Raw genomic sequence first — 72089 nt, forward strand, 5'->3', positions numbered from 1 at the left:
TCCATATGCCTCCCACCTACTGACGGGATGGAGGAAAACACTGTCTGCGCTCCTGATCCTTCAAGCAATCGCCCCAGTTCTCTAAAGTCCCTTTTGATTGTCTTTGTACTTCTCTCAGCTACCTCATCACTGCCGACCTGAACAACCAATAGCAGATAATAATCAGATGCTTTTACCAGCCTATGGAGCTTCCTGGTAATGTCTCTTATCCTTGCCCCAGGGAGGCAGCAGACCCCTATGGGATGGGTCCGGTTGGCATATCGGGCCCTCTGTTCCACTCAGAAGGGAGTCGCCTATGACAATTACCCTTCTTTTTTTCTTACCAGTGGCCGTTGTAATGCGTGAGGCTGACTGGCTCCCCCTAGTCAACCCCTTGGATGGATCACTGTCCGTATCTTCATCCTCCTGGCCCTCGAGTTCCAGAGCCTCATACCTATCGTGTAAGGGCACCTGGGGGGGGGTGAGGTCGGCCAGGAAAGGGTTCGCCTGCTGCGCCAAGCAGGGATCTGCATCCATCCTCCTCCATCTCTTGGGTCCCCTCCCTCCGCCTGGTGGCAAGCGGGTAGGGGAGCCTCTCCTTCTCTTGATGCTTCCATCTGGCATGGTCGTCTCAGGGATGGTAGGGAGTGGCTCCACCAGTCTATCTCCCTCTCGCACTCCCTGATACTCCTCAGTCTTGCTGCTACTTCTTTCAGCTCTGCCACCATGCTGAGCAGATCCTCCACCTGCTCGCACCTCACGCAGGTGTTGTCTCGGCAGCCCTCCATCACCAGAGCAAGGCTCTGGCACTCCCTGCAGCCAGAGACCTGGGTGGCTGCATGTTTGAGTGGGAGCTCCGTCTGCGTCGCCACATCCCTTCTGGCGATGGCTCTTGCCTGAGTGGAGACCATGGTTAAATCTCTTCCAGGAGAGCGTAGACCACAAGGAGAGCTCGCCAGCTGCCTGCTCGCTCTGCCTGTGTGAACTGCCGCGCAAACTGCCACGCCACGCCCTTTCTGACGTGCCACGCCCTGTTTGCCCATCCTGTTCGCCGCGCTCCTGGTCGCCCGCGCTCCCTAGGGGCCCTATTATATCCTATAATGCTCGAGCACTACTATGAATGTGTGTGATTTTCCATATTAATGAAATGAAAGGTCTGTGCATGAAACCAAAGAATACTTCTGTGCTTAATACTTAACATTTGGATAAGTCCCTGGAATCAAGTTAGGATGAACATGGGGGGAACAAACTGAATCTGAAGTGAAACAAAGTGTTAAGAAGACTCAGTTCTAAAATGAAAGATAAATTCACTTGCCACATTGCTAATGAAACATAAATTTTAGTGAACATAGTTGACATTGATGATATATTGTTCAAAACTAAGTAAAAACTTTCTGTAAAAAGCTTTTAATTTCATAAACCTTTCTATGTTTGAACAACAGGCAGGTATTGTTGCCTAAACTAACAGAGAGTTTTTCACTGACAGTTTTCTTTACAAGTTCATGAAGGACACAGTACTTTCAATTTCAGATTGGCCCTAATGCAGTGATATATTCTACAATTTTTTACCTTTACAATTCTTCTTCCATATGAGCAAGTGATTTCCCCTTATCCTCTCAAATGACCTTGGGATGTTCTAACAAACTCCAAGTAGGTCTTTCCCTGATTCTGCAATTTTCTACACCATTCAGCCATTCTCACTGTTGCTGCAGTGGAGAGGTAGTGTGTTCTCTGTCCCCTGACCAGGAAACAAACCATGAAGATTGCACACACTGGAGACTGGGGATTGGCATCCTGGTCTTAAAAACCCCCTATGATTCCTTCTTGATTGATGCTCTAACCTCAAGCAGGGTGAACAGAACAACCATGGCCTCCTTTTACATCTGAGTATGGAAATAAAACAACTATTTCTGCTATAATCTTCAGATTAAGGGAAGCCTTAAAAGACCATGGCTATATCACCATATGTCTAAGTGTCAGGTTTAGCCCTTTCTTTGGTACCAGACAGACCTAGATCCAAGTCTTGGGCCATGCTGCAGTCAAAGCTGGGGAGTTATATTTACCATCTAAGGACAAAACATATAAATGTCCCTGTATCTCTGCAGAGGAAGTCTCCTAAACTTCTTTCTCACTTTCTGGTCAATTCATAACCTTTGGCATTTCTCCATGTAATCCCAGTCTCTTCTTGGAAGAGATTGGAGTCTTCTGTTGGGAAGCCCACATGTATCAAGAAGAGACAAGCTGGTCATGCCAGGTGAAAGAGGAATGCTGGTATCTCACCAAGAGGACTTCACATAGCAATATGTGGTAAACAAATTGGAATGATCAAAAACCATGTCACAAGCTGGAGTCTATTCCCACATCATTCATGCACTGTGTCACAGAAACATGCAAAGATGGTCTGTCATGTAAGTAATTTGTTTTCCTGAGAAAACTCCAAGATCTGTATCCAGATGTAGGGGTTATTGCATTGGCTATTAGAGTTTGAATACACATGTAGACAAGTAAAAATGGTTATTTATTAATAGCTGTGGGCCTTTGATGTATGTCTTCTATATGTAGGTGAACTCATCATTCATAGTCATTCCCATTTCTTCTCAAAGTAATTTTTCAGGTATTTTCCTTGAGAGGAACTAAATGCCATTCAGTGTCCTTTTCCCTATGACCACATGAAAGAAAGTAGGGAATGAGTGTACGCCATGGGTCTCCAGAATAAGAACTAGTCATAAAAACCTTCACAATAGGACTGTGCTGTAGATGACAATTCTCAAAGAATTATGCTCATTGATAAGTAATTTTATTTATTAACAATCCCATTGCGCACACAGTCTATCTCATCACAAAGGGCTGGAAAAAAGACTTTTAAAGTAGATACACTGCTTACAGGTTTGATCCTCAGATGAGTGGACACACTTGATTCAGCAGTGAGCCTAAGTGCATGCTCAACTCGAAGACTGAAATTTTAACTCAACTTGTTTTGTGTGTTATCCCAATAAGTAATACTAGGACCAATCATAACTGGTTTAAAGCTATTTATGTGTGTAACTGCTTTGCTGGATTTGAGTGCTTTAGACTTTCAGGAATTAAACATCAAAATGCTTAAATGGTGATACTGAAAACTGAAGTCTAGGTTGCAAGTACAGAAGGATCAAGTCAATATATCTCAATAAGCAGGGAGAAAGAGAGGAATTCTTTATAAGGGATTACTGGGAAGTTTATGTATAGCATTTGTTCCTTGTTTGGTTACCAGTTAGTTTTCATAGTTAGCAAGTTATTGCTAGCTTTATCAACAGTGGGTTTTGTGCTATGAACATCTGTCTTCAGGAATTAGACAAAGTATATATTAGAGGTTACTGATGTAACGCCAAGTGAAATAAACATTTTCCCCTTTAAAATATATGTATTATTCTGTATACAATTAAAGTGCTTAAAGCTAAACACAGCTCATCTCATGTTTGTTCAGTATGTGATAAGAAAATGTTCTGTTTTATTGAACTCTTAGTAAACTAATTTAGTTAAATCAATAATTAACATGCTATACAAAGAAATAGGATCAATAATATTTTCATCATTTTAACTGTAATTAACTTTTTATGTCAATGTGTTTACTCTGACACATTTAATCTTGGTAAAGATACAAGAAGCCCATTTTTGAACCATTAATTTGCATTTTTCTCAGCTGAAATGAATGGAAAAGCAAATATTTGGCAGAATCAATATCAGGTAGAATTATGGGAAGTTTAAAACACTTGACATTGTATCTTTTTATCATTCTGTACCTTGGCAGCCAAAGACTTTTTAATTATGAGAAACTCAAAAAGGAGAAGATATGTGCTAGAATAGAATCTTAACTGAGATTCATTCCCATTATAGCAGAGGGCACAGAGAGTGAGAAAAAAGTAACTAGCAGTTAATTTAAAAACCTAACAAACAGACCAAATAGGCCTACACAGTAAATATGAGGAGTAGCTATTAAAACTGTTCTTGGAGGAGTATAGGAAGGAAATCCTTTCATGCTTAGTGCACAAGGAATCCAAATTCTTTGGGGTTTACAAAGGAGGGCAACCAAAGAGTTTCTGTGGAAAGCATGCAAGGCCCATATTAAATAAGTGAGAATGAAATTTGTAGAATGCATAGAAACAACAATGTATAGTTTTCATCTACATAAAGATGCTGCATAAATAGAAAAGCACTTAAGAGCATTTTAATTGAATTCAACAGAAAGACTCCTGCTGACCTCTGTATGCTTTGGATTAAATATAACACTCCTGGAGAAACATTTCCATTAGAGGGTGTTCACTTGCTTTTTCATAGCTTTAGATAGTGTGACTCACTATTGGCATAATATAAATAATAATTGGGGAGCAGGGGTTTCTATCTTGTTTAACCATAAAATTAGTTTAATAAATATTATAGTTAACCAACAAAGTTTCATTTTAATAGTTAAGAACCTAAAAAGTATTTAATTATAAATAGTCATTTGCAATTGTGTTAAATGTTTCAATGACATGTAAAACAGCACGTGTTAAATAGCGGGCAGTTTATTTTAAATCCTCTTGCCTCATGGCTTTCAGGATGAAGTCACATATACAGATATTGTTATATTGTAGAGAATGGTCTATGTCTTTTGATTTCCAGTATTTTCAGTTCTAAAGGTCTCTTGCAACAACTGCTATAAGAAACTTCACACACACTTCTATTGTATACAACAGCCTGTTGGTATTAAGCAAACATATTCCTTTATGTTATAAAGTGCAGGGGCAATATGAGGATAGGAGGCTCTTATACAAGATAGAATTCAACAAGGTAGAGTAAATCCTGGTGAGGTGAATTGACTGAAAATAGTTCTCTGGTTACATAGTACACTTATTGCAATAAGTACACTTATTGCTTGACTCCTAGTCCTATGGATGTTACTTATACTCACATAAAATTCCAGACAGAAAGGTACAATTTTCTCTCCATCCATCCAACTATGTACATGCATAGCTGTTAATGTAAATAGTTTTGAAAAATTTCAAAACCATAAAAGTGAAATATTACCAGAGAGGCTAATAATGATAATAATTTAAATTCTTCACTCAGTTCTTGAAGTAGTTGAAAAGAATATCTGGAGTTTAGGAATTAGAGGCCTACCAATTGACTACTATAATTAATTAGATCATCCAATTCTATACGGCTGTTCAATCTTGCACAACTCAGGCAAGCTTCAGTGTCAAATACTTGGCAACGTACATGATTTTTATGGCAGTCTTTATTTTGTTAGTAAATGAACTTATTACACAAGGTAAGAGAAACTTTAATGAGAAAAGCAAACTCTTGCTTCCAGAACTCTATGCTTATCATGCACTCTTTCATTCTTCCTCTTTCACTGCACCCAGAGAAAAATGACCATGATCTTGAACTTTTCTTTCCAGCAGTGAAATCTTCTCAGAAATGAATCTTGCTACTGTGTTATTTAGCCTTGAATTTTATTTTGCATCATCTCAGTTTTTTTTACTTTATTGTTGTAAAAAATAAATCAAATGTAAAGTTCCTTGGCTGACATTTAATTCCATATGTTCCTTATTGTAGTCTTCTAGGTTCTTGGTATCAGTTCACAAGAATTATTCCTCAAGAATTATTAAGTAATTCCTTCATGAGTCTGGTTTCTAGTAGTTCAGTTAATGTTTTAAATCATATTATAACCACAATCACATAAAATAGCTTTAAATAGCCATTCTTAAATTGATGCATGTTTCCCAGGCCTGTGAGATTAAATGTTATGCTTTGCGCATGCATATTTCTCAGATCCCTATAGTAATTCAAAAGAAAAAAACCCACATTTTTCCTTTCAATATTTTAATACTCTACTGTCAGGAACCAGTTTTGAAAGTCAAATGCTCTCATTTCTATATCCTAGGTCCTTGGCATTGTCTTTATTTCAGCATGGTAGTCTTGCTCTGTTACAGCCTCACTTATGATGTTTCATTGGCTGAGAATGTAGAACATGTAGTTTTGGCTGGACTCATTCCTGAACTAACTGAGACACTGTTGCATAAAGCGCCAGGGGTATTATTCTGCTGTATCATCCACTGACCTCAGAGACAGGAGTACTGAACCAGTTCTCCTGTTCAAATGGTAATGCATGTGTTATGGTTTTGCTTGGCTGGAAAACTCTTTGGGCACATCATGATCTTGTCCTGGCAGAACAAAGCATGAAACATAACAGGAGACTTGGATAACTTCTAGTCTCTGTGTGCGTGTGTGTGCATGCACTCTTTTTTCCCCTAAAGAAACAAATGGAAGACAAGAAGATGCTTTACACATCATTGCAACCGTTCCTTAACTGGAGCTGATTAAAAATCCACTGAAATCAGTTTTAGGACTCTGCTTTACTTACGGGTCAAGCATTAGAACATCCTCAGTGTGAATTGGTATAGCTAATTGTGCTCTAGTTCCTGAGCTTCAGTAGGTACAAGAAAGGGCAAAAAAACCCAAACCCTTTTCTGATTGATTGTGGCTAAGAAATGTGCATTATTTCAATATAAAATCTGTGTCTTCCTAGAGTAATCACCCACATATATGCTCTTATACATATATAACATATGTGGAAGATATATAACATACATACATCAAGAGTATATGTGCATGTTGCATTTTTTTTTCTGATAATAAAACATAAAGCCCTTATATTTTCAAGCCATGTTAAACAAGAATTTCTCTGTCATGCCAGCTATGTTCTCCATAAAGCTAGGAGGTTTGAGATTTAGAAGGGAAGCACTACTAAAAAGCAGTTGCTGATCTGGAACCAAGTGGCTTCAAACATGTGTCTCCCACAGTGCATCCAGCACAATGTGTGATAAATTTATGTGGGCTTTTGGCTAGTCTCTTTAATCACAGCTGGGGTTTACTTCAGAGCAGGAAGGGCATAAAGTCTGGCATAAGCGAAGTGCTGCTCTGTGCCTCAGACTTCTCTGTGGACTCCCATAACCTGCATAGATGTGACTCGGGTCTAGTTCAGAAGCCGTAACTTCTTTGTCACTCTAGCAAATCAACCATAAGGAAGACTGACCTTGTGAAACCCATTTCTAACTAGAGCCATACTACTAGTATGGAGCAGTAGCTCTCAGAATCTATTTGGATTTTTTTTATTTTTGTTATTGATTCTGTTGAAGCTATTTTATCAGACCGGGATCTTCTGCTTTATGTAGCAGGTACTCCTGCTGAGTGCTGTGTTCGAGTCATTGCTTCTTTGCTTGTCTCAGCTGGAAGATGTTCTTTGTGTATCTCCTAATGACCTGCCCTGCTGACTCATTTGATTCAGTCTTTTGAAAAGGACAGTGTTGCTCTCTCCAGTTAGTAAATCAGACCATGCTGGGCTGAGGGATATACACACTAGCTTTGTAAACAAATGCTGCTGGGCTTAGATTTTTATCTGCTTTTAAAACCAGTTCTGTATCTTTAAATATGGGATGCACTGATTTATGTCCAATTATTGCCTGTTAGGTGTTGTGTGCAAATAACCTTGTGTGGCTGTGTCTAAAGCTGATCTTTCTGGTCATTGCTGGAGCAATGCCCAAGAAGCAAAACAGAGGAAAAGTAAAATGGGTTTGCTCCCAGGAAAACTCTGTGAAACACAGCAAGATGCAGGAAGGGAATTCTCAGCTGCAGCAAGTGCCTCAAAACTCATGGATAGTCACCATTGGAGATCCAAATCCTGCTGGGAGTGTACAACTGAGTGAATTCTCTCAGAGAGAGCCCAATAGCTATGTTTCCTATGGCACAGGCAATTCCCAGTACTATATAGCAATGTAGCTGTACGCAGTAGTACAGAAAGGTCATTTGGATGGGCTTGTGATGGAGTGCCGTCTAAGCAGCAGCAAAGTTCTCTGCAGACGAGTTCTTTTTATGTAATTGATCCATGTATCTCCAGTTTTGAAGGTAATACCTTCCTATGGAAGCTATTAAAATAAACTAAAACTCAAGGGGACTCCAGCTTCCTTTATTATCTCTGAAATTGTCACTGATTCAAAGAAAAACCCAAAGAATTCTGGAATTTTTTTTCCCCATGCTTTAGGCATTGTAACACTGTTGCTGAAGCTCTCAGTCTGTTAAATTTCTGGAAGACCATGTAGATATTACATATAATTAAGGCAGCCACTTCACTTTGTGTCTGATCCAACAACCCAGTATGATTTGTGCAATCTAGTATGGCAAGAATTAACATGACACATCTGAGGAAACATGAGACCAACCTCACAGGTAATAAAACAGAAGATTGTTGATCAAATAAAAACATCTGCAAATGTTATTTTTCTTGTCTTTGATTAAGTATGACACAGATTAAGGCTGAGACAGTCTAGACAGTGCCAGCTCTTAAAAAGATGTACAGTGTGGGTAGGAGGACATAATTAGCTCCTTTCACCTGCTCATTTTTGCCTGTGGAAGGACCAGGCCAACTGCAGTGCGTGCTGCCTCCTTCCTTTCAGCCCACAGTTCTTCAAAGCAGAAGTGGAAAGGAGAGATGAAGGCTCTGCGGGTGAAGGACATGCACCAGAGCACCAAAGCTGCACCTTTTCCATCTAAAGAAACATTAATGGTACCCCTTTACCTAGCTGAAAACTCAAGGAGACACTTTGCAGAATGCTTCCTGCCCCACTCTTAGTCCTGGGGACCTTCTAACTCCAGGTTTTAACTATTAAGACTCAAACTTTGGCACATGTAAGGCAACAGAAAATGAGACTCTCAGATATTGGAATAAAAGGGATGTCTTTTTCACTAAGTATCATCATTTTTTTTCCTTTATAGGTAGAGGAAGTAACTGATTTCTGCTCTGTGCATGACAGAGATGATCTCTGCTGCACACCTGCTATTAAGTGGCTATTGGAGGAAAGAGGTAGAAGGCAGCATGCTGGGCTTTAAGGAAATGTAGCTATAGTCTGGCTTCACACTGGTGCTTTAGGATAATGACATTTTTTAAAAACTGTTAAAGCTGTTTGCAACAGGCTAGAAGTCATGCTTCTACAGAGTGTGGGAGATGCTATAACTTCTGCTGGGAAAAACTTAAAACCACAGTTCTTACCCCTCAGCAGGTTGCAATAACCTTCCAGCTCACCTGGAGCTGCTTTACAGTCCTTCAAAAAAATCAAGATTCAGTGACCAAAAGGGTTTCTGGTTTTGTAGCCCAGTGAGTAGGACATCTAGTCACTTGGCTACAAAGGAAGAGAAATAACTTGGATTTTGAGCTCTTTCCCCAGGAAGTCTTATGTATTTTGCATAGAGTTATGCAACTCGTCTTCCTGACAGAAATGTGTATACTCTATTTTTAAAAGCTGCCAGCAGCAAAAACTCCAATATCTCCTTCTGCAATTTATTCCAATACTGCATTGTCCCCAGTGTTAGAAAGACTTTCCCAGTATTTAACCTGAATCTTTCTTCCAACAAATTATTTCTTGTTTTATCTATTGTGATCATGGAAACATACTATGCCCTTTCTTTTTGCAGCAACTTGGTATGTATTTAAAGATTGTTCTCACCTGCAGTGTGATATGTTACAGGTTAAACAATCCTAATTCTGTCCTTTCTCATAATTATTGTTTCTATAGCTCTGATAATATTAATTCCTTTCTTGTGGGTCCTGTGCAGTTAGTCCACAGTTTTTGAAGGGCTGTTCTCAGGACTGAATGCACTATTCCATCAAAGGCCTGACTAGTGATTAGTAAAGCAGAAGGCAATACTCATGGGTAAACATCTGAGTATGGGTTTGTCTGGTTTTTTGCAAGAGCATTACTTTGTTGACTTGTATTCAGCTTGTGATTCACTATAATCTGTTCTTGGACAAAGCACATAAACAAGGTTTTTCCCTAAGGATAATCTTATATGAGACAGTCCTATATATCGAGTCTTTCACTTCAAGGCTTAGAAAGCTTCTGATTCATAGGAAATCTTGATGGTATTTAGTTTTGGACTGAATGAAAAAAAATGTTCTCTCAGTTCAGGTACAGGAGTCAAATGCCTGTAGCATTACTTAGTCCTTGTATGCTACATCACCACAAGCATTATTTTTTTATTATGTGAAAGTGAAGATTTATCAAACTGGATGCCATTCTGCCTGCTGAAAGCACTGTGCTAGTAAGGGGGCAGAGTTCAGAAGCTGATCAGCTTTTTTCAGCCTTTCCTTTTCCTGAAAGCCTGGGAATGCAATGGGCTATGGAAAAAATGCACGTTTTTAGTCTAAACTTTACACGTAGAGTTTCTGCAGAGCTCACTCTTTCCTTATATTAAGCAAGAAAAATGCAGGCCTAGCACTTCTGCTTGCCACAATGGCACACACTGAGGTTCCTAGCAATACAGGCTCAAGATTTGACAACAGCAAGCTGTATTGTGGCAAGGTTGAGCTTGGAGCACCCAGATGGCAGTGGAGTGATGGGAGGCTGCATACGGCTATCATTCCCCTCGATAAGGCTGCTGGTGGTGCTCAGAGCTAGCAGACTTACATGTTGCAATGCTGGATGTTGCAGCACCTTGCTCTCTAGGGAATCCACAGCTGTAGTTACAGTGCACAATAGGATTTTAATGACTAATGAAAGAGGGAAAATAAGAGATCCTGTAAATCCTAGTGGCTCAGTTGCCTGCTTCAGTAAAGGCTTATTAAATACTCATTGCAACAGGGAGTAGAATTAAATCTTACTGGATGTATTAATATTTAATTCAATCTTAGAAGGTAGGAAAAATTCAAATGGAATTAAGTGAGCTACACATGAGAACACCTTTACATCATCATGCTTAGAGCATTTATCTTGGCAGGGAAAATTGGTTCCCCTTAGGCACAGAAGGAAATTAAACCTGGTTTGACTTGTGCACAAAGATGAGTGCTTTAGTCCATGATAAAGGAGGAAATGCTGTCTTTTCTTCCAGCTGCACTTACTAAGTGTGTGGATCCCCCAAAAATGTTTATTAAATGTTTCTCAGAAGCAAGACAGACAAGTTTCAGGTGTGAAGGAGGTACCTATTCATTTAGTGTATGCTGTGTCCCAGTAGTGCCCACAAGTTGAGTATAGGACAGAAAAGTATAAGAACAAGGTGGGAAGATTTGATACTATTTCTTACCGTTCTGTCATCCACCAAACATTGGTCATCCACCAAACATTTTCAGCTCGGGGACTTCATGAGCTACTGTGGCAATTAAACACGGACTCCACATATGAGTTCAAGCGAAGACACCTTATTTTTACAATCTATCCCTTTTATAATATGATCTAGTGTTCATGAGCAAGCAAAACTTATTTCATTGGTTACTGTCTTGCGTCCACGCGTCTCTTCAGCATTACTTATTGGTTCTTCAAGTTGGTGCACGCGAATTGCTCTTTCAGGGATGTATCCAATCTCATCCTTATTTTTCTGCCTCTAAGTTTCACAAACTTGTTTGTAACAAGCCTCAAGGCCACAGCTGCATTCCTGCGAACCTGTTTGTAACAAGCCTCAAGGGCACAGCTGCATCTCATCAAAGTAAAACACTATCTCATTTATTCCCACAACTCCCCCTCTTTGTTTTTCTACCACAAAAGCTTGTTTAATCATATTCTGTAGCATTTTCTGTACCCAAGACACTAGACAAGAAACTATCATTATTATAGCGCAAAATATTAGTAACAAGAAAAGACCCATTTTGATTAGAGACATTATCCACCCGCCAATTCCCCAACTTGTTAGTAAGTGATTCAGCCAATCAAATCCATCACTAACTTGTAATTTGCTAACCCCCTCCTTCAAATCTTTGATTGCTTTATGGATTAATTCGGAGTTATCTGATAAGTCATTCCCCATCAGCCTTCTCGGAGTTCAGTGTCTTCTGCTGCTCGTTCTTGTTATCCGATGCAAGAGCCGGTCTTACGCACCTTGCAGGTACCCACTTAGGTCCTACATCTGTTGAGACACAAGCATACCCTCTGCCCCAGGTTAGTAGATCAAAAGGACCTTCCCAATTACCTGTTTGTAGCGATTTTGTAAAAACTCGGGCCTTCTGTGGTGTGGCTGTTAAATCTTTTGATTGAAGAGACAGAAAATGAGAGATAATAACAGGAATATTATTTTCAGACATATTCAGGTAGTTTAACACATACACGGCTTTACTTAGTCTGTCTGCTGGAGTGGCTCCTGGCAGTCCCCCTTTTTGTTTTTGCAGGTTCAATTGTTTGTTGCAAGATTTTCCAGCCCAGATATTTCCAAGGCTCAGTTTTTTACACCTTTTCAGGGGCTATTTCAAGTCCATATCTGTTTAGAGCTCGTCGTATCTCTTTTTCTTAGTTGTGGGCAATCTCTTTTAAAATGTCCAGTTTTTCCACAGAAGAAACGTGATTTCTGCACTTTCATTGCAGTGGCAAAAGCTGTAGCTAATGTTTCCATATTATGGGACATTGACCCCACCTTTTGGGTAGCTTCTATCATGTCCATTAAGGAGGGATTTTTTAGAGGCAAAAGCACTTTTTTACAGTCTGTATTCGCATTTTCAAAGGCTAATTTTAGGAGTAGGACCTCTCTTGCTTCTGCATTTTCGACTTGTTTTTCCAAAGCCTCTTTAAGACGATCTAAGAATGAGATATATGCCTCTCCTGTCCCTTGCTTTATTAATGTAAATGATTTTGTCGCTCTTCCGGCATCCGGCACTCTTAGTAATGCCTGTAAAGCAAGGTCTCTGCCTTGTGCTAATATCTCTGGTTGTAACCGTGCCTGTAACGTTGGGTGATTTAGCGGCGTATCCCCCATAAGTTGTGGGAGTCCTGCCCTTTGTAAAGGGTCGCCTTGTTGTCGCTGCATATTGATAATTGTGGCGTTTTGGCAGGCGGTACGCCAGGTGCTTTCAAAGATCACCTTTTGCTTTGGGGTCAATATAAGATTAGTAAGCGTGCATATATCAAATGATACTATTTCATTTGTAAATATTCCCCGTAGCAGGGATTGTGTAAAAGGAGAACCCAGTCCATGCGCGGCAACTGTTTGTCGTAGATCTTTTAAAACATTATAGCCAAAAGGTTCACGCTCATCGGGGACATTTCCATTGCTGCGTATGACGGGACACGCTATCGCTGAACAAAAAGCTGTATCCCCCACTTGCAATGCTTGGTGTCTAATCTTTTGCCATCTCGCAGCAGCGGCTGACGTCCCCCATTCCTCGGGCGGCAATTGATTATGGGTTTGTGGAGTATCGGCATTAGAAGCAGCAGAGAAAGGCGGTAAGAGTGCTGACGCAGCAGGGGCCAGGGGCGGGCGGGGAAGTGGAGGGGTACTGGTTGCAGGGATCGGAAGGTCTAGCAGAGGTGTTGAAGCCATAGGAGCAGGTGAAGGAGAAAGCGGCGCAGAGGGCAGCGGCGGCGCGGGGGGGGTGTGGAGGGTTGTGCAGCCTGAGCACCCGCGAGCAAGGGCGTGTCGGAGGACGAACCCGATGTCGGTGTTTCTGGCGTGCCCTGCGGGGTTAGCTCCGGAGCAGTAGCAGAGGCTGCAGCCACCATAGCCTTTCGGTCTGACTCTAATTGTTCTAAAGAGTCTTTCAGTAAACGCCATGTCGTCAAAACACTTGTGGCATTACTGTCCCCCCTGGTGGCCGCTTCCCATAACACTTTTCCTGCCCCCTCCCAAGTCTCCACCTGGAACGCGGTCGCTGCGTTCGCTTGTTGCCCGTTTGTTCGCAACCAAGTTAACAACAACCGAACCTTTCCTTCATCGTAATTTATGCCCCTTTTTGCAAGGATTCGCAAAAATATACACAAAATAGATTTTTCTTCCGAGGACATTTGCGCCCCCATTTTCCCATCCCCAGCTGCTCACCTCTTTTTCCCAAGGCGATTAATTGTCCGGACAAGCAGCTCTCTGGTCCGCTGCAATAAAGTTCAGCTCTATGGTCCGCTGCAATAAAGTTCAGCTGGGCTTGCCACCATCCGCTCTCTCGTCCGCGGTTCTTGGGACCGAATCACGTCGGAGTCACCATTTGTGGCAATTAAACACGGACTCCGCATATGAGTTTAGGCGAAGACAAGCGAAGACAAGTGAAGACACTTTATTTTTACAATCTATCCCTTTTATAATATGATCTAGTGTTCACGAGCAAGCAAAACTTATTTCATTGGTTACTGTCTTGCGTCCACGCGTCTCTTCAGCATTACTTATTGGTTCTTCAAGTTGGTGCACGCGAATTGCTCTTTCAGGGATGTATCCAATCTCATCCTTATTTTTCTGCCTCTAAGTTTCACAAACTTGTTTGTAACAAGCCTCAAGGCCACAGCTGCATTCCTGCGAACCTGTTTGTAACAAGCCTCAAGGGCACAGCTGCATCTCGTCAAAGTAAAACACAATCTCATTTATTCCCACAATTCTCCTTAGCTCTCCTTTTGTTGCTGATATATTTGTAGAGACATATTTTGTTGTCTTTTATGGCAATAGCCAGTTTAAGTTCCATCTGGGCTTTTGTCTTTCTAATCCTCTCCCTGCATAACCTCAGGACATCCTTGTAGTCCTCCTGAGTTGCCTGCCCCTTCTTCCAAAGGTCATAAACTCTCCTTTTTTTCCTGAGTTCCAGCCAAAGCTCTCTGTTCAGCCAGGCCAGTCTTCTCCCCCTCCTGCTCGACTTACAGCACATGGGGACGGCCTGCTCCTGCGCCTTTAAGATTTCCTTCTTGAAGAATGTCCAGCCTTCCTGGACTCCTTTGCCCCAAGGGACTCTGTCAACCAGGCTCCTGAACAGGTCCAAGTCTGCCCTCTGAAAGTCCAAGGTAGCAGTTCTGCTGACCCCCCTCCTTACTTCTCCAAGAATCGAAAACTGTCATTTCATGATCGCTATGCCCAAGACAGCCTCCAACCATCACATCACCCACCAGGCCTTCTCTGTTTGCAAACAACAGGTCCAGCGGGGTGCCTTCCCTAGCTGGCTCCCTCACCAGCTGTGTCACAAAGTTATCTCCCACACACTCCAGGAACCTCCTAGACTGTTTCCTCTCTGCTGTATTGTATTTCCAGCAGCCATCTGGTAAGTTGAAGTCCCCCTTGAGAAGAAGGGCTAGAAATCATGAGATTTCTCCTGGCTGTTTATAGAATGTTTCATCCACCTCTTCATCCTGGTTGGGTGGTCTGTAACAGACTCCCACCATGATATCTGCCTTGTTGGCCTTCCTCCTCATTCTTATCCATAAACACTCAACCCTCTTCTTCCTTATTGGATCCTTTCTCTGTCTCCTGGCAGGACGTTCCTTTTCTTATCTTAATAGTTGCAGCTTCTGCTGATGGTTGTGGCTACCTTATCTTTCTGGTTTGCACCAGTTTCAGGGCCTTCCTTCATGTAGCGAAGTAAGAATTCAGCATACGGTCAGCATATCTAGGTGAAAGTTCACAGCTTGCAGTCTAAGGCTTCAACAGGCCTTGCTCCTAATGCTATGTATTGGATTCTATTTGAGGTAGAAACTGACTTCTACAACAGTCCTCCCTTTGTTTTTTTATTAAGCATTCCTGCTTAATATGTCAGACAAAGGTCATTGATTAGTCCCTAATGCTAATAGAGAGGATCCTAAGGGGTGTCCAACTTGCTAGATGTTGCACTGAGATTGTTTGCAAGTACTTCAGCATCTATACCATTAAGTACCCCAAGTCCTGCTCCTAATCCTGACAGGGTGCTCGTCATACTTCTTTTCGTTCATTTGGCAGGGGACGGAGTTTGTCCATGCAGCCAAGCTAGTCACCCCGCAGAGGACGTATTTAGGAATGGTGCACAGGTCGGTTTAATGGAGGAAACATTTACCTGAATTGACAACTCTACTTGTTTTAATGACCATGAGGGATTAAAAACAATACTTGTTGCTGACCCACATTTTTGATAGCATATGGTCCAATTCCAGATATTTGTGGGGTCAGCTTCTTCCTTTTTATGGGAACTGAAGTTGGTAATGTAGTGTTTGGAGAGACAGTTGTCAATATTGGCATAGTAGTTTCACAAGTTACATTGACAAATACCATATTAACATTTAATCTAGGATTTTCCCGCACACAGCACTTGGAGTCCAGCATTAAACAGCAGCTGGTTTTATCAAAGCACTGTGATTTTTCCCTACTAGTCAGTTCTACTAGAATTAAATCCTGAGCTGTAGCTGTTTCACAGCAGAAAATGAGAGTCTCTCTTTCTGGTCCCCAAGGGACTGGAACAGCTACTCCCTGATCTTCAGAAATCAGTTATTTGTCAGCTGGTTGGCTATCCCTCACTTGTTTGGCATGAGTGGTGTATCCGATTTTTTTTCCTGAAACTTTAACAGCAAATTAAGAGCATAGTAAAACAGTATATGTCCCTTCCCATTTCAGTTCTAGCTTAGACTTTCAAGAAAATATCTTTACTAGAACTTTATCCCCAGGCTGTATATCATGTATCTGGTGCCATTTGAGCATATTTTTTTATGGTCTGCAAACTGTTTCTGCATACTTATAACATACTGGGTCAATTGTTCATCTCCATCCAACAGGCTGGTCTTAGCTGGGATATAAGTCCCTGGTATGGCCAAATGTCTCCCAAAGAGAATTTCCGCTGGTGTTAGTCCTATGGGTTGTCGCGGAGCTTTTCGCACATCCCATAGGGCTAAGTGCAATGCGTCTAGCCATTTCAAAACAGTGTTTGTGGATGCTTTTCTTTTCAAGTTCTGTTCATTCTTTCTACCTGTCCCCCTGTCTGTTTCAATTGATTCGGGAATTCCATACCTGGGTATAATTTCCTTTAATAATGCTTTTACTCCTCCTCCTGTGTCCACTTTTCTTGTGGATAAGGCTTCTACCCCACCCTGACAATTGGTCTACTATAACTACTAAATGTTTGTATCCACTGGTGGATGGCATATCTGCATAATCTATTTGTAACCGCTGAAAAGGGAAGTAGGCCCATGGTCATCCCCCTAACTCTGAGCTTGGCTTGATACTCAGAAACTTTTGGCAGGTCGGGCAGCTACTGGTGATTCTTTTTGTGGCAGCATAAATTCCTGGTGCTGTCCATATTTTTTGCACCTGGTTAGCCACTGCCTCTGCTCCTCCATGAGCTTTGTCATGTAACCACCTGGCCACGGTAATTAAATATTTCTTTGGCAAAACTGGTTTTCCTCCAATCATCCATATTCCGCTCTCATCTTGTTTTGCTTCCCACTTCTCCCATTGTTTCTTTTCCTCTGCTGAAGAGTCCTTTTCATACATAGTTTTGGAGTCTCTTAAATTTGTCCATTCGTTCTGATTTTCCATTGAGATTGCAACCATACACTCTCTCAGAGGTTGCTGGGCTGCAGCCCTCACAGCTGCATCTGCTAAGGCGTTTCCTTTACTAATTTCTTTAGTGTCCTCGGTATGGGCTGGGCAATTTATCACAGCAATCTCTTTGGGTAGTTGGACCAATTCCAGAAAATTGTGTATTTCCTCTCTGTTGGATACCCTTTTCCCTGATGATGTGAGATATCCTCGTTCTTTCCATAGCATTTCTATTGCATGGCACACCCTGAAGGCATACCAAGAGTCCGTGTAGATATTGACTTGTTTTCTCTTTCCTAGATGAGCTGTGCACATCAAAGCTATCAGTTCTGCTCCTTGTGTGCTCAGCCTTGTTGGGAGTGGTTCAGCTTCTGTCACTTGTCCTTGGCTGACCACAGCGTACCCAGTCCATCATTGTCCATGCAAATAGTAGGATGAGCCATCTACAGACAAAGCCAAATCTTGATTCTGCAAAGGAACATCAGTTAAATCTGTTCGTGGTTTGCTAGAAGTAAGCATTACCCGTTCACACTGATGATGTTCTTCCCCTTCATCAGGCAATGGTAACAATGTTGCAGGATTCAGGCTATTGCATCTCCTCAGAATAACATTATCTGCCACTAGGAGAATTAGTTCACACCTATGTGCCCATTGCAGTGACAATGCTTGGGTCGCATATTGCTTCAGTAGTATTTCTGCTTTGTGTGGGACATACATAAACTGTCACTGGATGTCCTAAGATAAGTGGGTGAATTTTCTCCAATATAGCCACTGCTGCCGCTGCTGATTTAATACAAGCTGGTGCTCCTGCTGCCACTGGATCAAGCTGACTTGAATAATAGGTGATTGGCCTGTGATGCAGACCCAATTTCTGCATTATTACTCCATTGGCTATCCCTTTTCACTCATGTACATACAAATTAAAGGGTTTTGTATAGTCTGGCAGTCCAAGAGCAGGAGCTGATGCCAGAGCTCCTTTTATCATTTTAAAAGCTTGATCCCTTTCTGGACCCCATGCAATAGGTTCTACCTCCTCATTACTTGTTGCTTTTGTCAGTGATCTTGTTAATTCTCCCAACCCAGGAATCCATGGTCGACAAAATCCCACAGCTCCGAGGAACCCTCACAACTGTTTCTTTGTGACTGGACACAGAAGCTTTATTACAGCTTCTATTCTTTCTGGGTCTATTACTCACTGCCCTTCCCTTAGGATAAACCCTAAATATTGAACTTCCTTCTGAAACAGCTCAAGTATGGACGGAGATGTGCGATGACCTTTCCCTGCTAAGGCAGTACATAGATGTATAGCGTCTTTTATACAGGTGTCCTCATCTTTACTCACTATTAGCAAATCATCTACATATTGTACAAGAGCCAATTCGCCCAGTAATTTTCTCTCTCTCAAATCATTTCTCAGTATTCATGAAAAAATTGTAGGAGACCCTGCAAACCCTTGTGGTAGAGGCATCCAGGTTAATTCATAGAATCATAGAATCATTAAGGTTGGAAAAGACCCTTAAGATCATCGAGTCCAACCGTTAACCTAGCACTGCCGAGTCCACAACTAAACCATGTCCTCAAGCACCACGTCTACCCATCTTTTAAATACCTCCAGGGATGAAGACTCAACCACTTCCCTGGGCAGCCTGTTCCAGTGCCTGACTACCCTTTCGGTGAAGAAGATTTTCCTAATATCCAACCTAAACTTCCCCTGGCGCAGCTTGAGGCCGTTTCCTCTCTTCCTATCACTTGTTACTTGGGAGAAGAGACCGACCCCCACCTCGCTACAACCTCCTTTCAGGTAGTTGTAGAGAGCAACAGGGTCTCCCCTCAGCCTCCTCCAAACTAAACAACCCCAGCTCCCTCAGCCACTCCTCATAAGACCTGTTCTCTAGACCCTTCACCAACTTTGTTGCCCTTCTTTGGACACGCTCCAGCACCTCGATGTCCTTCTTGTAGTGAGGGGCCCAAAAGTGAACACAGTATTCGAGGTGCAGCCTCACCAGTGCCGAGTACAGGGGCACTATCACCTCCCTGGTCCTGCTGGCCACACTATTCCTGATACAAGCCAGGATGCCATTGGCCGCCTTGGCCACCTGAGCACACTGCTGGCTCATGTTCAGGCGGCTGTCGACCAACACCCCCAGGTCCTTTTCTGCCAGGCAGCTCTCCAGCCACTCCTCCCCCAGCCTGTAGCGTTGCATGGGGTTGTTGTGACCCAAGTGCAGGACCCAGCACTTAACTTTGTTGAACCTCATACAGTTGGCCTTGGCCCAATGATCCAGCCTGTCCAGATCCCTCTGTAGGGCCTTCCTACCTTCAGGCAGATCAACACTTCCACGCAGCTTGGTTTCATCTGCAAACTTACTGAGGGTGCACTCAATCCCCTCCTCTAGATCATCAATGAAGATGTTGAACAGGACCGGCCCCAACACTGAGCCCTGGGGAACACCACTTGTGACCGGCCACCAACTGGATTTGACTACATTCACCACCACTCTCTGGGCTCGGCCGTCCAGCCAGTTTTTAACCCAGCGTAGAGTGCACCCATCCAAGCCGTGAGCAGCCAGCTTCTCCAGGAGAATGCTGTGGGAGACAGTGTCAAAGGCCTTACTAAAGTCCAAGCAGACAACATCCACAGCCTTCCCCTCATCCACTAAGCGGGTCACCTTGTCATAGAAGGAGACCAGGTTAGTGAAGCAGGACCTGCCTTTCATAAACCCATGCTGGCTGGGCCTGTAGTTCCTGTAGTGGTGACCGAGGTCAGGCTGACAGGCCTGTAGTTCCCGTATCCTCCTTCCGACCCTTCTTGTGGATGGGTGTCACGTTTGCTAGCTTCCAGTCATCTGGGACCTCCCCAGTTGACCAGGACTGCTGATAAATACTGGAGAGTGGCTTGGCCAGCTCCTCTGCCAGCTCCCCTGCCAGCTCCCTCAGTATCCTCGGGTGGATCCCATCTGGCCCCATGGACTTGTGCGCATCCAGGTGGAGGAGCAGGTAGGTGACTGCCACCTCTTCAACAACTGGGACTTCATTCTGCATCCTGTCTCCATCTCCCAGCTCAGGGGCCTGAAAACCCCAAGGATGACTAGCTTGACTATTAAAGACTGAGGCAAAGAAAGCATTAAGTACCTCAGCCTTCTCCTCATCCTTCGTGGCAAGGTTACCTTCCGCATCCAACAAAGGAGGGAGGTTCTTCCTGGCCCTCCTTTTGTCACTGACGTATTTATAAAAACTTTTTTTGTTGTCTTTAATGGCGGTGGCCAGTTTAAGTTCCAGCTGGGCCTTCGCCTTTCTGATCTTCTCCCTGCATATCCTCACAACATCCTTGTAGTCCCCCTGAGTCGCCTGCCCCTTCTTCCAACGGCGGTAGGCTCTCCTTTTTTTCCTGAGTTCCAGCCAAAGCTCCCTGTTCAGCCAGGCCAGTCTTCTCCCCCACCTGCTCGACTTGCGCCACATGGGGATGGCCTGCTCCTGCGCCTTTGAGATTTCCTCCTTGAATAACGTCCAGCCTTCCTGGACTCCTTTGCCCTTCAGGACTGCTTCCCAAGGGACTCTGTTAACCAGACTCCTGAACAGCCCAAAGTCTGCCCTTCTAAAGTTCAGGGTAGCTGTCTTGCTGACCCCCTTCCTTACCTCTCCTAGAATTGAAAACTCTATCATTTCATGGTCGCTGAGCCCAAGACAGCCTCCGACCACCACATCACCCACCAGGCCTTCTCTGTTCACAAACAACAGGTCCAGCGGGGCGCCTTCCCTGGTTGGCTCGCTTACCAGCTGCATCAGGAAGTTATCTCCCACACACTCCAGGAACCTCCGAGACTGCTTCCTCTCTGCTGTGTTGTATTTCCAGCAGATATCTGGTAAGTTGAAGTCTCCCACGAGAACAAGGGCTAGGGATTGTGAGACTTCAGCCAACCGCTTGTGGAATACTTCGTCTGTTTCCTCGTCCTGGTTGGGTGATCTGTTACAGACTCCCACCAGGATATCTGCTTTGTTAGCCTTCGCTCTGATCTTTACCCATAAGCACTCAACCTTATCATTACTGTCGTTGAGCTCTAGACAGTCATAACACTCCCTAACATACAGGTCTACCCCTCCACCTCTCCTTCCTTGCCCATCTCTTCTGAAGAGCTTGTAGCCATCCATTGCAGCACTCCAGTTATGTGAGTCAGCCCACCACGTTTCCGTGATGGCGACCACATCATAGTTTTCCTGCTGCACAGTGGCTTCCAGCTCCTCCTGTTTATTGCCCATGCTGCGTGCATTGGTGTAAATGCACTTCAGTTGGGCTATAGATCTCTTCTCCAACACAGGCATGCTACCCCTAGGCTCATCCCAAGCAAGCCTGGTTTTATCCCCTTTCCCCTTCGCATCTAGTTTAAAGCCATGAACACGTTCATATTCGGCATGGCGGGCAACCTCATAGCTATTGTGGTGCTCTGCAAGTCGAGGAAGGAGCAGAAGGGGACCACTTTCTACATGCTGGTCTGTGGGCTGGTTGTCACCGATCTCTTGGGGACCTGCCTGGTGAGTCTGGTCACTATTGCCACTTACCTACAGAATTGCTGGCCGGGAGGACCGGCACTGTGTGAGTACAGCTCCTTCATCCTCCTCCTCCTCTTTGGAGACTCTGGCCTCAGCATTATCTGTGCCATGTCTATAGAAAGGTATCTGGCCATCAACTATGCCTATTTCTACAACCATTACGTAGACAAGAAGCTGGCAGGGCTCACGCTTTTTGCCATCTGTGCTTCCAATGTGTTGTTCTGTGCTCTCCCCAGCATGGGGCTCAGCAAATCTACCTTGCGGTACCCTTACACTTGGTGTTTCATAGACTGGCGAGCAAAGGAGGCCACCCATGCAGCATATTCCTACATGTACGCCGGCTTCAGCTCCTTCTTTATCACGGTCATTGTGATCTGCAACATCCTGGTATGTATGGCCTTAATTTGCATGCACCGCCAGTTCATGCGACGCACATCCTTGGGGACAGACACCACCTCCAGCCGTTTATCTGACTTTCGCAGACACTGGAGCTTCCGTCGGATGGCTGGAGCAGAGATCCAGATGGTTATTCTGCTCGTTGCCACTTCCCTGGTGGTGGTGATCTGCTCCATTCCTCTGGTGGTGAGTAACATTGTGCAACCCTTCTTTTCCATCATCCGCATTGCTAAGTCTTTTCTACTCCTAGTCTGTGCCTGGAGGACAGAATCCTATTTAGCTGGTGCTGCAAACTATTATAATAATTTAAATGCAGTTAGCATACATACATGGTGAGAGAAAGTTGTATTGATTTATATTTACAAGAAAAGAAACACGCTTATCCCAAGTCCTGGGCTCCTTTGGTTAAAATACAGCGCCAAAAATTCTTGATAATTTTTCCACAGTTTAACTGGAATCCACACAGCAAAAAATCTTACTGAGAGCTAAAGGCACTTTAAAGTTCACTTCCAAAATGAATTTGTGATAAGTGAGGTTTGGGTTTGGCCTGCACTTCTGGATGTTTATTGTGTTTTTAAAATGTGCATGCTGTTGCTGAAGGGTACAGCAGTCCTTGATACGCGGGAGGAGAGAGTTCTGTTCACGTGGTACCAGCAACGCGCAGAATGCTTCACACCCAAAACCTGAGCCAAGCTTCCCCTCCTGAAGGATTCACTGTCTTTGGGGTAGATCCTACACTCTTAACATTCCTCAAGCAGCTCCCCGGTGTGGGAGGAGTAAACTCAGTGGAACCACTCATCGGTATAATTTTCAGTTAAATGAGAGTTGGAGGAATCTGGCCCACATAAACCTAGAGATCATACCAAAATGTCAGACAAAATTACCACTAACCATTTGCTAATTTTCTGAAATGGCTGATACAATTATTGTCATTGAATTGAATGTGCAGGATCCACTTATTTCTATTCTTCCACTTTATCTCCAAGGAAGACAAAACAATCCCCACCAGCTCAAGGCTCAGTTCTTGCTTGCTGCCCACCATAATAAAACTTGGCAAACTTCTCTTCTGGCTCAGAGACATTAAAAAAACAGTTGGCTTGCCTTATTTGCCACCTTCCAAAACACAGTGTAGGGAGCCAAGCAGTAGTTGTTAGACAAAAAGTGGGTTTAGAAAGATTGTTTTAAGGGGGTTTATTGTAGTTAGGGTGATCCTTCCGTTGTAGAGGGGTTACAATGTGTGTGAAATATGGCTGGCCAGCTGGGGACACAAAACAAATAGCATATACTGCAGTAAGGAAGTTTAGAGAAATACATATGAACAGGACTCAGAGAGGTCAGCGAGTCCATTCCCCTGCTTCAGTGTTGTTACTTCACATTGTGCCGTGGCATAACTGAGCACAGTGCCATGTGTTTGCTTGTCATCTAAAGGAAGTCAAAACGTGCTGTTTGAGTTGCACACAGGGTGTCTTTGAGAGGTGCACATGCGTTAGACCTAGGAACCGCACACAACCTGCCCTGCGGTCCAGCACCAGAAACTTCATGGTTAAGCAGACTCGCCACACCAAGAGGCATCAGGTCATAGAGTGGCCAAAACTCCAACAGTATCTGTGAATTGACAGTACTTAATTTGATTAATCTAATATTATAACAGCTACTTCACAGAAGAACAATATTGCGTTTTCAAAAGAGATGCTGGTAAATGCAGAGAACAGGTTCTGGGAATTAAATACAATGGCATAACACGATACAGGGTATCAACTGATTGACTTCAGCAGTTTCAGAAAAAAGCCAAAACCTTATCCTGTGGAGGAGCAGCTAGAGTAAGGCTGAGAAGTCTGAATGTAAAATGCAAAATTAAATTGCTCATATCCATTTGGAGCTATGGAGTCTTTTACAGAATATTAAAAAACAAAAAAAGGGAAAAACCAAGAGGGAGGGGTTACCAGAAAGGGAACTAGATTCTTGACAGTTAAAATTAATGAACCTGGGTGTTGCAAAAGGTTTATTTTTTAAACAGTAGCTAGTGAAAAACTTGTATGTAGCAGAAGGTATGTGAAGGTGCAGGTGAAGTTGTGAGGCACTCTCTGACCTTGATTTCACTACTTACAAAGGCACAGTGTTACCTTGGGAGTGTTCACATAAGTTAGCTTTTCCCAGCTAAAGCAGCACATCTCTTCTATATGTAAAATGAGGTAAAAGACCATCATTTCATTATTTCCGTATTTCACTTAGATGCATGACTAAGAAAAAAAGGAAGCTTTTTTAAAATTAAAAAATATTTATTAAAAATTATTTTTTAAATTTTATTAATATTTATTTAAATTTTATTAAATTTTAAAAATATTTATTAAAAAACCCAAAACACACACATACACATCATTAAAGTGTCCACTATGGTTAAATTGCTTCATTATAAAAGTAGCTTTTATAAGTCATTTGCATCCCCCTGCGGGAATAAGCTATAGCCATATATGCTTCTTTATACCATGATGTACTGCTGTGTATGCCGCTGTATTAAGCCCTCTGGTTGCATATAGACTGAGGTTAACAATTCAGATATAAACTCAGAGAAGTGACACCTTTATGCTGTAGATCCCTAGAAAGAGCCACTAGCAGAGATAGGTAAATCACTAATATACACGTACATTTTATGACTCAGAGGAGTTCCTCAGAATTAATCTAGGGAGCCCTCACTGAGCAAGAGGCTCGTTTATAACAGGATAGTCTGGCAGACATCAAGAACATGCAAGTGGTAAGGTGGTGGTGGTGGTGGCATGATTCAGTTACACAAAGCAGGCTCAGAGGGTGCTTTGTGACTGAAATTTTCTGATGACCTGACTTCCTACTGATGATTTCAGCTGAATAAACCATCACTTAAGTCAAAGCAAAGCAACTTCTGAGAGAGAGACATAAACCTCTAACTTTTTCAAATGAACGCTTTCACAGGATAATAAAATAGCAGACAGAGGCAATCCAGCAGGCTATACTTATTAGGGTTTAACAAAAATTTTCAAGTCTCAAAATATTAAATAGCCTTGAAATAATAAGCAAAGGCTTGTCTTGATTTAAAAAGCGGTTAAAGAACAGCAAGCTGAGTCACAGAGAACAGCAGTTTTTAATAATGAGATACTCCAGCACTCGGTTTACAAGCAGGGTTGTTTAGTGTTTTAATGATTTATTTATAAAATCGGCAAAATTTTACAATGACAACAAGTGCTATAATAAAATTATGGAGGATTGTGCAAAATGCTGAATGAACTTGACAACTGAAGGCTAATCAAATTTATCAAGGAAAGAAAAGTTGAATGAAAAACATTACTGAAAGTAAACTTTTGATATAACCTGATGTGTTCTCAGTGTGCAGAAAGTGATGTGAAAGGCATGAAGAAAAATCTGACAATAATTTGAAAATGAAATAAGGAGAAAAAAAAACCCCATAAATTGTGTGCTGTTATCTGCACTCCACACTGGTTATCTCATCTTTTAAAAAATTGTGAGTTTTTAGAAAGTAGAATTGGATAGAGTTAAAAATAGGGAATAAGTTATATTAGGAGGGATTTTGTCAAGAATATAGTAGAAATTATTATCCAGGCTTTAAAAAAACCCAAACTCTCTCAAGAGTAAATAGGCACGCATTACTTAAACTCTGTAATTCACTCCAGCAGTCTGTCAGATACTCTTAGATTTTTAAATGCATGATTTTTTTTCTGATCCTGACCACTGAACATTGTTATTAAATTATGGTGAAATGGAAAATAAAATATCATGTTTCAGGGTGTACATCTGGTTGATCGCATGAAATAATCAGGAGTTTCTAACTTAATGTTTAATTGATCTACAAGTTTGGATTTTGTTTTGGCTTGGTTGGTTTTGACTTTTCTCTTAAGTATCAGGGACTGCCCACAGCAAACAGCAAGGTGGCAGACATGATTTTTGAGCAATGGAGCAGACACCAAGCCCTTGAAGGGCAAAGGTTATTGGCTTGTAGAGCTGAAAAACTTGTTCCTGCTTACTACTGTTGGTTTTTAAATTTATCCTATCAGTATGTGGGGACATTCTGAGGACAGGTAGAAGCTATGAAGACAATTAGCAGTGTGACAGTAACTATACAAGTCACTTTATAGTACTTCATAGGAACAGAAACCATGATTTGCATTTGTATTTAGTAAAAAGGAAAAGCACCAAACAGCACACATGATTCTGATCCTACAAGTACCTCTCACTTGAGCATAAACTCAACATACCTTGGAGCTATGTGCTGCTTAACACAATTGCAAAAACAAACTGCTAATACTTTTAAGATATGTTGCCTGAATTCTACAGCTACAAAGGTAACAAATTCATTATTTTGAGATTCGAATTGTTCTAGTTTGCTTCTTTTTTTAATTAGGATTTCAAATTGCACAAATTCAAGCATCAGATTAGCTAACTTAGTAATGGATACCACTTACTTGGCACTTACTTAGAAGATCATAGAATCGTTTAGGTTGGAAAAGACCTTTAAGATCATCAAGTCCAACCGTTAACCTAGCACTGCCAAGTCCACCACTAAACCATGTCCCTAAGCATCACCTCTACATGTCTTTGAAATACCTTGTCCTGGTTTCAGCTGGGATAGAGTTAATTTTCTTCTTGGTAGCCAGTATGGGGCTGTGTTTTGGGTTTAGGATGAGAACAATGTCGATGATACACTGATGTTTTGGTTCTTGCTAAGTAGTGCTAAGCTGTTGCTAAGTGGCGCTCACACTGGTCAAGGACTTTTCAGCTTCCCATGCTCTGCCAGGTGCACAAGAAGCTGGGAGGGGGCACAGCCAGGACAGCTGACCCAGACTGGCCAAGGGGCTATTCCATACCACATGACGTCATGCTCAGGATATGAGTGGGGGGAGTTGGCCGGGGGAGGGGCAACGATCGCTGCTTGGGGGACGGGCTGGGCATCGGTCGGCAGGTGGTGAGCAATTGTAGAGAGTATCGCTTGCTTTGTATTACTATTGTACTATTATTACTTGTTTTTATTATTATTTTTATTATTACTATTACTACTGTTCTATTTTTATTTTACTTTAGTTATTAAACTGTTCTTATCTCAACCCACGAGTTTTCTCACTTTTGCCCTTCCGATTCTCTCCCCCATACCACTGGTGGGGGAGTGAGCGAGCAGCTGCGTGGTGCTTAGTTGCTTGCTAGCTGGGGTTAAACCACAACATACCTCCAGGGATGGAGACTCAACCATTTCCCTGGGCAGCCTGTTCTAATGCTTGACAACCCTTTCGGTGAAGAAATTTTTCCTAATATCCAATCTAAACCTCCCCTGGTGCAACTTGAGGACATTTCCTCTAGTCCTATCACTTATACTTGGGAGAAGAGATCGACCCCCAGCTCACTAAAACCTCCTTTCAGGTAGTTGTAGAGAGCGATAAGGTCTGCCCTCAGCCTAATCTTCACACTAAACAACCCCAGCTCCCTCAGCCGCTTCTCATAAGACTTGTTCTCTAGACCCTTCACCAGCTTTGTTGCCCTTCTTTGGATGTGCTCCAGCATCTCAATGTCTTTCTTGAAGTGAGGGACCCAAAAGTAAACACAGTATTCGAGGTGCAGTTTCACCAGTGCCGAGTACAGAGCGACAATCACTTCCCTAGTCCTGCTGGCCACACTATTTCTGATACAAGCCAGGATGCTATTGGCCGCCTTGGCCACCTGGGCACACTGCTGGCTCATATTTAGCCAGCTGTCGACCAACACCCCCAGGTCCTTTTCCATTGGACAGCTCTCCAGCCACTCTTCCCCAAGACTGCAGCGTTGTTAAACCTCACTTAGCCTTGTTTAATCTCATACAACTGGCCGTGGCCCAGCCTGTCCAGATCCCTCTGTAGAGCCTTCCTTCCCTCAAACAAATCAACACTTCCACCCATCTTGGTGTCATCTGCAAACTTCCTGAGGGTGCACTCAATCCCCTCATCCAGATCGTTGATAAAGGTATTAAACAAAACTGGTCCCAATACTGAACCCTGGGGAACACCGCTTGTGACTGGCTGCCAACTGGATTTAACTCCATTCACCACAACTCTTTGAGCTCGGCCATCCAGCCGTTTTTTTACCCAGTAAAGAGTACGCCCGTCCAAGCCGTGAGCAGCCAGCTTCTCCAGGAGAATGCTGTGGGAGACAGTGTCAAAGGCCTTACTAAAGTCCAAGCAGACAACATCCACAGCCTTCCCCTCATCCACTAAGCGGGTCACCTTGTCATAGAAGAAGACCAGGTTAGTGAAGCAGGATCTGCCTTTCATAAACCCATGCTGACTGGGCTTGATCCCCTGGTTGTCCCGTACGTGCCATGTGATGGCACTCAGGATGATCTGCTCCATAACCTTCCCTGGCACCGAGGTCAGGCTGACAGGCCTGTAGTTCCCCGGATCCTCCTTCTGGCCCTTCTTGTAGATGGGTGTCACATTTGCTAACTTCCAGTCATCTGGGATCTCCCCGGTGGACCAAGACTGCTGATAGATGATGGAAAGTGGCTTGGTGAGCACTTCCACCAGCTCCCTCACTACCCTTGGGTGGATCCCATCCAGCCCCATAGACTTGTGTGTATGTCTAAGTGGTTGTCGTGGTTTAACCCCAGCCAGCAACTAAGCACCACACAGCCGCTCGCTCACTCCCCCGCAGTGGGATGGGGGAGAGAATCGGAAGAGTAAAAGTGAGTAAACTCATGGGTTGAGATAAAGACAGTTTAATGGGTAAAGCAAAAGCCGCGCGCGCAAGCAAAGCAAAGCAAGGAATTCATTCACTACTTCCCATCGGCAGGCAGGTGTTCAGCCATCCTCAGGAAAGCAGGGCTCCATCACGCGTAACGGTTACTTGGGAAGACAAACGCCATCACGTCGAACGTCCCCCCCTTCCTTCTTCTTCCCCCAGCTTATATACTGAGCATGACGTCATATGGTATGGAATAGCCCTTTGGCCGGTCTGGGTCAGCTGTCCTAGCTATGCTCCCTCCCAGCTTCTTGTGCACCTGGCAGAGCACAAGAAGCTGAAAAGTCCTTGACTAGTGTAAACTCTGCTCAGCAAGAACCAAAACATCAGTGCGTTATCAACATTATTCTCATCCTAAATCCAAAACACAGCGCTCTACCAGCTACTAAGAAGAAAACTAACTCTATCCCAGCTGAAACCAGGACAGTATCCACCCCTTATTCCATACCATTTACATCATGCTCAGGTCCCACATTATCCAATACATCCTCATTAACCACCACCCCACTTATTTTATGGACCACCCCTGTAAAATGTCTGTAAAATGTCCATAAATATCCACAAATGTCCACATAATGTCCATTGAGTTCATTTAGTCCGTGACTTTGGGCTCCATCTGTGATGGTGGTCACTCAGGACAGGAGAGGTGGTGTGTTGCGTGGAGTTATCGGGCACCAAAACCAGCTCAGGTTGGGTCACTGCTGCACTTGCACTGCTTCTTGTAAGGCTTCTTCTCCATTGGTTCAGGTGGTTCCTGGTATGGTAATTCCTATAACATGCAACTCAGATCATGGGTTACAACAATTTAAAGGTATTTCCATTACAATCTCCACCCCTGGCCCCTTTGGGCCAGGTTATAGGTTTTAACATTGCAAGGAACTCCTCCCCTTGCTCCTAGCCTGGCTAGCAATAAGGGGTTCTTGCTATAGTAATTCCCATAACATGCAACTCAAATCCCAGGTTACAACAATTTAAAGGTATTTCCATTACAATCTCCACCCCTGGCCCCTTTGGACCAGACCATTGGGCTTAACACTGCAATGGACTCCTCCCCTTGCCCCTGCTCCGGCTTGGACTTATCCACAGACTGCAGTCCCTTAGGGGTTTACTTGCTCCAAGTGGAGCCTTGTCTATGAGCCACAGTCTCTCCAGGGGTATACCTGCTGCGGCATGGATTTATCCACAGCCACAGTCACTTAGAGGTGCACCTGTTCCCACATGGCCTTTTCCATGGGCCACAATGCTTTCACAGATATACCTGCTCCAGCGTGGCCTTGCCTGCAGCCACAGTCTCTTCAGAAGTAAACTTGCTCCACCATGGCCTTACCCGCAGCCACAGTCTCTTCAGAAGTAAGCTTGCTCCACCATGGCCTTACCCATGGCCACACGCTTTGAGGTGCTCCAGCATGACCTCATGCACAGCCACTGATGCCTCAAGGTGTACCTGCTGCAGCATGGACTTATCCACAGCCAGAGATGCTTCGAGGTGTACCTTCTCCAGCGTGGACTTATCCTTGGGCCACAATCCCTTCAAGAGGTATATCTGCTGCGGCACAGACATAACCATGGCCACAGATGCTTCGAGACATACCTGCTCAGGCATGGGCTTATCCACATCCACAGACGCTTCGAGGTGTCCTGCTCCCGCATGGACTCATCCACAGGTCACAGTCCCTTCGACTTGAGTTCACACTGGAGTTCCAGCCTGTCCAGTACAGCAGCACAGAAACAGCAGCGATGCCCTGGCCATCTGCCAGCCCAGGCGCATGGCTGTTGTTGTTATCAAAATGTTCCCAGGCACAGCAGAGTAAGATGATAAGGAGTACAACAAGCAGCAAAAGCAAAAAGCAGCCACTAACGAGCACTAGACTCTAATATACAGTAAGGCAAGCAAGCCCCATGGCAAGTACAGAAGCCTGCCGATTAATACCTAAACAGCAATACCTGCTATAACTTCGATCTAGCACATTCCAATTAAATCTGTCATTATCTCGAACCCTTCGAGCCCCACGTTGGGCGCCAAAAAGGACTGTCGTGGTTTAACCCCAGCCAGCAACTAAGCACCACACAGCCGCTCGCTCACTCCCCCGCAGTGGGATGGGGGAGAGAATCGGAAGAGTAAAAGTGAGTAAACTCATGGGTTGAGATAAAGACAGTTTAATGGGTAAAGCAAAAGCCGCGCGCGCAAGCAAAGCAAAGCAAGGAATTCATTCACTACTTCCCATCGGCAGGCAGGTGTTCAGCCATCCTCAGGAAAGCAGGGCTCCATCACGCGTAACGGTTACTTGGGAAGACAAACGCCATCACGTCGAACGTCCCCCCCTTCCTTCTTCTTCCCCCAGCTTATATACTGAGCATGACGTCATATGGTATGGAATAGCCCTTTGGCCGGTCTGGGTCAGCTGTCCTAGCTATGCTCCCTCCCAGCTTCTTGTGCACCTGGCAGAGCACAAGAAGCTGAAAAGTCCTTGACTAGTGTAAACTCTGCTCAGCAAGAACCAAAACATCAGTGCGTTATCAACATTATTCTCATCCTAAATCCAAAACACAGCGCTCTACCAGCTACTAAGAAGAAAACTAACTCTATCCCAGCTGAAACCAGGACAGTGGTGTAGCAGGCTACTAACCATTTCCCCTTGGATTATGGGGGCTTCATTCTGCTCCCCATCCCTGTCTTCCAGCTCAGGGGGCTAGGTACCCTGAGAACAACTGGTCTGACTATTAAAGACTGAGGCAAAGAAGGCATTAAGTACCTCAGCCTTCTCCTTGTCCTCTGTCACTATGTTTCCCCCTGCATCCAATAAAGGATGGAGATTCTCCTTAGCCCTCCTTTTATTGCTTATGTATTTATAGATACATTTTTTATTGTCTTTTATGGCAGTAGCCAGTTTAAGTTCCATCTGGGCTTTGGCCCTTCTAATTTGCTCCCTGCATAACCTCAGGACATCCTTGTAGTCCTCTTGAGTTGCCTCCCCTTTCTTCTAAAAGTCATAAACTCTTTTTTTTTTTTTCCCCTGAGTTCCAGCCAAAGCTGTCTGTTCAGCCAGGCCAGTCTTCTCCCCCACCAGCTCGTGTTTCAGCACATGGGGATGGCCTGCTCCTGTGCCTTTAAGATTTCCTTCTTGAAGAATGTCCAGCCTTCCTGGACTCCTTTGCCCTTCAGGACTGCCTCCCAAGGGGAGATGCAAGGCAATATCCTTTATTATGCTACATCCTGCAGCAGAAGACTTGTAGCCAAAACAGGATACATCTCTTGCTGTTCTTGTAGACGATATATTAGTAAATGCTGTTTCACCAGCATGTAAAGAAATGATAAAACTGACATTCTGACACAGATTATTTTTTACCATATTGCGATTAAGATGTAATCCAAGCAATAGGTTTGAATTGATAAATGCATTTGTCATTTTTGGGGGCTTCTAATAAAAATATGGGACCTTTCTGGGAAGTAGATACAGTTTTGTACAGTCCAAAGTTTTCACTAAATAGGTCCATTTTAGGAATCTTTTACCTGTGTGTTCCTTATCTGTTAAAAAGAAATAAAACATATAGAGATAACATAAAGCAAGCTGCACCGTGCAATTAGAATCATAGAATGCTTTGGGATGGAAGGGACCTTTAAAGGTCATCTGGTCCATCCCCCCTGCAATTGGCAGGGACATCTACAACTAGATCAGGTTGCTCAGAGCCCCATCCGGCCTGGCCTTGAATGTTTCCAAGGATGGGGCATCTACCACCTCTCTGGGCAACCTGTTCCAGTGTTTCACTGCCCTCATCATAAAAAATTTCTTCCTTATATCTAGTCTGAATCTACCCTCTCTTAGTTTAAAACCATTACCCCTTGTCCTATCGCTACTGGCCCTGTTAAAAAGTCTATCCCCATCTTTCTTTTAGGCCCCCTTTAAGTACTGAAAGGCTGCAATAAGGTCTCCCTGCAGCCTTCTCTTCTCCAGGCTGAACAACCCCAGCTCTTTCAGCCTTTCCTCATAGGGGAGGTGTTCCAGCCCTCTGATAATTTTTGTGGCCCTCCTCTGGACCCTCTCCAACAGGTCCATGTCCTTCCTGTGCTGAGGACCCCAGAGCTGGATGCAGTACTCCAGGTGGGGTCTCACCAGGGCAGAGTAGAGGGGCAGAATCACCTCCCTTGACCTGCTGGCCACGCTTCTTTTGATGCAGGCCAGGATATGGCTGGCTTTCTGGGCTGCAAGAGCACATTGCTGGCTCATGTCCAGCTTTTCCTCCACCAGTACCCGCAAGTCCTTCTCGGCAGGTCTGCTCTCAGTCCCTTCATCCACCAGCTTGTACTGATATCGGGGATTGCCCCAATCCAGATGCAGGACCCTGCACTTGGCCTTGTTGCACCTCATGAGGTTCACACAGGCCCATTTCTCCAGCCTGTCCAGGTCCCTCTGGATGGCATCCCATCCCTCAGGCATGTCGACTGCACCACTTAGCTTGGTGTCATCTGCAAACTTGCTGAGGGTGCACTCAATCCCGCTCTCTATGTTATTGATGAAGACATTGAACAGCACTGGCCCCAGAACAGATCCCTGAGGGGCACCACTCATCACTGATCTCCATCTGGGCATCGAGCCGTTGACCACTACTCTCTGGATGCGACCATCCAGCCAATTCCCTATCCACTGAACAGTCTGCCCATCAAATCCATATCCTTCCAATTTAGAGAGAAGGATATTGTGGGGGACCATGTCAAAGGCCTTACAGAAGTCCAGATAGATGACATCTGTAGCTCTTCCCTTGTCCACTAGTGCAGTTACTCCATCATAGAAGGCCACTAGGTTGGTCAGGCAGGACTTGCCCTTGGTGAAGCCGTGCTGGCTGTCTTGAATCACCTCCCTGTCCTCTATGTGCCTTAGCATAGCTTCTAGGAGGATCTGTTCCATGATCTTCCCAGGCACAGAGGTGAGGCTGACAGGTTGGTAGTTCCCAGGGTACTCCTTTCTACCCTTTTTAAAAATGGCTGCAATGTTTCCCTTTTTCCAGTCCCCAGGGACTTCACCTGACTGCCATGACTTTTCAAATATCATGGAGAGTGGCTTGGCAACTACATCAGCCAATTCCCTCAGGACTCTGGGATGCATCTCATTGGGACCCATAGACTTATGTACGTTCAGGTTCCTCAGGTGGTCGTGAACCTGATCTCCTCTTACAGTGGGAGGACCTCTGCCCCCCAATCCCCATCAAATGGCCCATTGACTCGGGAGGTGTGAGGAGAGAGGTTGCCAGTGAAGACTGAGGCAAAGAAGTTGTTGAGTACCTCAGCCTTCTCCTCGTCTTTTGTTACCAGCTCACCACTTCTGCTCATCAGAGGGGGTAGGCTTTCTTTAACCTTCCTTTTCTGGTTGACGTACCTGTAGAAGCCCTTCTTATTATTCTTTGCATCCCTTGCCAGGTTCAGCTCCAGCCGAGCCTTGGCCTTCCTGATCCCATCCTTGCACAACCAGGCAGTGTCCCCGTACTGTTCCCAAGATACCAGTCCCTTCTTCCACTGCCTGTGCAATCTCTTCTTGCCCTTTAGTTTGACCCACAGGTCATGGCTCAGCCATGCTGGCCTCTTCCCTTCCTTGCCTGATTTCCTGCACCTGGGGATCGAGAGCTCTTGTGCCCTATGGAAAGCATCCTCGAAGACCTGCCAGGTCTGTTCTGCTCCCTTGTCCCTGAGGGCCATTTCCCGGGGGTCCTGTTGATTAACTCCCTAAAGAGCTGGAAGTTTGCTTTCCTAAAATTCAGGGTCCTGACTATACTCTTCACCTGACCCTTACCTCTCCGGACTGTGAACTCTACCAGTGTGTGATCACTGCAGCCGAGGCTGCCTCCAATCCTGACAGCACCAATGAGCTCACTTTGGTGATCACCAGGTCCAGTACTGTGTCCCCTCTGGTAGGGCTATCTATTACCTGGCTTAGGAAATTGTCCTCCATGCATTTCAGGAGTCTCCTAGATTGCCTATCGCCTGCCGTGTTACTTTCCCAGCAGATGTCAGGGTGGTTGAAATCCCCCATCAGGACAAGAGCCTGTGAGTGCGAAGCTTCCTGTAGTTGGAGAGAAAAAAGGCTTCGTCAATAGGCTCCCCTTCATCAGGCGGCCTGTAGTAGACCCCAGCCACGAGGTTCCCTTTGTTGCCTTGGTCTCTAATTCTTACCCATAAACTTTCAACCTGCTCATGGCTATTCTTCAGGGACACTTCTTCACACTCTATCCATTTCTTGATGTAGAGGGCAATGCCTCCGCCCCTCCTACCTCGCCTGTCCCTTCTGAACAGCCTGTAGCCTTCGATAGCCGCACTCCAGTCATGGGATGCGTCCCACCAAGTTTCAGTAATGGCAACTAGGTCGTAACTTTCCAGCAGCATGGTAGCTTCCAGAGAGAAGCTACATAGAGATTGTCCTTTTCAGCCACAGTCAGCGCTTAAAGACATTTTTGTCTTTCCGTGAAGTCTGCGAGGTAGACAGAGAATGGTGAATTAGGTACCTCCATTTCAGATGCTGCTTATCAGAAGAACAAAGCCACTATTAAATCACTGATGTGTAACTATAGCTCCAAGTTTTTTAAAACAAAAAAAATCCAACAGGTCTCCAAAGTTGGACTGTGTACTTCAGCTATCTTCAAAGTGTGCCTTCTGGTTCTGTGATTTGGATGAATTTGTCAGCAAATACCCCTCCCTGTCACACCTCTAATCTTCCTGGTAATGACTACATTTTGTAGTATGAGCTGCTAGAAGGCCTCCACTCCCACAACACTGTCCTTTGGACTCCTGGTTCTTGGAGGGGGTACCTGTCCAATGATCAGCTGGTCAAATACATAGACCAGCATTTACATACTTTCAGGGTGTATGCCCCTGCATAAGGAAATCTCAGTACAGAAGAAAAAAAAAAAAGGAGCATTTGGAAAAAAATGTTGTTATGGCACGGGTTAAATCCCCTGGGGAAATTTGACCTTTGTATATTTATGACCTTTTATCAGTTTTGGAGGGGAAAAAAAAATCTCACACAAATGGCCAAGTAGATATTTCAAGAACAGAGTTTAGCCAATGCCAAAGTTACATCAACTTATTTTTCAGCCTTCCAGGTTCAGGAACCCAGACTGCTGCATTTCATGTTCAGCACCTGTGTCACTAAGAGCAGCTTTACTTGCACAAGCTTATAAATTGAGTCACAAAACTTCTCCCCACCTGCAAAGTTAATCACTGGTTGCCCATTTCCATTTGCTAGCCTCCTCTGAGATGCAGCGGTTGCCCGTCACTGCAGGGTAGGTGGCAGAACTGCTGGCACTGTGGCTTTGAGGTGGGATGCTGTGACCGTGGGACATCCGTGCCACCTGGCGGTGCGCTCAGGAAAGATGTAGTCAAGTCAGATGAGAGACTGGCTTTCCTGCACCCTGCCACCAGCAGACGGCAAGAGATTTTAATTAAGTGCATTTTTAAAGAATCAATGAATTCCAGCAAAACTGTATATTGTCGTGGTTTAACCCCAGCCGGCAACTAAGCACCACACAGCCGTTCACTCACTCCCCCCACCCCAGTGGGATGGGGGAGAGAATTGGAAGGGTAAAAGGGAGAAAACTCATGGGTTGAGATAAGAACAGTTTAATAACCGAAGTAAAATAAAATGAAATAGTAGTAGTAGTAGTAGTAGTAGTAGTAGTAGTAGTAATAATACAATAATAATATACAAAGCAAGTGATGCACGATACAATTGCTCACCACCTGCCGACCGATGCCCAGCACATCCCCAAGCAGCGATCGCTGCCCCCTGGCCAACTCCCCTCAGTTTATATACTGAGTATGACATCACATGGTATGGAATAGCCCTTTGGCCAGTCTGGATCAGCTGTCCTGGCTGTGCCCCCTCCCAGCTTCTTGTGCACCTGGCAGAGCATGGGAAGCTGAAAAGTCCTTGACTAGTGTAAGCACTACTTAGCAACAACTAAAACATCAGTGTGTTATCAACATTATTCTCATCCTAAAGCCAAACCACAGCACTACACCAGCTACTAGGAAGAAAAAATCAACTCTATCCCAGCTGAAACCAGGACAATATATTTAAAAATTTTGGCCTCTGGAGGGACTGGTCTTCTCTCAGCCAGTGATACGTGGAATCATGTAGTGATGGACATTGGATAGGAGGCTAATATAAAATAAATAATGAAAAAATTCAAAGCAAGTAAAGCTTAATAAAAGAAAAAAACATAAAAATAAGTTCAATATGTATAGGAATACTCTTTGAAGTACTTCAGTTGCATGTTTGGTTTAACAGAAAAATAAGCTTAATAAATTAGTTGTCAAAAAGACATTTGCAGTGTTAGAAATCATTAGGAAAGTAACTGAGAATAAAACTCTGATCATTATATTGCTGTATAAATTCAAGATTTTCCCATATTTCCCAGTTTTTGTTACCCATAAACCTAGAGAAAAGTACTGAGAAAGAAAATATAGACAATCATCGATTTGATAGTCAGTGGTTTGAGAGAGACTGTATGCATAGGACTTCTGAAGAGGGACTCTACATTATTTTACTTCATACCTCATTGATAGCTTTGGACCACATTCAAGCTCTGAATTCTGACAAGCAGAATGTCACCACATTGCCCTGCTGCAGGAAAATTTCTCCAAACAGCATTGTGAAATTTTTCAGCAGACTTGGATGGCTTCACATGCAAAACTTCTAATAAAAATGACTTAAGAGGGTTGTTCTCGTTTGGCTCCAATTTATTTAAATGCTTGTCTGCCTCCTTGTCTGTAACCTTCTCCTAGCTAGGCAAGACTTGATTCATTTCAGGAGTCAAGGCCAAGACTTTAAAAACCTCATAATTTTGCTACTAGATTTTTACTGTATCAGATAAGATAATTAAGGGATTTCTTTTGAGTGACGTACCTTAAGGAATCTGAAGAAAATAGCATCTTCCATTATCAGTTCTTTTCAGTGGCTTTCCTAGGCCTTCCTATAATTGGACACTGCGTAGGTCTTGCTAAAATGGAGAGCAGCTATTTGAGACTGATCAACATAAACTCATATGATATCAGCCTCAGCAACACTGGAAAGATAAAAATTTATATCAAAGAATTGGACTGTGCCTTACTCACAGTAGCATTTATAAAAGTGGCCCCTAAACCAGGATAGGGACTAGGTTACTGTTTTTTTCTCTTGGATTCAAAGGAAGAACCCAAAGGAGACATTTTTGTGTAGAAGACAGGATCCTAATTAGTCTTAAATTTCATGCATGATAAACTAAAAGTGCTAATTAAATAGTCACTTCATGCAGCAGCTTCAACATCTTCAATTCTTGATCACTTTATCAGTATTTTTATGCTTTTCTAAGTAGAACCAAAATGCTGGCTCATGTAAGAGAAAGCAAAGCACTCCAGTCCAGTGCTGGAATCATCTAATCATTTTGACCTATTAAAAATCTCCTAGCTGGGGGACTTTTCCTTTTCTTTTTTTTTAATTTCTTTTTTCCAAACCATGCTGCAACAAGCAAACAGTTGAGGGTATACAAACAATTCCGGTAAGGACAGGTGTCAGCAAAATGCATTTCTAAACTTTGGAATCAACAGCTCTGGACTTGTTTCTAGTATACTAGAATACTTGTTTCTAGTATACTTGGATTATAATCTGGATTTCAATTTGTTTCTAAGCAAACAATTATTAGACCTTTGCTAGAGGAACTGATTGTCCAGGTCTCCTCAGTCAAATATCTCTTTGCAGGTAGCATAAGACTTGAGGTATACCAAGAAAGCAGGATACAGGTCTACATCTTTGCTCCTGGGTTCTATCAATTAATAAGGAAGTTTTTAAAACAACAGCCAAAAGTTGAAGGTTCAAGGATTAATTATGAGGGGAAGGAGAGAGAAAGAGCCATTCCTTTCCTACCTGTAACAAAAGTCAATTTACAGCAGATTCATCTCTCTGATTTTTTTTTGGCTATTTCCAAAAATAAACTCATGGCTGCCAATCCGAGATGCCTGGCCTTGCCAGCCTCTTCTCTTGTTGTAGCTTGCAGTTGCAAATCTAGATCTCTGCTTTGAAATATAAACTTTGATTTCCTGATGTAATTGTATATTTGTGTCTTTCTCCTCCCTCATCTCCTTGGGTAGGTCTGTGTCTTTGTGAACCAGCTGTACCATCCAGAATCAGTGAGGGATGTGAGGCAAAACCCTGACCTGCAAGCCATCCACATTGCCTCAGTGAACCCCATTTTGGACCCATGGGTCTACATCCTCCTCCGCAAGACTGTGTTCAGCAAAGCCATTGAGAAGATCAAATGCCTCTTCTGCCAAATTGGAGGGGCTTGGAGGCAGCACTCAGGGGACAATTTCAACTGCATCAATGGCCACAGGACCTCCTCTGCCATATCAAGTCAGTCACCCTCCTTCATCTCTCATGAGCTGAGGGAGATCAGCAGCACCTCACAAACACTGCTTTATCCTCCAGAGTTAAGTGAAAGCAGCATTGGGGGTCGCATGCTGCTTCCAGGCCCCAGCGCAAGTTTGTCTCAGTCTGACATATCAGTAAGGACACTGCATAGCTCAGAGACCTCAGACTCTTCACAGGGGCAGGACTCTGAGAGCATCTTCCTAGTGAATGAAATCAGGTCTGGTAGTGGGGCCAGCTCTACATCCAAGGGCAGCCATCTCCAGGTCACCTTCCCCACAGAGACATTGAATTTATCAGAAAAGTGTATATAACAGTGAAAGGCATCAACCCTGGTGATCCTTCCCAGTATGTTGGAAAAACTGGTGCAATAGATAGATGTTCTACCTATTCAAGGGGAGAGGGGTTCAGCTGTGCTCCAAAGGGCTATTTTTCTCTTGCCGTGTGATGGGTACATTTCTTTTAGACTACTGAGGACTGTGTGGAACAGACACTGCACTTGGGCCCTGCCATCAGGAATTGTACAAGACAGGTCTAATGGGACTGGAAACATGAACTGCCTTGTCTTGTTCTGGGACACAGGTGAGCTACTGGGCCTCTGGAAACAGAAAGATCCATTCCTTACTCTTTCTCTTTCCAAATCTGGTAGAACTGTGTTTTCTCTCCTGTGACTGCTCAGCTATCAAGAGTTTAAACTTCTGGTACTAGAGCTGAATGTGAGGCAGCTACTAGGACCTGGACGGAGCTACTCTGACAGCTGCCTGGGGTAGGATTTTAAAGTGTCTCACTAAAGCATGAAAATGTGAGTTTTTACCATTGTATATATATCAGGATTGAAAATATTTAAAAGTCTATTCTTCTCTATGAGAAGGTTTCTTATTAATACAAGATATATAGAAATGATTGCCAGCCTTCTCTTCCCTCAATATTGCCTGCTGATAAGACATTCTTGGTTTAGATTTGTTGTCCATGCTAGATTCACAGCTGATGAGGTAATTCTCTAGCTGAGAATACATAAGCACTTTCTGAGCAAAATGGGAACACATGTGCTATTGAGAGAAAAAGAAAACACATCCTTTCAGTTAAGAATACTCCTTTTCAGTATATGTACATACTTAAAAGACAGATTTTATTTATGTGCTGAGAATGTTTCTCTGTGTAACACGTCTGCACCTCTCCGAGTACTTTGGCCCACATTCTGCACCCACTTAACATTGCTCATCAGAATAGTCCCTCTGCTGCCAGGGAGACTCCTTACGTGTAAAGTTAAGGATGTATAGAAGTGCTTTCAATATCAGGGACTAAAACTTTCAACTCCTGGTTAATAGTCTTAATATTCACTTTAGTTAAAGCATCACTGATGTAGTAAAGGTATTTTTTCATAACATCTATAATTTTACTTTAAATAGTAAATAGAATTTTATGACTGTGTAATCTGATATTCCATCAAATAAATGTACAAAACCATGGAAGCAGAATCTTCATTTAAAAGTATAGGTTATATAGAACCATATCCAGGTCTTGCACCCCTTGAAAATTATTTGTTCCTAGAGTTTTAATGGCAAACACATCACCAAAACCAGCTGTTAACCACTGATAAAAAGGAGTTTTGTGCTTTATTTTGTAAAGGTTAGATCTTGTTCCAGAAACATTGTTTATCAAAATAATTCTGTACAGATATTTGGAGGATGTTTTGTCAAATACTAAGCATGTTATGCTGCTTAAAATGTTTTCATGTGAAATGCTTTATTGTAATGAAAATCTTGAGCCTTATGTTGATATGTTTAAGCAGTTGTACTGATGTCATTTTGGAGATCACAATTAAATGGAAATGTTCTGCTTGATCTCAGAAGTTTATACGAGTCTTCCATTCAGTGCCAACTCCTCATCTTAATAAACCACCCACCTTGGAATGCTTTGCACTCAGCTACTGTCAAAACATATACTTTGTTCTTTAAGTTTCCAAAACACCACAGAACGATCACCATCAGCAAGAGGCAGCCATCTTCAAAAATATCCCTGAGAGCACCGACACAGAGCCATGAAAATTCTTCATGCAAGCAAACAACAACAAAGTCAAAAAACACACTCAGTTAAACCTCAGGCCTGCTTCATTATTTTCCTTTAACAGGGGAGCAGTTGAGCTTATTCGCCTTGATACATGTAGAAAGTGAAGTTAAATCTCTACACAAGTATTTGCAGCAGAATCTACTTTTCCACTGGTTAAGCTGGAGAACAGTATCACTCAAGTTCCTACTGAAGCTACAGATAGAGATCTGCCTGAATTCTTTGCAATTAAACCACTTAACTATGGTCTGTTGCTTACTAGTGACCAACAAATAGAATGCACTCATCATACTTCCTAAGACAGGAGATATAGTACCTGGCAGAGCGGGAAGGTGGGACTGCCACTTGCAGCAACACCACCTATACAAATATTGGATCATACCTTTGCAGCTGGCCCAAAGCAGCACACCAATGTTATTGGTATTGAATGCAATAACAGAATTAAATATCAACAGCCTATAATAAAATAGTCCAGTATTTAAATAAGCAAGGGCTATGCATTACTGATGAAAACTACATATGGTCTGGAAGATCATTAAGCAAGAATAGACCATCTTAAGTAGCTGACCTTCTAGCTTTCCCTTAGCAAACACGTACGATAAGCCTGAGGTGTTCCTCCTGCCCACAGCATTGCTGGTGTGTCAGTAGCGGACTGGACTCATAGCACACATCATCAGCACTAACTCCCTCAGTAATGAACTCAAGGATTCCCAATCAACCCACAGATTACAAAATCTCCTGAGCAATACTGGAATTGTCTGTGACAACTCAATGGCAGTGCACAAAGATAAAATGGGAGCATCTCTACTGCTTAGCTGGAAACACAGATGGACGTTCAGAAGTAGCCTGGTTAAAAGGACAGAGCAACCATGCCTTTGTTTAGGGTGACAGACTATTGTGTCTCTCTCACCTGCCTGCCAGTCCCACTCAGCTTTGGCACACTCCTCCATTCTGACCACGAACACATTACTGAATTCTCTTCCTCAGTTTCCCTTAGCATAACATGTCTCCTAAAATAAAGCTACAAGTTTGTAGAGATTAATTTGCAACATGGAAGTTAAAAGAAAAGGTTATTTTCCTGCTAGGTATTATGAGTAGTTTCCATACATTCGAAAGTGCTTCCCTTCTCACACATAACAGCTTCCACTCCCCACCTCTCAGAGATCCATATACCCCTGAAATGGCCTGTCTTCCACATCTGCATCCACTTTCCTCAGTCCTCTGTTCACAGAAAATGCATTAATACACCATTCAAAAATTTCTCATACTAAAATTATCTCTCTCTGACTCCATCCTGCTAGTCCTGTGCCCTCACTTCCAGCAGTCTGCCCTGCCCATATGTCCCAGATCACTGCTTCACAGAACCCTTTCCATCCAGAGGTACCACTAGACCTCTCACCCGCGTACCATGCCCCAAACCCCAGTCCTAATTCAATTTAAGCCTCTGTCCTGTGGCATGGCTTGGAGAATCTACCCACCACAGAAAGGATAAGAGCCAGTATCTGTAGGAGACAGAGGTTTCTATGAAAATTTGTAGATAAATTTGAATCTCCGGTCAATAATATAAGTTAGCATTATGATTGGGCCCTGGTTTAGGGTGTATCCCCCCGCATCCAAAAAAAGATGGAGATTCTCCTTAGCTCTCCTTTTGTTGCTAATGTATCCTGGCTTGTATTAGGAATAGTGTGGCCAGCAGGACCAGGGAGGTGATAGTGCCCCTGTACTCAGCACTGGTGAGGACGCACCTTGAGTACTGTGTTCAGTTTTGGGCTCCTCACTACAAGAAGGACAACGAGGTGCTGGAGTGTGTCCAAAGAAGGGCAACGAAGTTGGTGAAGGGTCTAGAGCACAATTCCTATGAGGAGTGGCTGAGGGAACTGGGGTTCTTTAGTTTGGAGAAGAGGAGGTTGAGGGGAGACCTTATTGCTCTCTACAACTACCTGAAAGGAGGTTGTAGCGAGGTGGGGGTCGGTCTCTTCTCCCAAATAACAAGTGATAGGACAAGAGGAAATGGGCTCAAGTTGTGCCAGGGGAGATTTAGATTAGATATTAGGAAAAATTTCTTCATGGAGAGCGTGGTTAGGCATTAGAACAGACTGCCCAGGGAAGTGGTACAATCACAGTCTCTGGAAATATTCAAAAAACGTGTGGATGTAGTGCTTGAGGACATGGTTTAGAGGTGGACCAGGCAGTTAGGTTAACAGGTTGGACTTGATGGTCTCAGAGGTCCTTTCCAACCTTAAAGATTCTATGATTCTATGATTTGTAGAAACATTTTTTGTTGTCTTTTACAGCAGTAGCCAGTTTAAGTTCCATCTGGGCTCTGGCCCTTCCAATTTTCTCTCTGCATAACCTCATGACATCCTTGTAGCCCTCCTGAGTTGCCTGCCCCTTCTTCCAAAGGTCGTAAACTGTCCTTTTATTCCCGAGTTCTAGCCAAAGCTCTCTGTTCAGCCAGGCCGGTCTTCTCCCCCGCCTGCTCGACTTACGGCACATGGGGACGGCCTGCTCCTGTGCCTTTGAGATTTCCTTCTTGAATAACATCCAGCCTTCCTGGACTCCTTTGCCCTTCAGGACTGCCTCCCAAGGGACTCTGTCAACCAGGCTCCTGAACAGGTCCAAGTCTGCCCTCTGAAAGTCCAAGGCAGCAGTTCTGCTGACCCCCCTCCTTACTTCTCCAAGAATCAAAAACTCTATCATTTCATGATCACTATGCCCACGACAGCCTCCAACCATCACATCACCCACCTGGCCTTCTCTATTCACAAACAAGAGGCCCAGCGGGGTACCTTCCCTAGCTGGCTCCCTCACCAGCTGTGTCACAAAGTTATCTCCCACACACTCCAGGAACCTCCTAGACTGTTTCCTCTCTGCTGTATTGTATTTCCAGCAGCCATCTGGTAAGTTGAAGTCCCCCTTGAGAAGAAGAGCTAGCGCTCGTGAGACTTCTCCCAGCTGCTTATAGAATACTTTGTCTGCCTCTTCATCCTGGTTGGGTGGTCAGACTCCCACCATGATATCTGCCTTGTTGGCCTTCCCCCTCATTCTTACCCATAAACACTTGACTCTATCATCACCATCATTAAGTTCTAGACAATCAAAACAGTCCCTAACGTACAAGGCTACCCCACCGCCTCTCCTTCCTTGCCTATCCCTTCTGAAGAGTTTATAGCCATCCATTGCAGCACTCCAGTTGTGCGAGTCATCCCACCATGTTTCCGTGATGGCAACTGTGTCATAGTTTTCCTGCTGCACAATGGCTTCCAGCTCCTCCTGTTTGTTGCCCCTGCTGCATGCATTGGTGTAGATGCACTTCAGTTGGGCTATTGATATTCTTATATATGGCCAGGTAAATTTTCAACGCTACCTCTCTCATCTTGATCCCAAACACCAACAGTTACTCAAAGACAACTTTCAGGAACTAGAAGACTAGAGGAAACTTCTTTGTTTTTTTCCCTCCTCCATAACTACTTTTAAAATCCAGTCTCTTATCATATTACCAAATTAGAGTCACTGTTGTGTTATTTGATCCATACTTTCTTTACCCTCTAGTATTGTCAGAAAGGATTTGTTCTCTCTCAGTATAATCTATGTTTAGTTATTTAAAGATATTTATCTCCATCTATAAGGGTGGAATTCATCTTCCCTGTTTCAGCATTTGAAGTTATCTGCCAGTCAGTCACCTTCAGCTTCCTTTGTAGTCAATGGAATTAATTAGGCACCTTAGGAGGCTGATTCAATTCATTCTAAGATACTTATCTAACACAAGGTATATGAATGGCCCTCTGTGGCTGTGTATTTCTTTCCATTAGATATATAGAGATTCAAAGGGAAAAATTTAGATTTAAATGTTTAATTGTAGATGTTAAATTAAGCAAAATTAATCCACCTAAACTACTGTTGCCCTTGAGATTTCCTCTTTAACTATGTTGCAACACTTCAGCATTTTAAATATATGATTCATATGGAAGGCAAACACATGGAAGCTACTGCAGCCATTGCCACTAGTGATGAAGAACAATAAAAAAAAATTCCTGCTAGCAAAGTGGGAGAGTACTTCACACATATCCTATTTTTTTATAACAAAAGCTTTCTCATTTAAAAGCACAGAGTACTACCTTTTATTAAACATTTTTCTTGAGATGTCTGGGGGTTCTTTGTTGGATTTTTGATTTGGGTTTTTGTTTTTTTTTTTTACTATAACACATTAACATGTTCAGCAGACACAGAAGCCAACTGATTGAGTAACATTCTAAAATGGTCAATGGTAACCCTTATTCTTGTTATAACCAAAAGAATAAACAGGCATCACTAAGCAGAAGAGAAGTCAATATTTTATTCAAACATCCAAAAAATCCCATACATGCAAAACATGGCATGCTGTACAAAAAAACCCAGATGTTGAAATCATCAACTGTTGGAATTTCTTCCCAGTTTGAGAACAACACTGTCACAAGAACTTATCTGCTCCCCGTTACAAGACACTACAGTCATGACAATACCTAGAATTCATAACCTAATCTAAACAGAAGGAAAAACAGATTTAGTACAGGGGATGGAAACAACAACCCCTCGAACGCAGCATGGCTGTTCAGCCTGATACTGTAGATACGCACTCCTCCATTAGTTTGGCCCAGCAGTGCTGAAGTCAATAGGAATTCTGTGAATCATTTCAGTGGAAACAGATTCTGTGATAACATGGACCTCTGAAAGCCAAGAGGCAGCCCTTCCTGTATGAGTAAATACATAACACTGACACAAGCATAAAGCGCAAATAAAGAAAAGATGTTTGATTATAACCAAGCTCCTTCAAAATGGGAAAGAGAAAACATACCTTACAGCTTCTTGCACATTTCCTTTTCTAGCCAGAGAATAACTCTTCTTTGAAGAAATCTGTCCAAATCCTTCTCATGCTAACTCTTCTTATGGCTGAATAGATTGTATTAAGTTGTTAGGAAAAATAAGATTAAGAAATTCTTCAACTGGGACAATTTAAACCATCTATCAAACCATATCTCAAGGTCCGTTCGGATCTCTCAAATTTACAGGACAATGTACTCTGTGATTTAAACTTTATTTCATGATCTCATTAAGAAATATAGTAAACAAACACAACAAACAGGCTCAGTCCCCTTTTGCCCACACTAGTCTATCACGTGAATTCACTTATTCTCCAGTCAAGTCATAAGGTTTCATAACTTATAACCTGTAACTCTTAATATCGTGCACCTATGAGCAAAAGAAAAGAATTAGTAACCTAGCCGACAGTGAGAGTGCTCATCCGTCCTCCTCTGTCATGGTGCGGACGTCCCCTGTATCGCACCAGGAAACACAAAAGCCTCAGCAGTCCAGCTGCTGTTGGATCCACTTCAAAAGTTTTTTGGGTGAGCTGATGTTTTATACCCTCCAGCTTGGAGGTTTGGTCTATACCATTTCCATAAGTTAGTGGAACAAACTGAGGAAACTGCCAGACAAAAGATAATGGCTGCAGGACACAGCAAGCTGCAGGTGATAATGGCTGCATAATGGCTCTTTAGCTCTTCCTGGCCACCCGTCCTGCCTATGTGGTGCTCTCCCTTTGACCTAGTGGCGCTGCTCCCAGCATACATCAGGCCTTAGCATGAGCTGGGTTAGCCAAAATCTAAGCAGGAGTTGAGTGAACAGTCACAGTGGTCCTCCAAACAAGTTACAGACAGTAACATATCTTCTCTCTTCTATTTCATATTCCTCTGCTATATATACAAAGATCACTGTTGGATATGGCCACACAAACAAGTAAATAAGGTAAGAAGGACTCTGAATTAACAGATTATGTGTTCTTCATAGCTGCACTGGTATAACTCCTTCTACCTCCCATGGTAAAGTGAGATCACTTGCTATGGGAATGCTCTCTCATTAAGGGGCAAATGAGCTTGTATTTACCGAAAGACAAGGGCATGCACAGAAGCAGATGCTTCAAAGTAGCTGAACCCCGTAAGTTCCTACATTAGTTTATGGCATCATAACTTGTTTAGCTATTATGTTATACCAGGAATACGTATGTAGTTGGTTGTCCAGAAGTACACTCTTTCCTCCCATCCTGTATGTGTGACCTGCATTCTTTGGTATGACCTCATTAGAGAAGAGAAATAAGGAAAAAAAGAGGAGCTCTTTCTTTATATGACTAGAATATAAAGATGTTGCATGGTACCAATTTAGAAGTAAGATAATGTTGTGGTTTTACCCCTGTAGGCAGCTAAGCACCACACAGCCGCTCGCTCACTCCCCACACAGTGGGATGGGGAACAGAATTGGAAGGGCAAAAGTGTGAAAACTTGTGGGTTGAGATAAAGACAGTTTAATAAGTAAAGCAAAAGTTGCACATGCAAGCAAAGCAAAACAAGGAATTGATTCACTACTTCCCATCGGCAGGCAGATGTTTAGGGCCATCCCCAGGAAAGCAGGGCTCCATCACACGTAACGGTTACTTGGGAAGACAAACGTCATCACTCCAAATGTCCCCCCCTTCCTCCTTCTTCCCCCAGCTTTTATTGCTGAGCATGACATCATATGGCATGGAATATCCCTTTGGTCAGTTGGGGTCAGCTGTCCCAGCTGTGTCCCCTCCCAACTTCTTGTGCACCCCCAGCCTACTTGCAGGCAGGGCAGCGTGAGGAGCAGAAAAGGCCTTGATGCTATGTAAGCACTGCTCAGCAATAACTAAAATATCAGTGTGTTATCAACACCGTTTTAGTCACAAATCCAAAACATAGCCCCATACCAGCTACTATGAAGAAAATTAACTCTATCCCAGCCAAAACCAGTACAGATAAGAAGTCAAAAGTCTTGCAGTTTAAGTTCAGTTTTGATTTACACATACCCTTTTCAATTCAGTAGGGCTATGAATGAGTCATTAGAAGAAATCCTGTGGAACACATTTAATTGGATTAAGACCAAACAGTATGTTTCACCCGAGCCTTAAGTAAAAGCTGAACCATCATAAACTTACTGTAAGTTAGAAGTGAATTCTAATTGCAGCAATCCTACAAATTAATTAGAAATTAATGAGAAATTTTTCATATTAGATTGTGGCAGTCTTTGTAAATATCCTTGACAAGCAGATAAGTGCTGGGGACAAAATAGACCAAAACCTAATTAAGAAACAACATGTTGTTCTCCATGAAGACAAAAGCATATTTTCAAAGGAAAAGCTGAATTCAAGTCTAAACCAACCACCTCTGAACTCAGAATAACAATTCTTCTGATGTGGTCAGTGACACAAAATTTATTTTCTCCCTCTCTCAACACACAAACATGCAATTATGAACCAGCAACAATGCAATTTGATAATTATCATTTGAAGTCATCATTTAGTTGTACTGATACCAAATAGGGTTTCAGCCAAAGAAAATTGCTAGTTATTCAAATAGCATTGCATTAATCATTCAAAAGATTTTGAAAACTCAAAACAGCAGACATTCCAAGAGATTCACAGTTCCTATTGTTGATCCATCCTCTGTCCTGTAATCATTGCTATGATTTACAAAAATAAAACCAATTATTATAATAATTCTTAAAACCAATAATTTCCAATTAAAATAGAAAAAGATGGTGAGAAACAAAGACAAAACTAAAAACACCTTCCCCACATCCCCACCCTTCTTCCTAGGCTCAACTTCACCCCTTCACTCCTGACTCTTCTACCTCCTTCCTCCCTGCCCTAAGCGGCGCAGGGGGGATGCGGAATGGGGGGTTGTGGTCAGTTCATAACACTTAGTCTTTGCCACTCCTTCCTCACCCTTTTTCCCTGCTCCAGCGTGAAGTCCCTCCCATGGCATACAGTCCTTCACATGCGATCTGCTCCAACGTGGGTCCTTTCCATGGGGTACAGTCCTTCAGGAACAGACTGAATAAAGTCAAAGGGGGAATAAAGTCGAAGCTCTGTCTTCTCAGGAACACCCGAACCTTTGCTTCTATCCTTTTGCTGTGTACAGGCCTTAGCTTCATGGTCCCTCAGTTTTATAAGGGTCCAGAAGCCAAATGTGAGTAGGCTCTGAAAGCTTTTTGCTTTGAGGGGATCAAGTCAAAGCTCTGTCTTCTCAGGGATGTCTGAACTACTCTTTCTATCCCTTTGCTGTGCATAGGCCTTAGCTTTGTACTCCCTCACTGAGAAAAGTAAAAAACAAATTGGGAAAATGGGTCATGGTTCTTCCTGTCTGGATCCTGAAAGCCCATTAGGCTCCGTGTGCCACAATTATGGTGCATGACTGGGAAAAAATGAGGGCAGGCAATGGGTCCAACTTGCCGACCAGTGGAATGGTTGTACTTATGCCAAACAAGAACTGCAGTTTCCAGACTGGGGAACCTTTGACCTGGCTAAATTAACTTCCCTCAAGGATAATAAACTGAAAAAAAAAGGATGCTTGATTTTTGTGGGATAAGGAGGAAAACCACCACCAGCAGAAATCTATTGTAGCTATCTTACAGGATATTAATGCAAAAATTAAAAGAACAAATTGAAAAGATGAAATTAGGTGAAAATGAAAGTAAGGATCCTTCTAAAACTGTAGCTGCAGCACCTAAATCTACCCAAGCTTACTACCTGGTGCTACTGCACCAGTCCTACCCCCATATTCCAATCCTCCTGTGAAGCCAGACACCCCACCTTATACCCCAGGTGGTGCAGGGTTACAAGTAGATCCAGATTTGGAGGATTATAATCTGAAGACCTTAGAGGAAACCAGGAGACCAAGGGTTATCCCCATACACCCTGATTCACAGTTTTTGTTTACCTCCACCTATTGTATTGAGCTATCCAATATTGCCAAACTAGTGTCTTCTCAGGTCCAAGATTAGTTTACTGTACCAACTGGTGTGCCATGCCACAACCTGAAACCTGAAGATTGTGTCCTTGTAAAGGAGTTTAAACAAAAACATGCTCTATCACCATGCTGGGCTGATTCCTGCCAAGTGCTTCTAACGACCCCCACAGTGGTGAAGGTTGCAGAAAAGAGAGCCAGGATCCAGGCAGGGGTACTGAGAGGACAGAAGGGTCTGTGCCAGTTTTCAGGGGATCCACGAATGTGCATGTGCTTGTGAATCTAGGGAGTGTTGCATGTGTGCTTTCACTAGTGAACTTGTATCCTTACTAGCCAAAGAGGAGGAAGGGGACTTGGCTGTCTGTGTTTACGTTTTATGTGAATCCTATATGTAGGTGCTGTTGACAACAGAACTTTGTCTGTGGCAGTCTGTGTAACCGGCCATGTCAATGTCCTGTGTGTGTATCTCTGGGATATGTGCTCAGCTTTGCTACTGGTTGAGCCTGCAACTGGGAAAGTGGCAACTGCATCCCTCAGTCTGATCAGAGACCCAGAGTCCCTGGGCACCGGGCCAGTCTCCAGCAGCAGGGCAGGAGGAGTCCTGGGGTGGAGCTGCTAGAAGAGGTGGCCACTCCTAACATCCCTTAACAGTTTCATAGCCAGCAGGATATGTTTGAGTTGTGAGTATTCCTGAGATTATGCATGTATAATCCTTATACACAATTTGGGCACAGGGATGAGTCAGGTGACAGTTTCGGTGCCATCCTGCAGGACACCCCACCCGCACACACACCCCTTGAACATAAGTGCTAAAGACAAACCATGAGGTTTCCTTTGTTGGCTTGGCCCCTAATCTTTACCCATAAGCTCTCAACCTGTTCATTGCTGTTTTTCAAAGACAAATCTGTGCAGTCAATCCATTCTTTTACATAGAGGGTAACCCTCCCACCCCTCCTTCCTTGCCTGTCCCTTCTGAGCAGTTTATAGCCATTGATTGTAGTGCTCCAGTCGTGCAAGTCATCCCACCATGTTTCAGTGACAATGATTAGATCGTAGCTTTCTAGCTGCACAGTGGCTTCCAGCTCCTCCTGCTTGTTACCCATGCTGTGTGCATTGGTATAGACACATTTCAGCTGGGCTGTAGACCTTGTCACCTTTTTAGAGGAACACAACCTAATTCCTTTGAGACATTTCACAGGTGTTTCCCTGTTGGTTCCTAATACATCAGCAACCTTTGGCTCTTCTCTTTTCCTCAAAACTCCATCCCCTTCCCTCACTAAGTCTAGTTTAAAGCTCTCCTTATAAGCCTGGCCAGCTTGTTGGTGAAGACCTTCTTGCCCCACTTGGTCAGGTGAATCCCATCAGCTCCCAACAGACCTGGCTTCTCAGAGGTAGATTCATGATCACAGAAGCCAAAACCTTGAGTATGGCACCAGCCACTCAGCCAGGCATTCACCTGTTAAATTCATCTCCTCCTTCCTGAACCCCTTCCTCTGACTGGGAGGATAGAGGAGAACACCACCTGTGCTCCTGATCCTTTTAACATTGCTCCAAGGGACATATAGTCTCTTTTGATGGTTCTAAGTTGCCTTGTTGCAGTATCATTGGACCCTATGTAGAATAGGAGCAGATGATAATCTGTAGGGTTCACCAGGCTCGGCAGCCTCTCAGTGACATCGTGAATGCAGCAAACTTCTCTAGAGAAATTATCTGGATAGCAAATGGGTGCTTTGGTGCCTCTCAGTAAGGAATCTCCAATTACTAATTCTTTACATGCTTTTCTGGTGGCACTGGTTCTAAAGTGGGTGGGCAGTTGGATCAACTTTGTATGGTCGGCTTCTCCTGGATCCTGTTTGTTACTCGCATGCTCTTCATTCTCCAACCCTCAGAGCATCGTCTCTGTTATGCAGGGGCACTTTAGGGGAAGGAGGAAGGTTCTTCATTCTGCCCTGAGCAGAGACAAGTGTCCAGTCTCCTTCACCTCGTGAGTTACTTGTGTCAGTCAGCACAAGGTTGAATTCAGGCTTACATTCCCCTTGCATAGCCTTAAGGCAGGGCTGTCACTCACCCTGGGACAGCACACAATACTATGTATCAATCTCCCACTCACGTTCCCAGATACTGTGCTGCCTGTTGAGCTCCTCTTGTAATATAGCTACTTGTTTGAAGAGTTCTTCTAGCTGGGCACACTTGCAGCTATGACATCCACCACTGCCTTCATGTGCTAGGGTGACACAGCAAACACTACACATCAAGGTTATCCCCCCAGATCTCCAGCCGACCCGGGCTTTATACTCCCAGCAGTAGGCGTGTCATGTTATAAGGGGCAGAGACAAGGGAGGGTCGACCCTTAACTCTTTCCATACAGCGCGTGATCTTCCGGTCGCCAGCCCTTATCTTTACTACAGGGGGATTTCCAGGTGCTGGAGCTCCATGCAACCTGAGGTCTGGACAGTTATTTCAGTCCTTGGGAGGTCTGTTTGGGTGGAGACATCAGCATAGCTAGGCTGTAGTGTTTCTGTTTGGGTTTCAGCCTCAGCCTTGCAGTTGTGGCAAGTGGACACCATTTTCTCTCAGCAGGTCACAGTCTCCTTGTAGTTCTGAAAAAAAAAAAAATAAATGGCCCACTTATTTATAAAGATGTAATCCTTCTAATTCTGGTTCCCTGGAGACCTCAAGCTGCTGGGTAGGTTTGCACAGTCAACAGCTAGCTGGGGTGACCGTCAGGGCTGCATCCTAAGCCTATAGGTGAGCAGAGCAGGCAGCAGCCCTTCTCGCAGAAACTGCCAATACCATTCCCTATTTGCACACCTTGGTCACTGGCGCTCCCTAGGGGCCGGTTATATGCAGCTTCCCACGGTTTGAACTGCCCGTGGGGACTGTCGGCCCCACCCAACTCTCGCCCGCCCCTCTCGTGAGACCTGTCACCTGCTGGCTGGTCCCACCACACACACAGCCCAAGGGTGTCGGGGGGCCCAGAAATCCCCTCAGACACCCCCGGGGACCTGGCAAGCCTCGCACTCCTCTCAGCATGTGGCAACAACTGCCGCTGCTAGTGTCCTTTCTTATTGAGACCAGAAAGAACCCTGCACTGTCTTGCTCACTCTCTCACCAGCCCATAAGATATAGGTCCTATTTCATGCTTTTTAATAGGCTTTCTTACATACCTAATTTACCAGTGCAGATAGAAACTGTATTAAGTAAAATCTTGGAAAATAATAAGATTTGTTTCTTATCACAGAACTTCTATTTCAGAGGTCCCTCACTGTTTACCACTGGGTAAGTGCCCGTGTCAGGCCTTTTTTATAACCAACACTATGGGCATACTAGCTAGGGTATCATGTACGTAGATGTAGAGTGCTCACAGACACTGCGTGCACCCACACATAGTGCACACATGATGCGTGCATATGCAGAATGTACCATGCAAACCAACATGCTGTTGTAAATAGTTTCTAAAGCTAAGCAGAAACAGTAATTTTCTAATTAGCAAAACTACTAACCACTTGTGCCTTGGGAAAGGAATTTGGGAGAGAGCTAAAAGATATGAAAGTGTTTGTATAAGTAATGAACTGTGGAAAACTAATGGCTCTAGCCTTGAAGAAGAGCTAACAGACCAATAAAAGGGAATATCTTGGCACCAAAGACTGGACGGTGGCCAGAGAAGCATGAAGTTTGATAAAACTGCAGAAACTGGGTGAAAGGCAAATGCGGCAAGGGGAGATCGCAACCACCGACTCAATTCAGGACCGAAAAGATTTGCCCCCCCCCCACCTGAAAGGAGCATGCGTGCTAATTTACATAGCAAGTGAGGCTAATTTAAATACAGTAAACCAATAGTATATGCAATGTTAATCACTAACCAATAAGTGTAAATTTAGGCGGGTTTATACTAATCATGTAGCCTGATAAATGTGCTGTAGTTTTGTATGACGGTATGCACGTTAGGTGGAGATATCCCCCATGCATCCAGTGCTGCAATAAAGAATGCCTGCTTTCTAAATGCCAAATTGGTGTTAGAAAGTTTTTTGGACCGGTTTGTGGTAACACACAAAACCTGGCTGAAATATCAGTCTATATGTTGCCTGAAGGATATTTTATTTTAATGACTGTATGTGTCAAGTCTGCACTTTATACTTGGATACTTTGCTCATTTAAAAATATGCCTTTCTACAGTGTTGAAAGTAGTCAAAAAGTAATGATGATGTAACTGTGAAGCAGGTTACTAATCTTGTGTTTTGATTCAGAAGGTACTGACAGATTATATTGGGCCTGGCTGGGATGGAGTTAACTTTCCCCATAGCAGCCCTCATAGTGCTGTGCTTTGTATTTGTGGCTAAAACAGTATTGATAACATACCAATGTTTTGGCTACTGCTCTCCAACCCCAACCCTGCAAAGGCCAGTAGGCTAGGGGTGGGCAAGAGGATGGGAGGCAACATAGCCAGGACACCTGACCCAAACTGACCAAAGGGATATTCCATACCATATGACATCATGCTCAGCAGTAAAATCTAAGAGAAAGGAGGAGGGGGGGAACATTTGTTATTAAGGCATTTGTCTTCAGAAGCAACCGCTACGCATACTGAGGCCCTACTTCCCAAGAAGTGGCTGGACGTCGCCTGCTGATGGGAAGTAGAGAATAAATCTTTTTTTTTTTTTGCTTTACTTCCATGCACAACCTTTGCTTTTCTTCATTAAACTGTCTTTATCTTGACCCATGAGGTTTTTTTCATCTTATTTTCTCCCCCCTCTGTCCTGCTGAGTAGGGGGAGTAATAGAGTGGCTTGGTGGGCACCTGGTGGCCAGCCAAAGTCAACCCACCACAGTCCTTTTTGGTGCTCAACATGGGGCCTGAGACAACAGCAGTTTTGAACTGAGTGTGCTGTAGCTATAGTAGTTATTAATTGGCAGGCTTCTGTGTGGGTCACGGACTTTGCTTGCTGCACTGCTTATTTTGCTGAGCTTGGGAACATGCTAGTACAAACAATGGCTCTGTGCGTGGCCCTGGCATTGATGCCCTTACTGTGCTGGGGGAGCTATCTTGTGGAGAGGATGAGGGAACACATCTCCCTCTTCCTACACAGGATTTGATGTGGGTGGTTTTATTATGCAGGCTCCTGAGGTCCTTGCTCACCCTTATGTGAGCTGTTTAATACTACTAATTAACACTGTCGGCTTATTGTCAGGTTTGTGGAATCTGGTGTCATCCTGGTGTAAGAAAGAGGAGACAACTTTTGGGTGAGGCAATACTGAAACATGCCCTGAGGCAGCTGGTCCCTAGGTGGCAGGGTGTGTGGAAGGATTTGGGCAGGTGCCTAGGGCAGTTATCACCTCCCATAGCCTGGGATTTTGCACCTGAACAGGCAAGTAACCCTGGTAAACTGAAACACCACCTGTTAGAAGGGTGCCTTGCCTAACTACAATGAAAACCAGCAGCTTCTAATACTGTACTGGGGCTTGGTCTGTGCCTATCAAGACACAATGCAGTATTCTCAGAGGACTGTGGTTAAGACAGGGACCCAAACCACCTCTGAGGATGCCATGACTGAGACCGAGATCCAAACTACATCTAAGAACACGATAGCTGAGACAGAGACCCAAACTGCATCTGAGGACACCATGGTTGAGAGAGGAACCCAAACACCAACTACATTAATTGTCCCAGTAGTGAAAAAGAAACAGTGGACAAGGAGGTCAATGGGTCCATATCACTGATTAGAAAAGAAGGAGGAGGAGGAAGGATCTGATCAGGAAGTCGGTCCTTCAGCAAAGAAATTGGAGGAATGAGTGAGAGAAATCACACAAGAAGCGGAAACTACCCAGTCCCTGACCTCAAAAGAACTTCAAGACATGAGGAAAGTTTACAGCTGCCAGCCAGGTGAGAGGATTGCTGCCTGGCTGTTCTGATGCTGGGATAGCAGGACCAACAGTCAGCAATCGGAAGGTAAGGAAGCCCAACAGCTGAGATCCCTTGCTAGAAACAGGGAATTGACAGAGGAATTGGAAACAGCTTAGTAATAATGTATTGCCCAGATATGGATACACGAACTGTGGAGAGAGCATCTTCCTGGCTCTGAAATTTTGGAGAAAATCTTTCTCCTTCCTCATCCCCACGGGCCAGCGCCTTGGCTGTCAGGGGCGCCCCACGGAGCCAATCCCCTCCTGCCCCAGTCAGAGGGAAAGGGAGCCCCAGGCGCATGTCACGTGGCACACTCTGGTTCTTCTTGTATTACCAGGGGGAGGACATGAGAGAGTGGGATGGTGAGCCCACCTTTAAGCTGGAACCCCGTGTATGCAAACTGAGAGGGAAGACAGCTGTTAAGAAGGGGCCACCCAAGAAGGCTGTCAGCTTAGTTGCTGTAGAGACACAAGGCGGCAATCAGCGATCTCCCAGACATAGAAGGACTGAGATCACCTCCCTTGATCCTGGTGAGGGGACTTCTGGGCTGGCCCTGAAAGGGTCAGACAGTGAATACTCCAACCAGGAACAGGAATAGAGGGTCCCTGCCTTCGGCCAGGAGGAGGAAAGGGACGATCGGGTATATTGGACTGTGTGGATTCGATGGCCTGGCACATCAGACCCACAGGAGTATAAGGCTTTAGTAGACACCGGTGCACAGTGTACTCTCATGCCATCAAGCTATAAAGGGGCAGAACCCATCTGTATTTCTGGAGTGACAGGGGGATCCCAAGAGCTGACTGTATTGGAGGCCGAAGTGAGCCTAACCGGGAATGAGTGGCAAAAGCACCCCATTGTGACCGACTCAGATGCCCCTTGTATCCTTGGCATGGACTGCCTCAGGAGAGGGTACTTCAAGGACTCAAAGGGATACCGATGGGCTTTTAGTGTAGCCACTGTGAACACAGAGAAGATTAAACAGCTGTCTACCCTGTCTACCTGCCTGGCCTCTGGGAAGATCCCTCTGTTGTGGACTTGCTGCAGGTCGAAGAACAGCAGGTACCAATCGCTACCACAACAGTGCACTGGCAGCAATATCGCACGAACCGAGACTCCCTGGTTCCCATCTATAAGCTGATTCATCAATTGGAGAGCCAAGGAGTGATCAGCAAGATTCACTCACCTTTTAATTATCCCATATGGCCAGTGAAAAAGTCTGACGGAGGGTGGAGGTTAACAATAGACTATCGTGGCCTGAACGAAGTCACACCACCACTGAGTGCTGCTGTACCGGACATGCTAGAGCTCCAATATGAACTGGAGTCGAAGGCGGCCAAGTGGTATGCTACAACTGACATTGCCAATGTGTTGTTCTCAATCCCTTTGGCAGCAGAATGCAGGCCACAGTTTGCTTTTTGTGGAGGCGTGTCCAATACACCTGGAATCAACTGGGAGTGGAAGCAACAGTCCTTTCTGGTACCCGAAGTGGGGCTTTGGAGGAATTCAAGACAAGGATAGTAACTGGGAGAGGTAACGGGCAAAACATGGACTGAACATTGCTAGAGAGCGGAATAATTGTGGGGGAATTTTTGTTGTTGTATTTATGAAGGGACAAGGGGTGGAGTGTGTGTAAATTGTTCACCTTTGTCGGTGTTGTGATGATGTTATTTTGATTTTGGTGCGGGGAATTCTTTTTCTTGCTGTAAATGAAGTTTGTGAAGGCTGTAGATTGTGTGATGAATGTGTATTTTAATGATAATTCTTAAATATGTGATTCACAGAGGCGAGGGGTGAAATGCATTGGGTTTACATGGCAAGGTTTTGGTAGCAGGGGGAGTTGCAGGGGTGGCTTCTGTGAGAAGATGCCAGAAGCTTCCCACATGTCAGACACAGCCAGTTCCAGCCAGCTCCAAGACGGGCCCGCCACTGGCCAAAGCTGAGCCAGTCAGCGACGTTGGTAGCGCCTCTGTGATAACATATTTAAGGAAAGGGTAAAAACTGCTGTGCAACAGCAGCTGGGAGAGAGGAGTGAGAATATGTGAGAGAAACAACTCTGCAGACACTAAGGTCAGTGAAGAAGGGGGGGGAGGAGGTGTGCCAGGAGCCGGAGCAGAGATTCCCCTGTAGCCCGTGGTGAAGACCAGGGTGAAGCAGGTTGTCCCCCTGCAGCCCATGGAGGTCCACGGTGGAGCAGATATCCATACTGCAGCCTGTGGAGGACCACATGCTGGAGCAGGTGGATGTGCCCTGAAGGAGACTGTGACCCCATGGAAAGCCCACGCTGGAGCAGGCTCCTGGCAGGAACTGTGGCCTGTGGAGAGGAGTCCACGCAAGAGCAGGTTTTCTCGAAGGACCTGGTGGTCCTGGTGGTTTCTGGAAGGAACCCAGGTGGGGTCTCACCAGAGCAGAGCAGAGGGGCAGAATCACCTCCCTCAACCTGTTGGCCATGCTTCTTTTGATGCAGCCCAGAATACGACTGGCTTTCTGAGCTGCAAGCACACATTGCCAGCTTGTGTCCTTGTGACCAGAGGACATGGTTTAGTGGTGGACTTGGCAGTGATAGATTAACGGTTGGACTCGATGATCTTAAGGGTCTTTTCCAACCTTAATGATTCTATGATTCTATGATTTTCCTCCACCAGTATCCCCAAGTCCTTCTCTGCAGGGCTACTCTCAAGCCATTAATCTCGGAGTCTGTACTGATATTGGGGATTGCCCCAACCCAGGGGCAGGACCTTGCACTTGGCCTTGTTGAACTTTGTGAGGTTCACATTGGCCCACTCCTCAAGCCTGTCAAGGTCCCTCTGGATGGCATCCCTTCCCTCTAGCAAATCAACTGCACCACTCAGCTTGGTGTCATCCACAAACTTGCTGAGGGTGCACTTGATTCCACTGTCTACGTCATTGATGAAGATATTAAATAGTATGGGTCCCAGTAGGAACCCTTGAGGGTCACCACTCATCACTGATCTCCATTTGAACATTTAGCCATTGACTGAAATTCTTTGTACATGGCCATCCAGCCAATTCCTTATCCATCTAACAGTCCATCTATCAAACCCATTTCTCTCCAATTTAGCAGCAATAAAGTTGTGGGGGACCGTGTCAAAGGCCTTACAGAAGTCCAGGTAGATGACATCAGCAGTTCTTCCCTTGTCCATTAATGCAGTCACTCCATCATAGAAGGCCACTAGATTAGTCAGGCACAAAGTGCCCTTGGTGAAGCTGTGTTGGCTCTCTCTAATCACCTCCCTGTCTTCTATACACTTCAACATAGCTTGCAGGAGGATCTGTTCCATGATCTTCCCAGGCACGGAGGTGTGGCTGACTGGTCAGTAGTTCCCAGGGTCCTCCTTTTTACCCTTTTTAAAAATGGACATGATGATTCCCTTTTTCTAGTCGCTGGGGACTGCCACAACTTTTCAGATATGATAGAGAGTGGCTTAGTGACTACATCAGCCAATTCCCTCAGGACCCTGGGATGCATCTCGTTGGGTCCTCAGGTGGTCTTGAACCTGATCTCCTGCGGTGGGATGTTTGCATGAGAACTTCTTGCTGCACTCCTAGATAAAGTCAAGGCCACGAGGGTGGCATAATTGCCAGTATCAAGTGGGAGCTGCCTGCAGGCTCCTCTGTTACAATGAGCTGGCTGAGTTTATCCTGCGGCCAAGGGATATGTGCCACAAAGTACAGGACTGAAGGCTGTGCAGCACAGCTCAGCACAGGCCCGTGCCTACTCAGGTTAACTGTTATGTGGATCACTAACTCCTCAATGTACAATGGTCTCCTGGTCAGGATCCCTACATTGCACCTGTTGAGCCACATACAGTTTACCTTTCTCAAAGATATTATAAGTTCCAGATTATATTAGTAAACTGTTCTTCTAATAGAAATTTTCTTATATACAGAGGTCTCTGAATAATAATAATACAAGAATAATGACAAGTAAAAGAAATGCTGGTTGTGAAAATAAATGCAGTGTGAGGCTCCACATAGTGGTTCTGCATAAGGTAAAACAAAGGCATTATGTACAGCATATGGTGGGGTTTGTTTGGGTTTTTTTTTAAATGTACTGTAACCCCTGCGCATAAGGCCGCTGAGGCAACTTTTTAGCTTTCAGTACCTTACAGGCTGCATACCACTATACAAGTTCCTGAATGGCTCCCTGTGTACATGGGATGCCCTGACTTTGAGTCTGTATACATGTGCCATCAACACCCTGGCACCCAGATTTTTCACGGACCCATTTAGCAAGGGTTTCCTCATCAGGACATAGTGCATCAGGGGATGGAGTATCAGGAGGTAAAGTAGCTCTATGAATTTGAGCTAATTGATCAACTGTGGCATTGTGCTCCCTCTCTTCCCCAACAGTCCGGGTGACGTGAGCATCAACATGTCAAACCCACAGGTTTAAATTCACACATTTCTGTTCACTGGGCTAACTGCTTCCATAAATCCCGACCCCACAATGGTTTCCTGTGTATTGTCCAGTTGTCCACTTGCCACTTACTGACCCGTGTGGTTAATTCCCTATACACTGCCCAGAAGTCAGTATATATGTGTAGCTCAGGAGTGTGTGTGGGGGGGGTGTCTTCTAATATCGTGAGCACAGCCATTAGTTCTGCATACTGACTGCTACCTCCCCCCCCCTTCCCAAAAAGATTTGCTTGGCAGGATTAAAGGCAGCAGCCTTCCACCACCTTTCTCCCTTAACATATTTTGCTGATCCTCCTGTGAACCAGGCGCATATTGTCACTGCTCAGAAGTGAGGTGTTGGTATGGTGGGGCTTCATTAGCCCAGGCAGGGGCTAGTGGCTCCAAACTAGGTTTAATCACATTTGTCAATTCCAGTTGAGCTGTTTTTCCTGCAAGGCACTGGTTTAGTGGGGATCTGGCTTTGCACACATAGAAATATACCATTTCCATTTTACAGTACTGGATTGTTATGCTTTTCCAATTCTATCATTAGTATCATTAGACAAAACCCACTGCAATATAGGCAAGCCCACAGAGTAACAGTCTCTCCCCTCATGACTCATTCAGTTTCTACTAAAGCCCAATATACAGCCAATAGTTGTTTTTCAAAAGACATGTAGTTTTGTGGAGAGGGATGGTGTTGAAGTGACTAGAAGCCAAGTGGGATTTGCCTGCCTTCCCCTTTTTGCCACAAGTTCCAATGTGCTATATCATCTCCTGAGACTAGGACTTCCAGTTCAAAAGGTTTGTGAGGTTGCTTAGGACCCAGAGCAACAGCATGGGAGCCAGCATGCTTAGCATATTCGAAAGACCTTTTTTCATCTTCTCCCCGTCATACAAACTGATTCGTCTTTCTTGCTACATTATACAGGGGTCTTAAAATCTGTGCTGCATGTGGGATAAATTGATGCCAGTACCCTAGTAATCCTACAAAGCACTGCGCATCAATCTTGTTTCGGGGCTCAGCTATGTGAAGTATTGTTTGTTTTGCAGCCTCAGGTGTCATCTGGTGAATGTGTCTGCCCAATAACCCCCGCTTCTGAAAACTGGTTAATAGTTTGACAGATCTCAGTAAACCCCCCAGGCAGCCAGTATTGTTTTAAGGTTATAGGCTTGGAGGATGACGGTCAGCATAGTGTGGGGAGCCACAGTCCTCCCTACTATAAGCGCTCGGATCCAAGCTGCTTGGGTACCAAAGGAACATTTTCCCTGAGTGGAATAAAAAGTCTTGCCTGTTAACAGATCACGCCCTAAAATATATTCACACACTCTCACAATCCATACTTAAACTGAAACCAATGGATATCCTTCCAATTGCAAGATCAGAGAAACTTCTCCAGCCAGCTCTTTGCTTCCCCCGAATGCATTGATATTTATCAGTTTATTCTTGGGGTAATGGGATGGATTTCCATGAATTAGAGTTACTTCTGCCCTGGTGTCTAGCAGGGCCATAACCCATTGCTTATTATGCTGGCTCCAATATACTACAAGCGGAATGTGGGGATGGTGGTCCCCCCAGCCAGCTCCCTTTATCAGCTGTACTGGAGAGAGATCACACATTCCCTATTCTTGTCTCCAAGGAAGAAAGGTCAGGATATTTAAAGGCAATTGGAGAGGACACATCTTCACTGCTGACAGAGGGTGATGTGGATGGGACCTGATGCTTTGCACTTACCTTTGCCCCTTCTCTTTTGCTTTTGCTTTCTTATACAAACTTATGGTTTAAGCCCAGTAGGCAGCTCAGCCTCACACAGCTGCTCGCTCACTCCCCACACAGTGGGACAGGGGAGAGAACTGGAAGGGTAAAAGTTCGAAAACTTGTGGGTTGAGATAAAGACAGTTTAATAAGTAAAGCAAAAGCTGCATGCACAAGCAAAGCAAAAGCTGAAGGAATTCATTCTCTACTTCCCATTGGCAGGCAGAAGTTTAGCCATTTCCAGGAAAGCAGGGCTCCATCATGCATAACGGTTACTTGGGAAGACAAATGCCATAACTCTAAATGCCCCTCCCCTTTCTTCATCTTCCCTCAGCTTTTATTGCTGAGCATGACATCATATGGCATGGAATATCCCTTTGGTCAGTTGGGGTCAGCTGTCCCGGCTGTGTCCACTCCCAACTTCTTGTGCACCCCCAGCCTACTCACAGGCAGGGCAGTGTGAGAAGCAGAAAAGGCCTTGATGCTGTTTAAACACTTCTCAGCAATAGCTAAAATATGCCTTTTTTACCAATGCTGTTTTCATCACAAATCCAAAACATAGTCCCATACAAGCTACTATGAAGAAATTTAAATCTATCCCAGCTAAAACCAGCACATTCTCCACCCCTTATTCCATACCATTTACATCATGCTCAGGTCTCACACTATCCAATACATCCTCATTAACCACCAGCCCCCTTCCCATCCTTTGATACAATACACAGGTATCATTCCCTTAGTCTATGGACCACCACACTAAAATGTCCGCATAATGTCCATATTGAGTTCATTTACTCCATGACTTTGGGCTCCATCTGTTATGGTGGTCACTCAGGACAGGAGAGGTGGTGTGTTGCATGGATTTACTGGGCACCAAAGCCAGCTCAGGTCAGGTCACTGCTGCACTCGCACTGCTTCTTGTAAGGCTTCTCCTCCATTGGTTCGGGTGGTTCCTGCTATAGTAATTCCTATAACATGCAACTCAAATCCCGGGTTACAACAATTTAAAGGTATTTCCATTACAATCTCCGCCCCCGTCCCTGTGGACCAGACCATGGGATTTAACACTGCAATTAACTCCTCCCCTTGCCCCTGCTCCAGCATGGTCTTATCCATGGACCACAGTCCTTTAGGGGTGTATCTGCTTCAGGTGGAGCATTATCTATGAGCCACAATCCCTTCAGGGGTGTATCTGCTGTGACATGGACATATCCACAGCCGCTTTGAGTTGTTCCAGCACAGCCTTATGCACAGCCACTGATGCTTCAAGGTGTACCTACTCTGGTGTGGACTCATCCATGGCCACAGATGCTTTGGGGTGTCCTGCTCCCACATAGGCTTGTTCCATAGGTCACAGTCCCTTCAAATTGAGTTCACACTGGAGTTCCAGCCTGTCCAGTACAGCAGCACAGAAAAACAGCAGCGATGTCCTGGCCATCTGCCAGCCCAGGCGCATGGCAATTGCTGTTATCAAAACGTTCCCAGGCACAGCAGAGTAAGATGATAAGCAGTACAGCAAGCAGCAAAAGCAAAAAGCAGCCACTAATGAGCACTAGACTCTAATATACAGTAAGGCAAGCAAGCCCCGTGGCAAGCACAGAAGCCTGCCGATTAATAGCTAAAGAGCAATAACAGCTATAAATTCGATCTAGCACATTCCAATCAAATCTGTCATTATCTCGAACCATTTGAGCCCCACGTTGCATGCCAAAAAGGACTGTTGTGGTTTAACCCCAGTAGGCAGCTCAGCCCTACACAGCCGCTCGCTCACTCCCCACACAGTGGGATGGGGGAGAGAATCGGAGTGAGAAAACTCGTAGGTTGAGATTGTCCTGGTTTCAGGTGGGATAGAGTTAATTTTCTTCCTAGTAGCTGGTATAGTGCTGTGTTTTGGATTTAGGATGAGAATAATGTTGATAGCACACTGATGTTTTAGTTGTTGCTAAGTAGTGCTTACACTAGTCAAGGACTTTTCAGCTTCCCATGCTCTCTGCCAGGTGCACAAGAAGCTGGGAGGGAGCATAGCCAGGACAGCTGACCCAGACTGGCCAAAGGGCTATTCCATACCATATGATGTCATGCTCAGTATATAAACTGGGGAGAGTTGGCCAGGGGGCAGCGATCGCTGCTTGGGGACAGGCTGAGCATCGGTTGGCAGGTGTTGAGCAATTGTATCGTGCATCACTTGGTTTGTATATTTATTATTATTATTATTACTACTACTACTACTATTTTACTTTATTTTATTTCATTTATTAAACTGTCTTTATCTCAACCCGTGAGCTTTCTCACTTTTACTCTTCCAATTCTCTCCCCCATCCCACCGGGGGGGGGGGAAGGGGGAGCGAGCAGCTGTGTGGTGCTTAGTTGCTGGCTGGGGTTAAACCACAACAGAGATAAAGACAGTTTAATGGGTAAAGCAAAAGCTGTGCACGCAAGCAAAGCAAAACAAGGAATTCATTCACTATTTCCCATCGGCAGGCAGATGTTCAGCCATTTCCAGGAAAACAGGGCTTCATCACGCATAACAGTTACTTGGGAGGACAAATGCCATAACTCTAAATGGCTCCCCCCTTCCTTCCCCTTCCCCCAGCTTTTATTGCTGAGCGTGACATCATATAGTATGGAATATCCCTGTGTAACATCATATGGTATAGAATATCCCTTTGGTCAGTTGGGGTCAGCTGTCCCAGCTGTGTCCCCTCCCAACTTCTTGTACATCCCCAGCCTGCTCACTGGCAGAGCAGTCTGAGGAGCAGAAAAGGCTTTGACGCTATGTAAGCACTGCTCAGCAATAACTAAAATATCGGTGTGTTATCAACACCGTTTTAGTCACAAATCCAAAACATAGCCCCATACCAGCTACTATGAAGAAAATTAGCTCTATCCCAGCCAAAACCATTATGAAACTCCACAAATAAGGAGTTGGTTTGCCATCTATCTGCTCCCTAGGCATTCCTGCCTGTATTAGTGCCAGAAACATCTCTTTCGAAGTAACCTTTCCCTTGAGCTGTTGCATTTGAAATGCTTCAGGCTCTCCTCTTTTTCAGTCTGATAATCGCCAAGCTGTTCTAATGATAGGATATCATCCCACACTGGTCTTCCCACGACAGCCCCTAGTAAGGAAATTATCGGTCCTTTCAAGGCAAACGGGGGACCTGCTAATATGTAGGTTTTTATGCCAGGTAGAAAAGGTTCCATACCAGGTCTTAAAAAGTTACGTGAATACACGCCTTGTCATGCAGCCAGTTCCTGTAAATACTGACCAGCCTCAGCTATACTTGTCCAGAATGCTGCTTTATCTTCCCAATCTGTAGGCAAGGGATACTCTACTTTTAAAGCCTCCCAAAGCCATACCCACAGGGGTTGGGCTACATTGCACTGCACTCCTCTCAGCCACTGGTTAATCATAGGGTTTTGTGAGATGACACACAAACACTTTGATTCTTTAAGATTTAAATGTACACTATCTCCTCCAAAGTTCCATATTTGCAATAGCCAGAGTGCCAGTCTTTCTCCTGGCTTTTGCCAGAATGTTTTTGCTAAATCTTGCAACTCAGGCTGTGTAAAATTGCGCACTGAGACAGTGCACTGGGGTACCCCCACAAGCCCTCAGCTTTGTGAATCACTAGTGGCCGGACCGAAATGCTGTTGCCACACTTATCCTCTGACCCCTCTGTCTACTCTTCCTCACCAGAGAGCACCATGCGGAGCTGTGCTTGCAGCTCATACAGTTCTTTTTGTGTTAGCTGTGAATGACCCCATGTCTGTTTCAAGTATGTTAGTAAACCAAAGACAGTGCAATTTTTCCTTGACTTTTCCTTTCCCTAGCTACTGCTTTCGAAGACAACATCATACTTCAGCTGGGGTGGGGCATTCAGACAGTTCCTCCCCAGTTTCCCAGTCCACCAAGGAAAGTGCCAGCACTAAATCATAGAATCATAGAATGCTTTGGGATGGAAGGAACCTTTAAAGGTCATCTAGTCCATCCCCCATTAAATGCCTTGTAACTACCCCCACGGCTGTGTGTGGGGCCAGCCACGCATCCACTTTCCCTGTTCTTCACTGTTCTTTCTCCAGAAAGGCATTTCTCACTGGGACCTGCCAACTACACCAAATGTTTTGCACCAGGAGGTGCTGGTCTGTTATGATCCCAGTAAGAAAGGCATTCAGACTCTGTAAGGCATCATTCAAAATGGTATTTATTAGAGCTAACGCTATAAAGAAAGAGACACTAGTATAAATAATCTTATGTCCCTTTAGATGCTGGGAACCCTGAGTCATATAGCATCAAATGGGCCTCCAATCCACATGCAGCACCCTGTGCAGACCCTGGCCATGGAAGGGTTACCCCATTTTGGTCATTTGAGTTATTACTGGATTTTCTTACAATAAAATAACTCTATTCATCATTTCTACTGTCAAAAAGAAACAATGATGTTCTCATGAGAACTTCTTGTTGCACTTTTAGATAAAGGCAAGGTCATGCGAGTGGCATAATTGCCAGTACCAAGTGGTAGCTGCCTGCAGGCTCCTCTGTTACAATGAGCTGGCTGAATTTATCCTGCGGCCAAGGGATATAGAATCATAGACTCATAGAATCATTAAGATTGGAAAAGACCCTTAAGATCATCGAGTCCAACCGTTAACCTATCACTACCAAGTCCACCACTATACCATGTCCTCGAGCACCACGTCTACCCGTCTTTTAAATACCTCCAGGGATGGAGACTCAACCACTTCCCTGGGCAGCCTGTTCCAATGCCTGACTACCCTTTCAGTGAAGAAGTTTTTCCTAATATCCAACCTAAACTTCCCCTGGCGCAGCTTGAGGCCGTTTCCTCTCGTCCTATCGCTTGTTACTAGGGAGAAGAGACCAACCCCCACAATGTGCCACACAACACAGGCCTGAAGGCCAAGCTGGATGTGCAGCACAGCGCAGCACAGCCCAGCACAGGCCTGGACCTATTCGGGTTAACTGTTATGTGGATCACTAACTCCTCCATGTACAATGGTCTTCCAGTCAGGATCACTACAGGTTGTTCTAAAGAAAATGGAGCCAGGCTCATCTAAGTGCACAGTGACAGAACAAGAGGCAATGATCACAACCTGCAGCAAGGGAAATTTCCACTGGATATATATATATAAAAAAAAATCTTCATTGTGAAAGTAGTCAAGCACTGCAACACGGGGCTTTCTTTCCTTGGAGATTTTCAAAACTTAGTCAAACAAAGCCCTGAGCAACTTGTTCTAACTTTGAAGTTAGCTCTGCTTTGAGCAGGAAGTTGTACTAGGTGACCTTCAGGGGTCCCTTCCAACCTAAATTGTTCTAAGATTATATGCTTCTCCAAGGTCTGATCATAAAGCCTCAGTATATGCTTCCAGTTTATCCTAAATCAATAGGAATGAACTTTGAGATCATATTGTATGGCTCAGCACCATGCCAATGTCGTGGTTTAACCCCAGCCAGCAACTATGAACCACACAGCCGCTCGCTCACTCCCCCCTGGTGGGATGGGGGAGAGAATCGGAAGAGTAAAAGGGAGAAAACTCATGGCTTGAGATAAAGACAGTTTAATGGGTAAAGCAGAAGCCGCGCGCGCAAGCAAAGCAAAGCAAGGAATTCATTCACTACTTCCCATCGGCAGGCAGGTGTTCAGCCATCCTCAGGAAAGCAGGGCTCCATCACGCGTAACGGTTACTTGGGAAGACAAACGCCATCACGCCCAATGTCCCCCCCTTCCTTCTTCTTCCCCCAGCTTATATACTGAGCATGACGTCATATGGTATGGAATAGCCTTTTGGCCGGTCTGGGTCAGCTGTCCTAGCTATGCTCCCTCCCAGCTTCTTGTGCACCTGGCAGAGCACAAGAAGCTGAAAAGTCCTTGACTAGTGTAAACTCTGCTCAGCAAGAACCAAAACATCAGTGCGTTATCAACATTATTCTCATCCTAAATCCAAAACACAGCGCTCTACCAGCTACTAAGAAGAAAACTAACTCTATCCCAGCTGAAACCAGGACAGCCAATTACAGGCTCTCATTTTAATCCTTGATTTTTCACTGCAAAAGAAATTCACCTTTAACAGAAGCCTGCCAGTAGTCTGCAATCCACTTTAGCCCAAACAAAACCATTAATACATGGCTTATGTGATGTTTCTGGTTCTTTAGGATGAATTTGACTCCACAATAATTTGAAAGCCCCCCTCCTTCTCTAAAAGTCACATAGCCAGACCAAATTCCACTCTGTGTATTTATTAGTTTCAATGGTAGCTGTATACACACATCCACTTGTGAGGTTAGACTTACTTAGACTTCTATGTCTAATGGTTTATAGGACTGGTTTATACAAATAAGGTTTATACAATTTTATTAAAGGAATAGCACTATTAAATATTTAAATTTGATAGAAGAGATGCGCATCTATGTTTGAAATAAAAAATCCATGACTCTTCCTGTTTACATGAGTCTAAGCCTGAAGTAGCTACGTAGTAGCAGAGTATTACTGATGTAAAATGGGAAGCAAGAAGAGAATCAAACCCCTGCTGTACAAAAGGTAAGTGAAAAATACTTAAGAATTTGACCTGTCATAAAACCAGTTTTACACTGAAATGTCCTTTGATTACCTTTGGAGTTTATTGTGCTAGAAACAATATGTGCTTTGTCTCAAAAAAATGCAGGAAATCTTGATTATTCAAGATGATCTAAGATTTTTATTTTGATCATTTTTGTATATGTGATATTTAAATAAATATCTTGCTGAGAATTGCTTTTTATCTCCCTGACCTCCTTCTGCCAAGCATTTCTGACTCAGTGTTGACTCGAAGAAAGGTTCATGACCACAGATGTAACAAATTTGAAAATCCAGACAAGCTACTGGCATATGAAGCTGATCCTGTATAAAAGAAAAGATAAAATAATACATGTAAAGTAAATTACTAGATGCAGCTATTACGAAATTTTCACAGAATCACAGAATGGTTGAGGTTGGAAGGGACATATGGAGATCATCTTGTCCAACCCCCCTGCTCAAGCAAGATCCCCTAGAGCAAGCTGCCCAGGACCATGTCCAGATCGCTTTAGAATATCTCCACAGGAGACTTCACAACGTCCCCGGGCAACCTATTCCAGTGCTCAGTCACCCTCACAGTAAACAAGTTTCCTGATGTTCAGACAGAACCTCCTGTGTTTTCCTTTGTGCCCATTGCCTCTTGTCCTGTCACTGGGCACCACTGAAAAGAGCCTGGCTCCGTCTTCTTTACACCCTCCCTTCAGGTATTTAAATACGTTGATAAGATCCCCCCTGAGCCTTCTCTTCTCCAGGCTGAACAGTCCCAGCTCTCTGTGCCTTTCCTCCTAGGAGAGATGCTCTAGTCCCTTAATCATCTTCATGGCCCTTCACTGAACTGTCTCCAGTAGCTCCATAAAATATCCAACCAGTTTTCAGGGATAATCCTATTTTGCATTTGTGCAGTCTTAAGTTGCTTTACAAGTTCAAAGCATCAAAAACTAACTACAGAAGGAGAAACCAATAAGGAGAAAATAACTGATCTGCCCAAAGCTTAAAAGGAAGAGTAATGATCTGAACCAAGTATTTGCTTTTATTAGCTCTATGCAGCAAACACTAAACCTGTTAAAATAAAACTATATACACATATACTATATAAAAGACTATGAAAACAGATCATAATAATGCTATTTATGCTACACAAAAATCTTTGTACCTTCATAGTGTTTAAAACTAGAGGACCTCAAGACTTTTTATAGATATAAATGAGTTTAACTGTACAACAGGCATGTGAAATAAATACTTTGCTTAACAAATGAAAGACAATGACTTACCCAAAGTCGTGTTGCACATGGTTAGACATGTCAAAAATAAAACCTTCACCTCTGATTCTTAGGCTTCTGCCAAAGCTATAGGACATTTCTCTTTTTCAGTGTGTCCAGAATCTGGTATGGGACCAGCATACAACGAAAGACCTTTTAATGCCTAGTCACCTTCAAGAATTCAGTTGTCAATGAGTGCCTGATCACCTGGCTTCCTGTGTTTCTTACGGAGTTAGTATACTGATGTATGTGCATATTTTGCAGACAAGTTTTATTAAAGGCAAAGAGAGCTTTTTGAAAAGAATCCACAATAAAATATTGATAGAATTAGTAGCCATTTCTTTTTGCAAATTATTGCGAGTCATAGCTTTCCCTGTTTTTTAATTCAAGCTTGGAGAATTTTTACTTACAGATTTTGTAAGGACTTACATCTTCCTTGCTTGGCACCCTGGTGTGGGTACCTTTGCCATGACTTAGAAAAAAACTACCCAAAAAGCAAATCGAAGTAGAAGCACTTCAGACAGGACTTGTAGGACATATTTTGGCCCAGATGTTTTCAGTAGACCATATTTCCTTCAAGCATTTCAGTTTTGCAATTTGCAGTCTGTCCCTATATATGGACAAGTTTGTGTTGTATCACATAAATGTTCATTTATCACAGAGACTAGGCTTTGTACTGGTCCTCTAAGTGTCAGAAAATGAAATTTAGACTGTAAGCATTTTAGGGTAGGGGTTATTTTAAGTCATTTCATCATAGAAGGTTATAAGGTTGGTCAATCATGACTTCCCCTTGGTTAATCCATGCTGACTACTCCCAATTACTTTCTTGTCCTTCATGTGCCTGGAAATGGTTCCCAGGATTAGCTCTCCATCACCTTCCCATGGATTGAGGTGAGGCTGACCAGCCTGTAGTTCCCTGGGTCCTCCTAAGAGGGATGGTGGTGAAGAAGAAGAGTGACATTTGCTTTCCTCCAGTCTTCGGATTCTTCTCCAACCGCCATGATCAATCAAAGATTATCGAGAGTGGCCTCGCAATGATATCTGTCAGCTCCCTCAGCACTCGTGGGTGCATCCCATCAGGGCCCATGTCCAGTTTGCTTAAGTATTCCCTGATCTGATCCTCTTCCACCAAGGGTAAGTCTTCCTTGCTCCAGACTTCCCCCCGGTCTCTGGGGCCTGGGCTTCCTGAAGGCCAGTCTTGCTAGTAAAGACTGAGGCAAAGAAGGCATTTGGTACCTCTGCCTTTTCCATGTCCTGTGTCACCAGGGTCCCTGCCCCATTCATCAGCAGTCCCACATTTTCCATAGTCGTCTTTTTGCCGCTTACATACTTATAGAAGCCCTTCTTGTTGCCCTTGACATCCCTCTCCAGATTCAGCTGCAAGTGGGCTTCAAATAATTATTTCCAAACAATTATTTGGAAAATAATTCACACAGAAAACTGCATTTGGAAAGGATTCCCATGTTTGATAGGTGAAAATTTAAATTATTGCAATGACCCTCATTTAACCTATAAGACATATGCTGCTGTCTTTACAGTGTCTTCCACTGGAATGGCCACGGCAATTTTGTATAAACAGCAATTTTGGTTTGGGGTTACAAAAAAAATAAACACACTTGTCAGAAACAATGGGTTTCCATTTTGGAGTGCTTTTAAAAAATAATAAACCAGGAAAAGATATGACAGGTTGGGCTGGTTAACAGCATCCTTTTTCATGAGAGCTCATTTATCAGAAAATCCACTGAGATATGGCAGCTCCAGATTCAGTGGATTCACTCTGCCTGTGGGGATGAAAACAAACAGCTTCCTTTAGCATATCCCAGTCACCTTGCAATATAGTACCTAGGAAAGCTGGAAAAGGGTTTATGATCTGTCTTATTTTAAAGTGTTCCACACTAAATAATTGTTGGAAGACAAAGATTCTTCTTCTCAAGAGAATGTCAAGGCATCCATTAATGCAAAGAGCTTGCATTTTCTCCTTTGGGAAGGAAGCACTGTATAGAATGTGGGTGATCTCT

At 44.0% G+C, this 72089-nt stretch overlaps 2 protein-coding genes and 1 long non-coding RNA gene across 3 annotated transcripts; 1 reads left to right on the forward strand and 2 right to left on the reverse strand.

The window, feature by feature from the left end:
- Positions 1 to 11165: 11165 nt before the first annotated feature.
- Positions 11166 to 13779, reverse strand: LOC148054082 (endogenous retrovirus group K member 24 Gag polyprotein-like). Its single transcript, XM_087770873.1, has one exon. It carries the CDS (start codon positions 13519 to 13521, stop codon positions 12223 to 12225), a length of 1299 nt encoding a protein of 432 aa, XP_087626999.1. The 5' UTR covers positions 13522 to 13779; the 3' UTR covers positions 11166 to 12222.
- On the reverse strand, positions 11166 to 14827 carry LOC148054083 (uncharacterized). The gene is made up of 2 exons (XR_015707653.1): positions 13786 to 14827; positions 11166 to 11886 (listed from the first exon to the last, which is right to left on the reverse strand). It is a non-coding gene; the product is annotated as an uncharacterized LOC148054083 (long non-coding RNA).
- LOC148054084 (prostaglandin E2 receptor EP4 subtype-like) lies at positions 13105 to 41097 on the forward strand. Its single transcript, XM_087770876.1, has 3 exons — positions 13105 to 13193; positions 22058 to 22350; positions 39029 to 41097. Exons 2-3 carry the CDS (start codon positions 22099 to 22101, stop codon positions 39617 to 39619), a joined length of 843 nt encoding a protein of 280 aa, XP_087627002.1. The 5' UTR covers positions 13105 to 13193; positions 22058 to 22098; the 3' UTR covers positions 39620 to 41097.
- The last annotated feature ends 30992 nt before the right edge of the window (positions 41098 to 72089 follow it).

Source organism: Nipponia nippon, unplaced genomic scaffold, assembly GCF_047370975.1.
Source record: "Nipponia nippon isolate SJK-2023a ecotype South Korea unplaced genomic scaffold, ASM4737097v1 scaffold_34, whole genome shotgun sequence".
Lineage (NCBI taxonomy): Eukaryota > Metazoa > Chordata > Aves > Pelecaniformes > Threskiornithidae > Nipponia > Nipponia nippon.

Bases quoted from the DNA above. Each gene is read 5' to 3' on its own strand.
- LOC148054082 (XM_087770873.1), bottom strand. From the start codon at position 13,521: ATGGCGTTTACTGAAAGACTCTTTAGAACAATTAGAGTCAGACCGAAA.
- LOC148054084 (XM_087770876.1), top strand. From the start codon at position 22,099: ATGTACGCCGGCTTCAGCTCCTTCTTTATCACGGTCATTGTGATCTGC. The intron at 22,351-39,028 runs GTGAGTAACATT...CTCCTTGGGTAG, and splicing joins TCTGCTCCATTCCTCTGGTG to GTCTGTGTCTTTGTGAACCA.